Below are 72,089 nucleotides of genomic sequence, written 5' to 3'. Positions count from 1 at the left end.
GAACACTTAAGCAGACCATCGAATATTCATTACATTGAAATAAACACAGGGCCTAATACGCATACTCTAACCATTTACAAAAGGCACAGCAGTATCTCTCCCAAACCAGGAGATTATATTTAGTGACAATGCTCGACAAAAACGCTCAGAGGCAAAAACTGCAAAGGTTGCGTTATGACCTACATTTCACAACACAAACCATCATTACATGCGCTGAAGTGTGATATGCAAATGCTACGTAGATTAAAAGATTTAAATATAACACTCCAATACCATAATATTTTATCATTTCACAATTTCTGACAGCATTGTAGTTTTAAAGTAAAGCTCAAGGGTCTTTTGCAACAATCCTTTAATTTAGCTGGGTATCAATAGGGTTTGTTGCAACCTTTTAATTGACATTTTAAACAGCACAAACACCACAGCATAAGGCCCACCGTCATGCTCCTGACATTCAAATCATGTCCCCTTCACACTAGCAGTAATAAATCAGCTATCTGCTCTGGGCACGTGGCGCAGATGTTTAGAGGGGTCAAAGTTTACCTATTTATTTATGACTAATGATGAATTTTACTCACAAAAGAAAGTCAAACAGGGTCTGGGATGAGGCTCTGCCCCTCAGGCAAGATTTCTGTCGACGGAATACACAACTGTGAAGACAATAAAAGCAAATATTAATCACTTTGACAGTCATTCAGGCATCACGCGACGACGTTGCTGGTGTACGCATTAATAGATTTACACACACTTACGGTTAATTTTTGTTATTCGTATATATACTACAAACCTTTAAGACGTAATTATTTTGTACACACTTCACATTTGTCCTCTTGACGACTTCAGATATGCTTAAAAACGAAGCAATTAATCAGTTTTGTAAAACAGCATTGCAATTTTTCGTTTAATTTGGTGTAAATATTTGAAAATTGCAGTTATGCACTAAGATCGAGAAGAACGACGCCTTGCTCTAAAATCAACTTGAGGCTATATAGCCTACAGTAAACGCTTTCACCTAACACCCCTCGGCCTATTACGACCGAAATACATTTAACGTAAAATATATATTTCTATTAAAGTATAATACCCTAATTATAAATTAAGAAGCAAAGTTTAAGGAGTCGAGAAGCCTCATATGAGTCTCAAATGAAATAAAGTTTTAGATTATTATTAGATTTATTATTATTATATTATTATTTTTTATTATTAATATTTCCCAGTCTATCAAAATTTTCCAGATTTTCCAGAGATAAAATATGCTATCATTAGCAAATAGAAAACATTAAAAAGCAACTTAGAAAAACGAAGAGCAAATTACAATTAATGAATATTTTTATTAAATTAATTTGAATAATTTCGTTGTCGTATAAATAAATATGACATAGCTAGAACAGATGCTTATAAATAAATAGATTATATACACTTAGAAAAAAAACAGATATTAAAAATGCAAGGCTTTGCATATGTATACAACAAATTACCCTAAATTATTATTATTATTTTTACAATTTTAACTAAAAACGTGTTATCCCATCTACTTTATTAAATTGTGTTAAATACGCACCACACAATTAAAAGGGCATTTAAATGCCCCCTTTGATATTTTCGTTCTACCTCCACATATACATATTCGTTTGAAATAAATCGGTGCCTCGGTGTAGTACAGAAATGATTTTATTATGTAAATTGCATCTTTTGCAGACATGGCCAGGCGTTACTAATGGCAAAAATACACGCGCGCGCTCTTGATAATGCGCTGAACGCACGCGGCTGCTCGACTGTCAACACGCTGATAAACGCAGCGCGCGCTCCTCGCCCCGCACCCCGCGCACAAACCGGACTGCTACGGCAGCAGGATAAAAAGCGATAATACCGTCCGGGGTACAAGAACAACCTAAATCGGAAATTCACAACATCTATTGCTCTTAAACCCGAGACTGATTGAGTTCAGGCCTGCATCTCTTTGTTATTCAGGTGCAGCCTGTTATCAGTGGCCACACAGATATGATCTAAAAAGCCTGAAAACCGCTGCAGACTTTCCTGAGTCCTGCTCTGTGATAGTGATTGATGCTAAAATCTGCAAGATATACCTAGACATTAGGAGGCCTATTTTTTAGTCAATAGTTGAATGAGAAATGTCCATTTTGAGGTTATGATTTTCTCCAAAACTCCTGACAACACCCCATATTAGTCAAAATATAAATATCAGCTGTGTTTGTGTTGACAAAATATAAACATTAGCATGCATGTAGAGCAGTTGTTTTGCTAAGATGAGCTTTTTTCAGAGAGATATGACAGCAGACACAAGGACAGACTAGACTGCATCTGTCTTAAACACACACCGCATCAACGGTCTTAGACACGTGCCGTCCCCTCCCCACCTTCATGTTGCCTGGGCATCCCAAGAGGTTTTGGGGTCCCTGGGGAGAAAGAGAGAGGCCGGGGTCAGAGAAGGGCCCCTCAGGCGGCATCATATAGACAGACGGAAGGTTGAGCCATGTGCAGCGTCTTATTCCCCCTTCATACCTAAAACACCCTCAGTAGGCTCTCTCACTTACACACACACACACACGCACACACACACACACACACACACACACCACATATAGAGAAGAAATGTGTCCTATGCACTAAGGACCCAAATATACAAAGCCTAAAAAGCATGCATGCATCAGAACTGACTCAAACACACAGGCTTCTTGTAAACACTTGGTCTTTTCACTTAAGAAGGCAACTCTCTTCTGCACTCATCAATTAAAATATTAAAATGATTGATTGCTGTGACATCACTGGCACAGCAGGGCATTGACAAATCACTCGAGCTCAAAACAGTTGGGATTGTAATTTTTTAAATTGTCAAACGTTGTGAAATGTTTGGTAATTTTTCTATTAAAACAAAGCAAACGATTGGCGGTGTTGTGCTACCAAAATAGCTATGCAAACAAAGGGACACAAACATTTTCCATATGTGGGTTGTATTTGTCGAGGTTACTGTTGACATACATTTGTGAGTTTTAAAAAAAATAAAAATAAATAAAGGTCTATATAAAAAGAACATTTTGTTTCTCTTTACCACCCTAGATTAAACAAATGCATTGTCAATTATGTGAATACATTCAGCCACTCAACACAATTTTGGGAGGATTTGTTAATTCCAAAAATAAAAGGTAAATTCTATCATATTTTATCACCCTCATGTGGTTTCCGTCTTCTTTCTTCTGTGAAAAACACAAAAAAATGTTTTAATACTTTTTGTAACAAAATATTGGTGAAGAATTAACTTTGGTTCTAGTAAACGAATCACATCTGGCATTGCACACACATCTTAGTTGATACAAAGGCCTCTTTCTCTCTCTCTCTCTCTATATATACACACACACATACAAATATACATAAACATACACACAAACATTGATATCTTGCTCACTCGTGAAGTTTTAGAGAGGTTATTTGTAAAAATGTAAAAAATATTGTGGTAGACGAATATTTGTGGTGTGTACGGCATTGCACATACACGTCTTAGTTGATACAGTAGAGGTTGATGACCGCAAAAAAAAAATACCATATTTCATTTGAAGGGAGGTTTGGTTATTTTAAGTTATTTTGTAATCTTTTGTTGTAGATTTAAGTAACAGATTAAGGGAATACAATAAAGACATAATTTTGAACGTCACAAAGCCTCACCTCAGTGTATTTAATTTTGTTCAGACGAGTTCAGAAAGGCGAATTAATTTTTTTTAGTTATAACTCCCCCTGTTGGACAAACCTTACCAGTTCCACATTGTGCCGCCATTTTAGGATTAAACCAGCACACCCGGTTCACAATATAAAGCAGCTCACTCACTATTTTAAGATATTAACATTTTACTTACGTAAATATGATCAATCCATTTACAGATAATGGAGAAAATAGTGAGGCTCTTTAACATAGAAGCGTTGTATACGCTCAAGACGTGTATCCACATCCAGGTTAGAGATGGAAACGGCGCCACAGAGTGGCGAGGAAAGAAAGTACTTCACTCATGTAAACAGAAAAAAAGAAGATTGATAAAATGACATTCTCCTAGCGTTATAGAAAAAAATAATACATGTAAAATGTTTTCATAATGAAAAAATAAAATAAATCAAACAATTGCACAGAAAACCTAGATCACTGCTCATGAGAAAAGCTGGTAAATTCACAGAGAACCATTTCAGCTGTTGAAGCATGCCAGTTGGCCCAAGGATAGAGAAACGTAATTGCAACATTTAATCTCACAATTCAGAAAGAAACGAGAGCTATACTCAATTGAACCGTGTAAAAATGTGACATTTCCGAATTCCATCCTATTTCATCCTCACGTCATAAAAATAACACAATGCTTTTAGAACAAAAATATTAAAATCAGAGAAAACCTTGTCATGTAGACCTAGGCATCACCTTAAATGTGAGAAAAGCTGGTCAGTACATGGAGAAACATTTGAGGAAAGGCTCGTGTGAAAGCCAATTGGCCAAAGGACAGAAAAACGTAATTGCCTGTAAGTTTTACTTCACAATTCAAACTGAAAGTTAGAAAAAAAGAGCCACACACTCAATTTAACAGAGTGATGAGACATTTACGAATTTCATCCTAATTCATAAATAAAACAAAATGTTTTAAGAATGAAATTATTAAATCACAGAAAACCAAGTCATATGTAGACCTAGTCATCACCTTAATGTGAGAAAAGCTGGTCAATACATGCAAACATTTGAGAAAAGGCTCTTGTGAAAGCCAATTTGCCAAAGAAGAGAAAAATGTAATTGCTTGTAATTTTTTACTTCACAATTTAGACTGAAAGTCTGAGTGCGAAACAACAACAATAAAAAAGAAGAGATTTCTCAATTCTAACAACTCCATAAGCCAAAAATTCACTTGCAAGGATACAAAGTCAGAATCCCGCAATTAACTTCTTAGTTGCCTTTAAAACAACTCAATTCTGAGCATATCACAAATGCGAGTTTATAAGTTGCACAGCAAGTCTAGAGCCTATAAGTCTGAAGAAAAAGTCACAATTGAGAGTTCACATTTGCAAATAGATTGAAATTTTTCTTTTTCCATAATGGAAACAAGTTTCAATCTAGCCTCTGGATAACTTAAAAATATATATTACAATAACACCTTGCTCATTTGTTAGGTTTTAGAGAGGTTATTTGTAATTTCATGGTCACAAAAAAGTACAGGGAAATTTCACTGAACTAATTTACTACTGAGGTTTTAAAAACTCAACCTTTTAGACAGCTTGATTAACCACAAGAAAAACTGTTTGTGCCATAGCATTTAGATGGCAAAGGATACAAATAAAACCCTAGGACAGGTACCATTGCACCAAATTTGTAGTTTCATGATCAATCCTTTTCTCGAGAAAGCAAACACACTTGAGGCTTTGTGCAGCATCTTTATTCTGACACTGCTAAATGCCAGCAGTTTTGCATGAGTTGTTCAATGCATTAACATGAACATAGAAGAAGGGGTGAAGTGTGCAGGCAGCTATAGTGTAAAAGAGGAGTGTGGGTGCTGGATGGAAGGGGACCAGGCAGTTTGGGACACAGGTTAGTGCATGAAGTAGTATTTAGTCAAACAAGGGGAAAATGCAACACACAAGTTCTGCCGAGTATACCACATTTATTTTTAATGAACTGATTATGAGAAAGAGAGGGTGCAGGGCCCACCTCAATGCAGACTTAAGAAACGGAAGAGAAAGACAAGAACAAAAAAAATAAATAAAAAAAATATGACGGGAGGAGAGCAGCCCATAGCAACAATTTTTCTTTTAACTTGCAGAAGTAAAAGGAGTAAATGGAAAATAAGCTGACAACTCTCAAACGCGGACCCCTTTGGTACACTTATAAAACTGATCCAGTGAGCAAAAGCCTTAACACAACAAATTGGCTTCTCCGTTTACCGTCCCCTGCAAAACACCCTCTATTACCAATAACAAAAAACAAATAAACAAACAGGAAAAGAAAACTCAGGACATTCCTGAACATTCGTTAGCTTTTCTTTTTTTGAATTACAATTCTTTTTCAATTTTATTCACTTGGTTGCAACTTGGTGGCCAATTTACCAATAAAGAAACATCCACTGAGAAGGCGATGATCATTCCTGATTGGATTGTTTCAGCTCCAATAAAGAGTTAGGACAGAGAAATGAGGATTGGGGAAACTTTAAAAAAAAAAAAAAAAAAAAAAATCTCACAATTGAAGAGAGAAGCAAAGCCATGTGGTTGAACTGTAAAAACAGATGTTTTTCCTAAAAAAAAAAAGAAAAAGAAAAGAAGAGCCAGCCAAATGAAAACAGGACCAAAAAGTGGGAAGTACTGGGTTCGCTATTAGAATCCTATAGAATTAAGTTGTAGTCCTATGAATAATCGTGTCATTTTCTTTTACTACAAGTTCGAAGTAAGTCTTTTAGGTCAACAGAAATCAAAGAAGAGTCTTCATTTAGTTTCTTTTTTTTCCTCTTTTTGAATCCTTGGTTAAATCTTTCCCCGAAATAATTTCTGAAAATATCTGGTTTTAAGATTGGGGAGAAAAAAAAAATAGGGCCTGTCAGTCTTTTGCCCAAAGCAGTGTCTGTTACTTCACACGTCCTTGGCGATCCTGCAAGAGAAAGAAAAATCGACATTATTTTTTTTTAATCAACGAATGCCCACAAAGGTCATTCTGACAGCAAATTTTTAAATATGAATTCAAACCATGAAAACATCTCAGAAAAAGTCTTAAAAAAAAAGAAGCTGAAAATGTTGCAGCATCATTGTAATCAATGCTGCATTTATCAACGCTTCTACAAAAATGAAAATCTGCTCAAACATTTGTTTCAAATGTTAACATGTTTGTGGAACTTTACAACAGTTTTAAAATGAGGCATAGTTCACCCAAACATTTTAATTGTCATCATTTACTTATCCTCCACTTTTTCCAATCTTGTTTGAGTATCTTCAGTCTGTTGAACACGAGAGGATATTTTGAAACTTGCTGAAACCTGTAACAATTGAGTTACATAGTATTTGTTTGCCCTACTATGAAAGTATAGAATATCATGTTTTGTGTTCAACAGAAGTTAGAAACTCATTGTTTAGAACCACTTGAGGGGGAGTAAATTTTCATTTTTGGGTGAACTATCCCTTTAAATAAATACGATAAAATTACTGCCACAAAGACATTTAATTGCAGTTATCAGAACATATTTTTACTAATGTGTCTACGGACAAGCCCTAAACCTGTCACCAACATATTAAGTTGACACATGTAATGGCAGGGCCTGCTGCCAAAGCTAAAAGATGAATCACATTAACATGCATACAGAAACTCACAAAACATGCTAACCGACAGAGAACAAGATGCATCACCTGCATTCTGTAGTGGCTCCGACTGGAGTTATTGGAGTACGGGTCACTGCCCTGAACCTCCACCTGCCCAAGAGAGGAATAGCATTTAGTCAAATACTCCAGAAATATTTAACATCATTCAAATGTAAATGACAGAAAACAATAATATTTGAATACTAGGCTTGATACGAAACATCAACGACAAAGATCATTTCAGAATATATCAACACTTTAGACTAAACTACATCTGAAAACAAAAACCCACTAATTTAAGATGAAAGCAATGTATGGGGGCTTGATTAATTTGCCAAAATATCATCCAAAGTTTGAATATCCTAAAAGCATGTGATAGAGCTTGTTGATTCGGCTTAAAATCAAAATCTCAATTAATTGAACACTAACTCGATTACGATTAATGAACAAATTTTTTTTTTGCCCTCTCCGCGCTGCCTACGCTTGTCAATGCTACCATGCTGACCAATCAAAGACCTTGCGCTATGCGTCGTCGCAACGTGTAGTTAGATTTTGAGAAGTCAGCATTATCATCAGTCACAGCAAGGGGTATGCGGACGCATGAAGGCTGCACCAGACCATACACTGTGCTCAGCACGGAAGTGTAAACAGAGCGGGGTCACGTGACGCCACACACGGAAGGGAAGTAATTGGAAAAAAAAAAAAATTTACCTGGAAAAACGTTTTCGATTATAGGTTCTGAATGTCGATTTTGACTACTTTTCGCCCAGCCCTTGCATGTGACCACTCCAGTATCTGATTCAAAGCAGTGTGTGACTTCAATACACAATTTTATTACCCCAATGGAATTTCTATAGACCTTATTCTTCAATGTGGAAGTGCGCTCGTTTTTGCGATTGCTTTAGAACCTCCGATTCAGTTGCCTATGGAAGAAATTACTAGGAATAATAAACAGCAGAAAACAGTCTAACTACTTGCTCTAAAAAACAAGTGTTTGCATGAATTTACAGACAAAGCAGAATAAAAATAAAACATTAGTTTGCAACATCAAGCAACCATTAACTGTTTAAGATCTAAAAATGAATGAAAGTGAATGAGACCAGAAGTCTCAAGCCAAAAAGGTTCATATGGCTGTGCCCGTTCACGCGTGAAGAATAAGGTGAATAGGAAACTCGAATTAACTTCAAGAAACAGTTCTATGTGCTTTACAATATCCACTGACTGGTTTTAAGTAATGTACCATTTGTTGAAAAGAAAGCCTTGATTCTTCACAAAGCTTTGCTTAGCCACCATTATAATTGTTGTGTTACACAGTTTGAACAACATCAAACTGTGTAACACATTAATAGAATTAAATAAACAGTGGATGAAACAAGATCAAAATAAAAATAACAATTTTTTTTAAAGCATTGCTCTTCATCAACACCACATTGGACAATTTGAAAGGGATACATTCTCCAAGATCTACTGCATAGTGACAATGCATGAGGACAAAATATGAATCGGTGCTCTTCCATTCTGAACATGGAACAATATCTATCTAAATGTTATGTTGACCGTATTTTTCAGTAAGCAATACTTCACAAAAGTGATTATACACTCAGACAAACTGTCGTGCGAACAACCTTTAAATGAGCTAAACTAGCAATTTTAACACATGGATACAGAAAGAACTGTGAACTAGTGCTAGGCAATAAAATTGCAAATGTGATAGAGCAAAGTTGCGATTGTCATGCACATCCTGTCAGGAAAGAACGGTGTGATCTGTGGTAAATATCCTCTGAAGGCCAGAGGGCGCTCTCAGAAAGCCAGGAAATACCCATTACAAACCAGATTTACCTGCTTTCAAAGATTCAGTATGACTAATTAACAAATAAATCATACGTTTACTATGGCTTCACTACCTACAGATTTACTATTTAGTAAACAGCTCTCATTATTGTAGAATTATCTTGATGTCATTATTGACCAATCAAATCGAATGATTTTAAAACTGAGAAAAATCCCCTTAAGATTTTAAAAATCATCTAAGATTAATTGCCCAGCCCTAATAATAACCCTTTTCTGGAGCTTTGCAGCCCTAATTCCAGTAATCCACATGAATTACAGATAAAAATATATTCTCTAAAATCACCTCAATAAAAATGACAGCTATAACAGCACCACACACAGTATTAAGAGTAAACTCTGCATGAAGATAAATTAATCATTAATTTTAAAAGAAAATGAGCTGTTAGGAAACTAAATGCTGTTCAACAAACTAAACTAACAAACTTGTGATTAATGTATACCACAAGAAAGAACATCAAGGCATAAATATAATAAATAGCATAAATATCACTAAATAAATGAAACACCCATACATTGCATTAGTAACTTCTTAAGGCATTTTAATTGCTCTTTATTTTTTGCTGTGAGTGAAGTAAACTAATAAAGTGGAGTTTTTCATATATGAAACATGGACAGGCAGCATCAAATTATTTGTCAAGCAACTTGAGGAAAAAAAAAAAAAAAAAAAACATGTTCTCTTGGAAACACGCACAGAAACACAAAGCCTTATTAGCGCACTTCTGATTTTAAGGTGGGTATAAAGTTTCTAATGTCACATGCAAACATTCTCGACAAATAAAAGGCAGATGTCATCCTAATCATACAAAATTTAGATTAGTGTCACAATCCATACAAGCAATATTTGGCAAAAAAAAGGATGTTCTCATGTCAATTTATATATGTCTTTTTCTGTAGCATAAACTTAATTTGAAGAATCTTATTCTGAACTAACTTCATCCACACAGTGAAAAAACAAAATGATCCAAAAATTAATGAATATAGATCGTCACATTGGGTAAGCGGCTCTCAATTCCGGTCCTCGCTCCACTCCTGCCCTGCACATTTTGCATGTCTCTTATTTGAGACACAATAATCAGTTCATGGCTTTCTCTGTTAACAAGTTGATGACGTGAATCAGGTGTGTTAAGGCATTCAAAATGTGCAGGGAATGGGGCCTCGAGGACCAGAAATTTAGAATCACTGGATTAGGTTAATGACATTAGATAATTTAATGTGCACGTTACTTTAAGGAATTCAGTGTGCAAAACTGACTCTGCAAATCATTTGTTCTCTGCATATTTATAATCTAGCTCTTTGCGGATCAGCTATTTACGCATCAAACCACAATTCTGAAAAAAATCCATTGCACCAAGCAACAAATTGCAGCATCTGGGGTTGCATTTTCAAAACACACTTTTCATTCACCATATCATTGGGTAAACGGTTTTAAGACATAGAAAACAATCATCTTCTTAACCAGGTGAACTTAAAGACCAGAGCGTAAAGTCATGAATTTAGACGCACAAATAAAAAGGACAAAATACTAAACAAAAGTATAGTTAACATTTTGAAATAACAGAACTGAATGAACGAAAATCAGCATTATATTCCAGCTGGAGCAAGGCCATGGCAGGTTACCTTTTTCACACTCTCCTCCTCTTCCTGACGTTTCTCGTAGTGTGAGAAGTCGTCAAAAATGGAGGTGGTGTGCTTGTAACTCGCGATGATCTTCAACACCTGACGTGCCTTGTCTAGAGGAACCTCCTGTGTGTCTCGAGAGTTGGTCACTGGCTTATTCTCATTGTTCTCCAAACGAATGTGCCTTAGTTGGCTGTTGGGAACGTCCTTGACAAAGATCCAGCGCACATCGAAACGACCCTTCCACTTGTCCTGTGACCACACGCCTGCACAAGTGTTGTAGTCCACAGGCGAGCGCATCTCCGCCACGCCACAGAAGTGCCCACTGCCATTCACACTGAAGAGCAGGTAGAGTGGCCCTTTGTTGGCTAGTGAACGGTAAGCAGCGTCCAGACGCTTATTGCCATGTTCTGTGCTGCACCAGATATTGTACTTAATGGACCGGTGGATATCGTCCTCAGAGTAACTCTTGATGATAAAGACACGACCATGTTTAGGGTTCCAGTCGAAGTCCTTGGGATTGTAGTTGTTTACCATGCGCAGTTTCTCTAGAACTGGGTGGGGTTCAGCTGGCACAGCAATGCCACCCATTCCTGAATTGGGAGGGGATTGACCAGGTCCACCTGCAGCATCCCCAAAGCCGTTGGCACGGTTACGTGGGGGCACCCAGCGGGTTGGCTGGGAGGGTTGGGAAGCTGGAGGGCCCTGGGAGAGTGGAGGTGGAACAGCACCAGGCTGGCCACCTGGAGGAAGAGGGTGCTGGACAAGCTGTCCAGTAGGAGGAACTAGCTGTCCATTGCTGAGGGGCAGCTGAGGCACCCCACCAGCAGTAGCACCTGGTTGAGGAGACGACTGATTGGGTGGCTGTCCATTAGTAGGCAGGGAAGTCTGCTGTGGGGCTGCTGCTTTAGGCATAGTCCCCTTGTTGTCCCATGTCCCAATATCCATGTTATGTTTTATTGGAGGTGGTGGCAGATTTGTCCCACCAAGTCCCCCCTTAGTTTTCAATTTAGGCTGTGGTTTAGCTGGCTTGCTGGCAATGTCCGCCCAAGAAGCAGTTTTTGCAGGAGCCATGGACGCAGGAGGCATGGTTGGAGCTGCAGACACCTGACTCAATGGCCCTCCGGGAAGTCCAGAACCAACAACTTTTGGTGCCATGTCCCCAGCCCCAATTTTAAGCCCTGCCATGCCCTGATCCAAGCTATTCATCCCTACTGCCTTGTTGAGCGGCTCGTTGGCTGCAAAGGGAGACTGTCCATCAATCATTGCACCTCCTAGCGTGCTAGGGGCATAGGCGTAACTGCTGCTGTAACCTGAGCTCTGTGTGGACTGTCCCTGAGAGCTGCTGTTGCCCCAAGCGGGAAAGTCAATCCCACTGGGAAAGAAGTTGAAGCCATGCTGTCCCAGGAAAGGGTTGTTCCCCAGTGCTCCAGACTGTCCAAACATGGCATCTGGGAGAAAGTGGTGCTCCCCATTGCTAAGCTGTCCATAAGAGGCCAGGTAAGGCATCGGGGGATCTCCGCCTGTTGACCATGCCGCTTCATTCAGCGAATAGGTGAAGCCAATTGAGGGGCTGTAGTAACTGGGCATGTAGGAGTCGGACATGGCCGTATAGGCATTGCTCTGTAAAAACAAAAACAACAAATTGTGAATAGTCATTATCAACAGCAAACAAGTAGGATTAGAAAGGTAATGCAATAACGTGGAAAACATTGCCTCATGACAATTGCTCCCTGTTGTCACCTGGCAACATTTCTCCCCTTGTTGCATTAACCCTTTGAGTACAAACGCAAGTACATATACTGTAGATTAAAGTCAAATCAATTATCAAGATAATCTCTTGCTTTATTTTTTTTACTTTGTAAAAGTAAATCTGAATAAAACTAAATATTTTAATAATTAAAATCTGTAATTAAAAAAAAAATCAGGTAAGCATTTCAAATTATTATATGATATGCCGCCATTTTTCAACATTTTAAATTTTGAAATAAATAAAATAATAAAAAATAAATGACAATAATAGCAATAATATTTTATTGACAGGTAATGAAATAAATGATTAAACTTTAAATAGTTTTAATATTCATATACATATTAAAATGCCATGTTAAAATATTTATTTAATAAATGAAGGACACAGAATTCAAGTGACTACTATGGCATGTGTATTACAAAAAAATGTGTTTTTCTGAAATTAGTTCACACTATACAATATTAGTTTCTGAAAAATTAAGCGAACGGTTTCAAATTTCATTTTAATACATCTAAACATGCATGACAGAACGTGCAATTAAAAAGTACATTTGTTAAATACAGTGCCAGATTTACACCTTTTTTAATAGAGACATCCCTGGTCAACAAAATATTCCTCCCAAAACCACAAAATTGTGTTCTACTTTACCTACATTTACCCTTTACTTGTTTCAAATCTTTGAGTGTCTTTCTTCTATTGAAAACCTGTAAACATTGACTTCCATAGCATGCGTTTCCTACCATGGAAGATAGTCAGTGTTTCAGGTTTTCAGCTTTCTTCAAGATATCTTTTGTGCTTAAAAGAAAGAAACCCAAAGGAACCACATGAGGGTGAGCAATCGGGGAGTACATTTTCATCTTTGGGTGAACTATCCTTTTAAAAGGCACCTAGGTTACCCCTTTTCCAGATTTAATTTAAGTCTTTCGTTTCTCCAGAATGTGTCTGTGAAGTTCCAGCTCAAAAAACCCATCAGATTATTTATTATACCTTTTATAAGTTTCTATTTTATAACTCTGAGCGCCAGGTTGCGGTTTTTTTGTACTGCGCCTTTAAGCCTAGTCCTCCCCGCCCACCGTTTCTACGTGCCTCAATCTCCTCCCTCCGCTGCCTCAGACAACAGACAGACATAAGATCTCCTGTAACGTTTGTGAGAAATACTACAGTAAGAACTTTACCAATGAGTATTTGATGCATTTGTTGCAACGATGAGTCACACACAATGTCGTTACAAAGTTCACGCACACACGCACACAGTGTGTGTTTAGCTTTATGGATATCTGTTTAGCTGTATGGATATCTTTTATGTTAATGTATAAAATAAACCTGATTTAACATCCACAAATCAGAATTGAAATTCATAATTGTTCTGACACGCGGCTGGGCTGATGAAGTAAATCGCTGTAACGCATACACTGTTTTAAAACATTTTAAACTTCTAAAACTCAATCTTGACCACATTTGATGATGATTGATGATCCTAGCAAACTGAACAGACCTTTTATTCCTGGTTGCTTTATGCACGTCTGGTCTTGTTGATATGATTATATGCGCTACTACGAGACATGTTAATACGCAGCTGTCAATCAATTCAGTGGGTGGGTGGGGGGCGCACTCCTATGTCAAGTTGCGGTCGGTCTGAAAACCGCTCCAATTGGTCCACGGTTTTTGTATTTTTAAACTGAAAAAAAAAAGGACTGGTTGTGTTTATGTCACCCCAATATGACGGTCTATACACTATACCTACACACAATTGTCCAAACAGCTTGAAATAGTAGGTGCCCTTTAAAGTTTCCCTCAGATTACTTTATGCAATTAAAAAAAAACTCATCTGTGGCTATACAGTTTTACATAGATTGACAAAATATAATTGGACAAAAACTTGGGTCAAAGTGGAGCATCATTGTTTAGCTCTACTAACTATAACACCAAACAATGCACTGCAAATGCGGATTGAACAACCTCCTCAGATCATTTGGGACTGGTCATGGACTGAGCCCCCCTCCAGGCACACAGCCTGCTCACATTTTCAACACCAGCAATCAGCTTTGTGAGGGCAATAGTGGCACAGATTCCCTACAAAGGATCCCAGCATTCCTTTGACAGGGTGAATACTAGACCCTTTATTCGTCAGTGTCCCATTTTTATTTTTTCCTCAGAAGACATCCATTGCCAGTACCCTTTTTATCAGTGCTAGGACTGATTCATTTTTAATTCGAATGAAATTCTATTACAGAATATCTGGACAGGAACATAAATGCAATCACCTTCCTCCCTTTCCTGGTAAACAACTGTGCTGCATTTTGCATAATTTCCTATGACTCATCCACATGTACTTCAACCTAGACAGCAACTAAATATTTCTCAATACACATGATGGATGATTTGACTTAAGTCCACAAACTGCTTTAAACTACTCATACAGTGATAAGCCACAATGTAAAAGGCCAAAGAAACACCTCAATAAGAAAACAAAGCCCAGCGACCAGGATGCAATTACAGATCATAATGAATCCTTAAAACAATAGACAGAAAAACAATTGCCCTGGCACTCTGTCTCTATGGGATCCTTCTTTTGTTAAAACTCTGAAACAAGACCTACCTGTCTGGGCTGAGCATTCAGGTAAGGCTCGAACTCATCATCGTTCAAAGTATCCTTTTGGGTAACAGCTCCGTTTTGTACTGAAAGAAAAACAGAGAAAGTTAAAGTACAGGTCTCATGCATCCATCTATCTATCAATACACACATGCATGCATAATTACAGGATGAGGAATGTTCAATTGGGGTTTGTGTCATCTAAAAGCCTGAAATGCCTTTTTAATTATGTGTAAAACCTACATTTGGTCTTTTCTATAAAGTTTTGTAAAAGAGTTCGCTCCTGGATCGGTCTCTGCATTGTATTTATGACTGTAAACTCAGTCAGATTACACTTTTGTTTGAGATGTATTTCTGTTGTAGTCAAGCTAGATCTTTTGTATATGATGAGAATCAATGACCTGTCCATTTCTGCAGCAGGTGCATTGGTCTGATGGTGTGTTCAAGTTCACATCAGGAATGTCATATTTGCATGTTGAAAGCATATGAAGTATATTTGATCCACGTAGTTTCAATAAAAAAAAAAAAAGGTTAAAATGCCTTGTTTTTCCATTCCAGCAAGCCAAGCCCCCACTCCATCTAACCAAAGTTGACCACAACTGACTTTATTCCAACTTCCCAACTCATAAATACAAACTTCCCAGGAGCTTACCACGTCATACCTTTTAAGCTGCATATTTAGGAAGCACCCAAAAATTCCCACAGAAATTGAGCTTTGGCTTAGTACACTACTTTCTTTAGTCTAGTAATTTATTTATATATATATATATATATATATATATATATATATATATATATAAATATATATATATATATATATATATATATATATATATATATATATATATATATATATATATATATATATACATACATACATACATACACACATATATATATATATATAATTTTTTTTAACAAGGTGAAAAGCTAACATACGCAATATAAAATATATAAATTATAAAATATAATATAAATTATATTATTAGTATAAAAAATGTAATTTCTTCAAAATATTTTGTTTAGTGTTCAACAGAAGACACTCAAACATGTGAAACAAGTAAAGGGTAAATGCAAGTAAAACACTTTTTTGTGCGTTTTTAGGCAAGTATATTTTGTTGACCAAGAATGTCTCTTTAAAAAGTTGTGTAAAAGTGGCACTGCATTAACAGCTGTACTTAATTTTTAATAGCATGTTTCCTGTCACACGTTTAAATGCATTAAAATGAACTTTGAAACGGTTTGCTTATTTTTTTCTTATAAATCTACTTTACAAATTGATTGAATCATTTTAACACTATGTTTAACATTAAGACTTAAAACGGAGATGATTATCATAGCCAGTGTTGCATCTGAGGATCGGTTGTCTGTGCAGTCATGCAGTCACTACAACTTTGATTAAACTATTTTATTCTGTCACTTTCCTTAAAGTACGTTTTAATCGATTAACCTCCAAATGGCTTTTTATACGAATTTGTCAAGAATGCACCGTATGCGAAACGATTTAAACTGCAAATAGCCTGAAAATAAATAAAGCTGTCACATCTTATCCACGTGTTATATATACTGATTTAACACGCAACTGGATTGTGAAAGCTTGACACAGACTGTGGTGCTGAAAATCCCCTCAACAGGTCCCCCGGCGGCATGTTAACCCCCCGCCTGTTGGCCACCGGTAGCGGGGGTGGTTTATGGGTATGCGGGACCCTTCCACCTCCACACTGAAAAGAAACGTCTAAAAGAATTAAGAACCGTAGAGTGAGTGTTCAGGTGCTTCGGAGTGTCACGCGTTCTGCTGCACTCGGCCTTAGCGCTGTGCTAAGCGGCTAACTAGCGTGTGCTCCAAAACACCAACTCTTTACCGGATCAAAAACACTAAAGTCAACCAGATCATCTACTACAAGACATGCTTATCCTTTAAACCCACAGGTGTCTGTTTTAAGCAGGTTACAGTGTTTGATTTAATAGCGGAATTGGGTTGAACACACGGCCTGCTAGCAGGAGAACAGCACGAGACTCTCGTTAACTACAGCGCAAAAACGACACACACTTCACCTACCTTTGTTTGCTTGGCCTTTCGGTCTCTGGATTGGGTCCAGGTGATTCATGAAGGAGTGAGTTTGGAGAGGAAAGAGGGAGAATAAATGAAGGTTTATATGAAGCTCAGGCCTGAACTCGCGCTGCGAGAGAGAAAAAAACCCGCCTCGACGCCACTTCTGCTCAATGTTCACAAAGTGCCTCTGTTTACCTGCTCCAGAAGGCTGCTGGCTGACATTTCTCACTCCCCGGTGCCTGTGTGTTAGACTGCGCGTTTGTTTGCGGGTTAAAGTCAACGGGAAATGTGTGTGTTTTTAGAGTCTTTGCGCCCGAGTCTCTCTCTCTCTCCCTCTCTCTCGCTACAGCTGCAGATCAGACACACAATGGCGGGCTGCAGTTCCTCCACACTTCAACATGGCCGAGCGGCCGCCACACGTTTATCCGTGCGGTAGAGCGCCACACTACGGCTGGGAGGAGGTGATGGTAATTAATGAACGACAGTGGGTCAAAATGATGGTAAATCAGAATCAGAAAGAGCTTTATTGCCAGGTTTGTTCACACATACGAGGAATTTGTTTTCGTGACAGAGCTTCTACAGTGCAACAGAATAACAGAGACAGGACAAAAAAAGATAATAATTATATTTTAAAAATAGAAGTAGTGAGTGCAAATATACAAATTGACAAGTGTATGTACATGTTTATTACTATATACAACGTTATATGTGCAGCTGTTATGTGCAAATTGGCATGTAAAGTGTGTTGTTAAATAAGTGTATGTGTTTAAAAGTGTATGGCAAGTAGTGATGTTGGTTTCGCAGTTATTATCATCAAGTGTTCATGAGATGGATTGCCTGAGGGAAGAAACTGTTTCTGTGTCGGGCTGTTCTGGTGAGCAGTGCTCTGTAGCGTCGACCAGAAGGTAAAAGTTCAAAGAGGCAGTGTGCTGGGTGTGAGGGGTCCAGAGTGATTTTGGCAGCCCTTCTGCTCGCTCTGGATAAGTACAGTTCTTGGGGAGTAGGAAGGGTTGTACCAGTGATTCGCTCAGCAGTCCGAACTATTCGACGTAGTCTTTGGAGATCGTATTTAGTCGCTGAGATAAACCAGACATTTATTGTTATTAAACAATATTAAACAATATATAGTTATTAAAGGTAGCTAAAGCAAGGGATTTAGACTGAGAAAAAAGACTACTCATAAAATGATAGTAAAATGTTAAATGTATGTGTATTTAATATACAAATATTTCATTTATTTTAAGTTACATTTTCAACTAATCATATCACTCACTGTATTAAGTGATTTAATAACAATTTCTTTCTTTATTATTTATATTTTGTATTTATTAGCTTTTTTTAATAATCTGTTTTATTTATTCGTTGTAATCAAATTTTCGATAATTTATTTCATGTGTAATTATTTAATTTACATTTTATAATGTTATGATTATATGCCTTTTATTTTTTAATCATTTATAATAATTTGATCATTATTATAATTAGCATCTTAATTAAATCCATTTGGTTTTATATCCGTTATTCAGATTTTCATACTGATTAATTATAAATACAAAAATAATTATAATTTAATTAAATACACGAATAGGGTTTAAATAACATTAAAGTAAATGAGACATTGTTTTTCAAATAAATTGTCTAATTCACTTTTTAATGTCAAAATTTGTCTTTTTACCCGATTTCACTCTGCAATTTGGACAGAATTGCACAAAAGATATTAATAAAACCAGATACTTTGTGTTTTTGCGCTGTGTTATAAATTATAAAAAAAAGTCAGGATTAAGATGCACGGTCACCTGTGGGCCGCTAGATGTCGCCATGATTATGCAGCACATTTATATTATGTCATAGACAGTCGTGGACATAACAGCTTACGCAACTAAAATATGTTACTGCTTTATGGTTTATTTTCAAGAGCAACCTGTATTTTCTACATTAAAAAAAATATCGCTTGAATGTTAAGGTTTAGTGCAAAAAGTTAATAGTTATTTACATAGAAATGCAACTGTTTTATAAAAAAAAAATATTAGGCTATCTAATATGGCTGATAATCAAGGCTAGCAATTTGCAATAGTAGTAGCTAAAAATCTTTCTTTCTGAATTCAAGGAGCAAAAATATATATTTTTCATAATGGACGAGTTTTTAAGATATTGTTTATATAAAAATAGAAATAAAATATTATTGTACAGCGTCACGGTGGCGCAGTGGGTAGCACGTTCGCCTCACAGCAAGAAGGTCGCTGGTGTGAGCCCCGGGTGGGTCGGTTGGCATTTCTGTGTGGAGTTAGCATGTTTTCCCTGTGTTCCCATGCGTTTCCCCCACAGTCCAAAGACATGAGCTAAAGGTGAATCGAATAAACTAATTGAATAAGTAATGCCAACTGAGCCAGCCAGGACTCAAACCAGCGACTTTGCTGTGAGGTGACAGTGCTAACCACTGAGCCACTTCTAAAATCTTATGTTGAAAATATTTAGTTACATTATACGCTTTATTTACTCTTTTATTTTTTAATTATTAAGAATTTTACATTATTAACTTGAACCATATATGAGAATTTCTTTGTTTGCTTTAATCTAATGCTTATTAATTATTATTATATGATTATTATGTAATGTTAAATACTTATTTTATTCAATTTTTTGGGCTTATTCCTTATTTAATTAACTATTTATCTATTTAACTATTAGCATCATTAGATAAGTTTGATATTTTAAATGTTTGTGTCTTTCATTCTAATGCAATTTATTAAAATACATTTTAATTATTTATTCATTTTAATCTTCATTCATTCATTCATTCATTTTCTTTTCGGCTTAGTCTCTTTATTAATCTGGGGTCACCACAAAGAAATGAACCGCCAACCCATCCAGCATATGTTTGGAAGCGGATGCGGATGCCCTTCCAGCCGCAACCCATCACTGGGAAACCCATACACAATCATTCGCACACACACACAATATGGACAATTTAGCCTTCCCAATTCACCAGTACCACATGTCTTTGGACTGTGGCGGAAACCGGAGCACCCAGAGGAAACTCACGCAAACACAGGGAGAACATGCAAACTCCACACAGAAACGCCAACTGACCCAGCCGAGACTCGAACTAGTGACCTTCTTGCTGTGAGGTGACAGCACTACCTACTGCGCTGCTGTGTTGCCTCATTTTAATCTAATTGTATTAAATTATACCTTAAACCCTTTATTTGCAAAACAATATTAAAAGAAAACAATCTAACAAAAATGCTTTTGATACTAGAATTAGTTAAATGTATGCATACTGCAAATTATTCTCTCTCTCTTCTTCTTCCTCTCTTTCTCTTTCACACATGCACACTCACACAGCCACAAATGAACCTGTTAAAACCTGCAAAGAGTGAAATGAATGAACGACCAATTAAGATGGTGTCTTTACCATTTACTGAATGTGTATTGATCCAATTTGTGAGTCTCAGACTGTGTCAAAACAACTCATTAGTAGCTCTATCTCTATTAACAGATGCAAGACCTGTGCTCTATAACCTTTCAAGCTCCAGCCTTGGCCTGTAATGTGCTCTTAAAGCCCGATGTCAGATCTTTTGAGATTATTCTGAAAAAGCTTGTGGTCGAGCCTGAGTTCCTAATAGAGCCTGTAATTAGCTCTGTGATTAATCCTTTAATGCAGGAGTTGATTTTGTGGTTGGATGTGTTGGTTTCAAATTAGTTATACTTGAACCCTTTTAACACTTCTTTTCAGAACAGCCGAAGATTAAATTGAACTTTCAGTGTTGTGTGAAAATGCTAGTCACATATTATGCAAACAAGGAAAATCTCCCACATTTTTTTTTATAAGTGCTAAAGAAACACTGAATGACTGAAAAAGGAAGAATGAGGAAGCTGTTAGTTTCACAAAGGCGCATATCTAAATGTGTTATATTCACAGTGTTCTAATCTTAATTTTAATTACCTTCATGAATTGCACCAATTTACTGACATCTTAATAAAAATCTTGCATTAAAAATCATTCCTGTTATTCATCATTCGCCTTATTTCAAAGGCAAGGATTCACAAGTATAGTCGCATGGACGTGATGTCACTGCTGCATGTGACAGTTCAATGACAGGTGAATTTTATATTTAAAGTGGATGGCACTGATCTGAGTAGAGTGTCCCACACTGAGATTGCACAGGGGTGACGTTAATGTTCCATGGCCCTGTGAGAAATAAGAGATGGAAAATTGATTGGATAAAGTGTGGTTGGTGGGGCTGGTGGGCTAACACTTTAGTTAGCATAGAGACAGGTTTTAATTTACAGAGGAAATTCTCCAGAAATGCAGAAACTTGAGTCGAAAGTTATTTGCCTACAGAATTTAACATAGACTTTCCATGTGGAGGCCTGGTTGATTGCCAGCATAATGTTTATTTTCCCACAGACCCTCGCTGATTGGCTAGCGGCTGTAACTGAGGGCAGATCTACAAATTTACTGGCCAATAAAAATAGCTGTGAACTCTATGATGTCATCACTAAATAAATCACTCTGTGTCTGAACTGTACAGATGGCACAACATGAAAGAAACTATTCCCATAATTCAAAGCAGCACATATAAATTGAGTTAAACATAATTGGGTAAATAGAAAACATGTAAGACAAAGTTTGAAGTGGGAAAAGTTTGAAAGATTAATAGAACTTTAATGTTTTGCTCAGAGAAGTTAGAGAAAGTCAATAAAATGTTTCTAACACGTTTAGCTACTTATTTAACAAGCTTGATTTTAGCATGTTTAGCAGCACGCGCTTGGAAGTATGAACAAGGATGTTAGTATCTTTTAACCATAGGTTTTGTGGGTACCACATTGCTAACATGAATTATCATTTTTCTAACATGTGTTGTTAGCAAGTTGTTAGCTTCAATCAGAATGCCACTGACAGGTTTAAAATGGCTGCAAGCGTTAAATTGGCATGTTGCTAACATATTGTGACTGTTTACCGTTATACTCATATGAATTAGCATAAATTTAGCATATAGTAAACATGTTTACATATTTTAGTTGTTGCTATTATAGCATGTTTTTACATTTTTACAGATTGCTAGCACAAAAGAGCTTGTTGCTACCATGTTTAACGCAATGCTAGCTTAAAATCTTTCACATATTTTTGTTCTATGTTGTTCTATAGCGTGATTTATCATATTTTAGCTAGCGAGATAAGGTTTTTTCTTGAACAGGGTGGATGCACAATGTAAATAAAGGGGTATAGTTCACTCAAAAATTAATTTGTGTAATTTATTCTGCCTCTACTTGTTCCCCCTGTTTGGGTCCCTTCTGTCTGTTGAAGAAGATTTTCAAGATTTTAAGGCTTTTTTCTTACAGTGGATGTCTGTGCCTACTGGTTTTCAACATTCTTCAAAATATCCTCCTCTGTGCTGAGCAGAAAAAAAGCATGCAGCTCATGGGGATTTGGAAGCGCTTTGACTAATTTTGTTTTTGAGTAAGGGTGGCACAGTGGCTCAGTGGTTAGCACTGTCGCCTCATAGCAAGAAGGTCGCTGGTTCGAGTCCCGGTTGGGTCAGTTGGCATTTCTGTGTGGAGCTTCTACCTGTGTTGGCATGGGTTTCCTCTGGGTGCTTCAGTTTCCCCCACAGTCCAAAGGCATTCACTATAGGTGAATTGAATAGACTTAATTGGTCGTAGTGTATGTATGTGAATGAGTGTGTATGGGTGTTTCTCAGTACTGGGTTGCAGCTGGAAGGGCATCCGCTGTGTAAAACATATGCTGGATAAGTTGGTGGTTCATTCCGCTGTGGCGACCCCTGATGAATAAAGGGACTAAGCTGAAGGAAAATGAATGAATGAATGTCTCAAGTAAATTATGAGCAAATTGAAATTTTATGGGTAAACCAAAGCTGATGTTTAAAGTTTTAATAACGCTTTCGGTTTTGTTTTGAAACTCAGGTCCTTGCTGGTAAGCACAAAACCACAATAAATCCCCGGAGAGCCCTGAAAGATTTGGTGGAACTGCCCTTTAACACGGAGCGCCAGTGTGATCATCAGAATGAACTCATCTGCGTTCCTGTCATTCTAAGGCTCCAACACCATCTGACGGCAGCGGAGTAAATTATCACTGCTGGAGCATGTGACACAGCAGCTCTGAAACCACATCTTCTCTTCTGTCAGGTCAGTTTCTCTCTCTCTATTGCTTCTATTGCTCTTTCTTTCTATCTGTCCGTCTTTCTCTGGGGCAGCAGTACCCTCCTGTGCTTGTGGGACAGGAATGTTCAACAGCAGGGTGACAATCTCATGCGAGCCTTTTACAAACACACACAAACACACACACACGCACGCACGCACACACACACACACACACTGAACAAGGATGACATCAGCTGCTTGTCTGCATCGCTGGGACAGTCCAGGCTGCCAAAGTGGGAATGTGGCACCCGTCAGTTACTTCAGTCATGCTGCTTGTTCACGTACTGGACATACTGAGTGGGTTAGCTTTTAATAAACAGGCCCAAGGAGAAAGTAGCCCTGTTTGATTAATATAAACTACCCAAAGGATGGGGAAGGGGAACAGTGTAACATTTGCAAGTTAATATAATATTAATTAATTCATTCATTTTTCTTCAGCTTAGTCCCTTTATTAATCAGGGGTCGCCACAGCGGAATGAACCACCAACTTATCCAGCATATGTTTTACGCTGCGGATGCAACCCGGTACTGGGAAACACCCATACACACTCATTTACCGTATACACACACACGCACACACACAAACATACACTACGGCCAATTTAGTTTACTCAATTCAAGTATAGCACATGTCTTTGGACTGTGGGGGAAACTGGAGCACCCGGAGGAAACCCACGTCAACATGGGGAGAACATGCAAACTCCACACGGAAATGCCAACTGACCAAGCCGGGACTCGAACCAGTGACCTTCTTGCTATGAGGCGACAGTGCTAACCACTGAGCCACCATGTTGCCTCGTTAATATAATATAATATAATATAATATAATATAATATAATATAATATAATATAATATAATATAATATAATATAATATAATATAATATAATATAATATAATATCACCTCACAGCAAGAGGGTCGCTGGTTTAAGCCTCGGCTGGGTCAGTTGGCATTTCTGTGTGGAGTTTGCATGTTCTCCCCGTGTTTGCGTGGGTTTCTTCCGGATGTTCCGGTTTCTCCCACAAGTCCAAAGTGGTATAAGTGAATTGGGTAAGATAAATTGTCCGTAGTGTATGAGTGTGTGCGTGAATGAATGTGTATAGATGTTTCCCAGTGATGGGTTGCAGATGGAAGGGCAACCGCTGTGTAAAACATATGCTGGATAAGTTGGCGGTTCATTCCTCTGTGGCGACGCTAGATTAATAAAGGGACTAAGCTGAAAAAAAAATGAATGAATAATATAATATAATATAATATAATATAATATAATATAATATAATATAATATAATATAATATAATATAATATAATATAATATAATATAATATAATATAATAGGTGGTTCATTCCACTGTTGTGACCCCTGATAAAGCAGAAAATAAGCCAAAGGAAAAAGAATTAATGAGTGAGTGAGTATAATAATATTTTATATAATAGTTTATTAATTTAAAGGCAAGATAGGGCATAATTAACTATGATCTGCTTAAAATTTTTTGATATTTGTTGGAATTGTGAAGAGAATAGCGTCTCCTCATTATACCTTAAAAAACACGTCACTGCTTGTTTATAACATTCAAAAAACATTTTACTGCTTGTTCACATTACTTATTTAAAATGAGCTCAGACAACACATTTCTTGAGTTTTTTTGGGACAACTTAATTGTGTTATGTTCAATCAACTTAAAATTCTAAAAACCATTAAGTTAACTTAATTGATTTGTGTTGACATAAAGAGATTGTGTGGAACCCAGCATTAACTTTAGATATTCTGTTAAATATCACGGGATATAGGAAAATATGGATAGCTCAAACCTTTTACCTTTTTTGTTAAATAGTTATTGCTATAGTGCAGAATCAAATTGGCGTTTGCTGTGGTAACAGACAGCGCTCATGTGCATGTGTGTGTGCTTTTGCAGTGCATGTGTGTGTTTGTGTGTATGTTATGCAGCAACTGTACTCTACACAGGGAGTCTTAGCTGAACAAGATAAACAACAGTGTGACCTCCAGCCCTGAACCCATTGGGGATGAGCCAAATTAGGCCCTAAATTCTAAATTCAGGCTAGTGTTTCAGGGCCTCCACAAGATCTGACCCAATGTATAAATGGATGATTTTCCGAGCAGTAAGGGGGGTGGGGGGTTGTATTTATTTTTAGGAATTTAATTGCTTTAACTGTTTTGCAAAAATACTTCCAGCTTGAATCAGGGTTCACAGTGTTAGTTAGTGGTACATAACAAAAATGAAAAGAACATGAAAAAACTTTAGGTGAAATGAAATAGAAAATGAAGCTTAAACTTTTTATTATAATAATAATAATAATAATAATAATAATAATAATAATAATAATAATAACAATAATAATAATAATAATAATAATAATAATAATAATAATAATAATAATAATAATAATTATTATTATTATTATTATTATTTCATAGAGCTTAAACCATAACATTTTCTTTTCATGGTTTAAAATAAATAAATAAATAAATAAATAAATAAATAAATAAATAAATACATACATAAATAAATAAATAAATAAATAAATAAATAAATAAATAAATAAATAAATATTAATAAAAATAAAATATTAATAAAAAGTAATAGATTTTAATATGTTCCATCTATATATTGCCATTCCAAAGTGGCAGCAAATGTTCATATTTTTATTAAGCATAACTAAAACAAACATTTTTTTCAGTGGATTAACTTGCAAAGGATGGTACTTTCCACTGTGGCGACCCCTGATAAAGCAGAGAATAGATAATAGACAATAATCTATAATAAAGAAATAGATTATTTGTCCACCTCATGAGTTGCAATGTGACCTAACAAAATTAAGTGTTCATTTTAATTCTATGACCACTTTCAGCAACTTCCAATATAAGCTAGCTTTAAGAAACTCTCTCACTTTAATATAAATTAATTCACGTTGCATAACCTCAACAACTGCCCATTGATTTTCACTGCACATATTTATAAGTTCATGCAATCCCACAATACGTTTTACAAGATATTTCAAATCCTGTGTTCGAGCTGACCGATTAGTCAGTTTAGTTTTATGACTTAGCATGAAGGGTCTAAACCAAACGATGATGTAACCGCCGTTTATTTTCTCCTCGTTCACAAATACAGACACACACACAAACACACAGCCTTAGGACAGTGAATGAAATGGCAATGAAGATAAATGGAGTGAAGTGAAGGAGGGGCTCGTCTGTCTTTCTCCTCTGTTCCCAAGTTTGGTCACTCAGAGCTCGACATCAAGGGTCATTCGCTGTGATACACACTGGGCCAGACATCACACGCATATACACATATATAGTCATACAACCTGTTTTCTTAGTAATGACAAATGACTTACTGTTCCAAAAAGGAAGGAGAGAGTGATATGTGTTGCTGGGAAGACTTTGAGAGAATACAGAAAGAGAGAGAGAGAAAGAGAGAGAGAGAGAGAGAGAGAGAGAGAGAGAGAGAGAGAGAGAGAGAGAGCAATCGGTCATGGCCATTAATAAAAAGGGATCCTCCTCCATGTGGTCATAGTGCAGAGGCTGTTTTAAACTGTGCTGCGTGTCGTCAGGAGCAGCTGAAGCTCTTAAGCCCTTTCCCTGCGGCATTGCATCATTCCCTCTGTATCCCAAATAAACCCCACAGTGCAGAGACGGACATCAGAAGGGCCACATCATGTCCATGACTGCAGAATGCATTTAGAGAACAGGTCTTTTGAATGCGTGTAAAACGAGAGGTTAATAGTCCCAGACCTCTTGACCTGCTGAAGGGACTAGTTAAGCTTGTACTCATGACAGCAGTGTGGAGCTCCATCTAATTTAGTCTCAAGTGTCCGTGTCTCTCATTCCTGTAAATGTACTCTGTAATTGTGCAAGTGTATTTTAACGGCTGTGTTAGTACAAATTGTTATGTTGCATTCGCCTGAAGTTCTGCAAAGTTGTTTTTTGTTTGTTTTAATAAAATGTCATGTGGTTAAGTATGTCTATGTGAATATAGATGAGAACATGTCACCGTGAAATCAATCCGCTTCTTAAGTGTGACGTCACGCGAAGCGGCTTCCGGGACCAAGCGCTATATCAAACTGTATGGGGAGATTCATCAAATGGTAATAATAAACGTTTACAAAGCGATTTAATACTTTGGAAAATCACAATCGCAATATATTTAACCATGCCTAATATCCGAAGGCCAGAGTGATTCATTTTTTTTTTGTTAAAATTTTGGTATTTGTGATGCAGCAAGTCCAGAGACTGATGTGTACACTATGATTTTATATAAAATTCACTTTAATGTTTAATATGAATCAAAAGTGATCATAAACTAATATTTTCTCAATTCAAATGAGTGAGGGCTTGGACCCGAAAACAGTATTCTATATGTCACCAACACGTCACCACTTAACAAGCGAATATTGACAATTTGTGCTTTGTAGGCGGGCTACATGTACAATTCAGAAACACAGCGACACCACTGGCCATTATGTGAACTGCAACTAGAAATTTATTTTCCAGGCTAGCACTCATGTGCATGGCTCCGCTATGAACAACGTAAACAAATGACGTCAACTTGCTACACTGAATGAGAACTATACTAAATTAGGCCGAAAAAAATCCTTTCAGGTGCAATGAGTTGAAATAATGTGTTTACATTTTCACTCTTTTCAGTGCACAGTGGCCCCTCGTTATTTGCGGGAGTTACGTTCTAAAGATAACCCGCAATAGGTGAAATCTGCGAAGTAGTCGGCTTTATTTATTTATTTTTTAACAAATATTATAGATGCTTTCAGGCTGTAAAACTCCTCACTACACACTTTATACACTTTTCTCAGACAGGCATTAACATTTTCACAGTTTTAAACACGCTCAAAGTTCAAACTTTCACAAGAAATTAAGTCCAGTAGAATGAAACCAAAGATCAAAACCTGTTGTCAGGCACAAACAAATCGCTGTCAGCAAAGGTTAATAAAGCTTTTTAGCTTTTGTGCGGATAATATTGGCATCCAGCGTAATATTGGCATCCAGCGTTTTTTCTGCAGTTACTGATCCACAAAAGTAAAGCACACCGGATCCGCCGCGCACATGACAGTTGGAAGTAACACACATCGGTCATGCATATTTTTTGGGGGCTGAGTAGCAAAGTCCAGTCATGTCAATGACTGACAGCCGGATGCTTTCATATGGATGTTGAGACACTGCTTATTCATTTTCCAAAACAAATGATGTGATGTTGCGTTTTGTTTTATTTGCTTCATACAGTAGGCCAATACAATGTTTTTTTTAAACACCGTGACATTGCTGTAAACATGTTGGACAATTAGGCTGAAAGCAGGGTAAACTTGACAAAACAGAACCCCTTTCAGTGGTGTTTCTTTCATTTTTGAATTTGCGATTATGTTTTACCAGAGTGAAGTGATCCTGTGTGTTTTATAGCCTACGTCATTATGGCAAGGAACTCTCAAAATCAAAGTGACCCCTCCCCCTCCATTAGAAAAAAGTGGGCTCCCCCAATAGTTCGAACGCTGAGTTATTATAAACCTATGCTTACATTCTAAAATGCATGGTTCTGCGCATCTGGTGTGCGACCCGTTTTACGACGGTCTTGCTAGGGACAGTTACAAGGCTTTTTGCATGCTTGTTGGAATTCGCACTGCTAACGATCGAATTTTTATGTAAAATTTGGCAAGGTGAACGCATTCTGTACTGTACAGGAGACACAGAGGAGATTGATTGACAATGGCCTACAGCTAATCAGTTTGCAGAACACAATGCGCCGTAAAAAAAAGCATGTCAAATTGAACCAAAAAAATCTGCGAGGCCACGAAAGGTGAACCATGCTATAGCGAGAGACTACTGTATAAAAAATGACTGAACTTTATTTAATGCCAAAATATACTCACAACAAAGTATTTTTTTCCCATTGATTATAGGTAAAACGGAGTTGAAAATATTGTTAAAATACAGAAAACAAGCATCCAAAGACACTTTTTCCAATTCGGCACCACTCAGCTTGGTTTGCATGTCCACTGCAGTTAACTACAAGAATTCTAGAAATACTTGAATATCCAACGGGGTCATTCTAGCCATTCTTATTAAAGACGTCACATTGTTACTTCACAATTACATTCAAAGCATTTATTGAGTTATTAGAATTAAGCTTTGAATGCTGTCATCATATTTTTATGAAGTTATTACCCTAAAAATTACATCATTTTCATAATAAAGCCTATAAATGTGTATGAGTGTATGCTGCACACTCACTTTCACTTCACAAGTGGGAGAGCAAGGTTTCTTTGCAGCACTGAATATGTTGTTTTGAAAGACATATCTGAAGTAAAGTTATGTTTTTACAATCAGAAAGTCATGTTTATGTTAGCAGGAAGTTGCTAGGCAACAGAGGCACGCATGTTCAAAGGCGAGAGACAAAGTAGCAGACACTGAAACGCATGGGGTCATCTTGACCACTGTATGGTAGTTCAAGGTAAAAGTAATCAGAACTCTTTTGTGGTTTGTGATACTAATAAAATAAAAAAATACTAAACTTTCACACATTTAGGAAAAGTCAGGGTATTATAAATAGTTGGGTTTTATTTTAACAAAGCTATTAAATTACAAAAATTTTAAAATAACTGCCAGGGTAGTTTTAGTATTAAAGTGGGTCACTAAAGTTGCACTACTTCCACTGCCATGCCTTGCTGACATTTTTTTTCTTTCCAGGTCATCCCATCCTCTTCAGCAACCAATAAACGGAACATCTTCATCTGACTATCATGCTGCCATTTTAGGTGTCTTTCTCTTTTTTTAAACTATACAGTAGTGGCTGCTGCTGACTATTTAAAGTGGTTAAGTGTCTCATTTTGCAAATCCGATGATGCTGGCAGTGGTAGTGACTTTTCTCTGTGATTAGCAGAGTGTATACATCACATTTTGGTAATGTTACGGCTTGCTTGAAACCGCAAGGTGGAACAAAAAAAAATCAATTACTAAATACTAGATTACTGTAAAAATGCAGGCTTCCACACAATTACTTCATGTTGTTCCTACACAAATCGATTAAGTTTACTTGATCATTTTAACAAATTTAAGTGGATTGAACATAAAACAATTAAGTTGTGCCCACAAAACCTTAAGAATTGTGTTGTTTTAACTCATTTTATATAAATAGTTTGTCAATTTTTGAGTGCAGGAACTAAAAAGAAAAAGCCCCCAAAAGTGAGCCAAACTGAACTGAACCATCCAAACCAAACCACACAATGCCATGCTGAAAAACAACTCAAGTTAGTCAAGAAAAACAGTCTAAATTACTTTTTCTGTTTTTGTTATCATGTACATTTAATACAATGGTAGAATATACTAGAAAATCATTTTCCAACTCTTCAGTGTTAAATCCATCAAATAATATTTGCAGTTTTATTTATTTGTGATCCTCATAATCAGCACCCTGAATCTATTGCAACAAATACGACCAAAACAAACGAGTGTCCAAAATTACTTTAATACTGAGTCATTTTCATATCATTATCTGACTTTTTACAGTGAAAGAAGAGCATATTGATGATAGATGTTAGGTGCTCTTCATGTTACTTTTATTCATTTGTTCATTTTCTTGTCGGCTGAGTCCCTTTATTAACCTGGGGTCACCACAGCGGAATGAACTGCCAACTTATCTAGCATATGTTTTGTACGCAGCAGATGCCCTTCCAGCTGCAACCCATCACTGGGAAACACCCATACACTTCCATTCACACACATACACTACAGCCAATTTAGCTTACCCAATTCACCTATAGCGCATGTCTTTGGACTTGTAGGGGAAAACGCAGCACCCGGAGGAAACCTACACGAACACGGGGAGAACATGCAAACTCCACACAGAAACTGGTGAAAGAGCAACCCTCTGCACCACCGTGCTGCACCTTCATGTTACATCTATCCTATTATTTTTTTTCCTAATAATTCAACAGCCCATCTTCAAATTATTTCTTGCCTAACATAATTATTTTAGATTATTATTATTATATTATTATAGATTTAATACAACATTAATCTTTGTATTATGTTTTTGGTGATTGCAAAGTTAATTTGTTTTTAAAGGAATTGAAATCTTTGTATGTATTATTTTAAAAGCATTGACATTTCTGACACTTACAAACAAACAAACTGCAGAAATAGTTGGTCTGAAACCAGTTGTATTAGACAGAAAGATTATCGGTCAATTGAAGCTGGCACGTATCTCTTCTGTCGACCCTGAGCAAACACTTCAGAGACATTCCTCTCTGTTTAACACCGCTGGATGAAATTCTGCAAATATTCCACACGATTCTCTTAACCTTCTAGAAAGCCTGTCAGAAAACTGTGGTAACTCAAAGTCCAGTGTGCATTTATTAATATCTAAGAGAATATCTGACACACTTCAAAGAGCAGGATCTAGAGGAGGTTCTGCCTCTAATGGTTCATTAACAGCTGTGATGTAGAAAATATATTCTTCTGAACTAGTGGAACACAGGCAGCATTTATGGGTGCGTGTTTGACTGACCTCGTGTTTGTTTAAGTGAAGGTGATAATGTGAGCTAGATTTGAGAGGAATCTCTTTACAGAAGTGCTGGTATGGATTCGGTGTCCAGTTTTTACCTCGCACCAATGTGGCAGCCTGAGAATCAGCCAAATACCTCCAATGTTCTTCAGTGCAGTAAGATAAACAGTGCACTACATGATGTTTTATAGTTGAGCAGCTGCTTTTAGGTTTAAGTCCTAAAGAAGCCTAAAGCATTTTTAAATCCAGACGGAATTATTCAAATACTAATAATAATATAATTACTATTATGATTTTTAAAAGTTTTTATTTGTGGATAATTTGATTGCATAATAAAAAAATACTTATGATTATTATTAGTATTTTGGTTTAGTATTTTTTGTTTAGTCTTCTTTAAGGTTTATTTTAAAACATAAAATACTTAATATCAATAATATAATGTTATCATATTATTTTTTATCATTGTATTTGTTATTTTATTTATGACTACACAATCTAAAACATTAATAAAATACACTTTATAAATGTATAAAAAGAGATTTAAAGTTTGACTGATGAATTTTGATAAACTTTTATTTAAGTTTACAATAAAACAAACTTTTATTTAAGTTTATTTTAATGGATTTTAATGGTTTTCCGTTTTCTTTTCTCAGGCTTTTGGATCTGCCCTATTTTAAAAAAAATAATTATGCTTATTCATTTTTTAAATAATTTAAAATTAATTAAATTTATATTCAAACTTCATCAAACAAAAAGTAATGAATATAAATGAAATGTTCCATGCTTTTTCTTACATGAGGCAGGTTGTTACACCAGACATTTTTCAGGACTATCCCACATGCAATAAATTAAACACTGAGTAAATATACAAATACTGTTACATTTAAACAGATGTACCTTGAAAAGCAATAATAAATTGAAACAGAGACTTGACAGCATATGTTTTAGGTCATTGTTAGTTATTAAACTATTAAGTTAATCATGTTCTAACTTGATTCTAACTGGTTAATTTGATTCAGTTTAAAAGGCAACCAGGATGTTTTACAGTCTATCAGGCAGTGTCTCTGCTCATCAATCACCGCAGATGTCTGTGGTCTGTCACTGATCTGTTCTGCATTGTTTGGATCACGCAGATCAGTTTTAGAGGCTGGTCGGGGGTCTCGGTGAGGGGTGGGAGGATCGACATGTCATGCTCTGTCTTGAACTCAGTGAATTCAGTGGTATAAGTGCAGCTGTCAGGTGAGCGTCACCGAGGACCGGCGACCAGTCTCCGCGCGCTTCGCTTCACGACATCGAGATGTCGCGCCGTCCAACCTGACTTTACCCAACCGTTTCTCTGCTTCTGCACGTGAAACAGAGCGCGACAGTTCCGCTGCCTGCGAGCCGAGAGGAGCGAGCGGGTTTATCATGAGTTGTCTGGATGTTATGTACCCGGCTTATGGTCATTACGCACCGTACGCGCACAAAGCTTCAGCCTTCATCAGCACTTTACCGGTAAGCAGCAGTTAATTACGGGCCATGCATGTTTGACTTTCGACTATATTTAATGCGCACATTGTGTAGTCGTAAAATGCACTTTTTGTATCGTTTATGACGCATGTATTTGATCTGCGATATAGGTTGAATTGGCTAGTTGTCACACTTTAGTAAATACTTGTCAGGTTTTGTAAAGGCAGCAATTATAAAGTTTGCTTATTGAAAAAAAGCGAATCGTTATTGCACATAAATGCTATTCAAAAAGACCCAGTTCACTGAACACACGCTGACCATCTGAACGGGAGATGTCACGTTATATAGGCCAAGTTTTCTCAGTGTAATATGACACTATATAATTTACTTTGCGGGTTTTATTTACATAACAATAAAATATATGAAAAACGAAATTGCAAAAAATGTAGTTAAATCAGTGAAAGTAAATAAAACTTAATGTTTTATATGACATTATTATTGTCGTTGTTGTTATTATTAATAGCAAAAGCATTTATCTTATTTTTGATGTAATAATATGTTTAATATGTTTCAGTATAGTAATATGTTTGATTTCATATTTTAATGTTCCTTATTATTTTTTAGTAATTGTATTTTAATGTTTTGTTTATTGTTAATAGTATTTTGTTTTTTATATTTATTGGAAAATGATTAAACAAATGTATGAGATAATTAATGAATAATTAGCTAAATGGCAAAAATATCAAATGTATTCATTTACAAAGATGTCAAATAAATCTTGTCAAAAATAATGTGTTTTATAAATGTAAATATATAATAATAACATTCGAAATGATATTTAATATTTTATTTAGTCTAAACTGTACAGTTACACTGATCTTATCTGTTTTATACATGTGTAATTGCCATACACTCTTGCATGTTTGTAATCAAATGATCAGGCACACACACACACATTAACACCCTGACCCTCTCAATCTCACACACACAAGAAAATGTTAAGCAATACTTATAAACTGCCTCTTCTTTTAAGGCTCCCCTTGGTCTGAGAAGCCCCTCGTCTCGCTGTAGGGACCCGATGGACAGTGCGGGGGCCCTGTGCTGCTCGGACAATGCCGGCAGCTCAAGCTCAGCTGGTCCATCCACATCACCATACCCTACTTCCGGACAGATAGAGGAGGCTACGAAGGACAAAGAGGTCGGAGAGGCAGAATACCTGAGCTCACGGTGCGTCCTCTTCACCTACTACCAAGGGGACATCAGCAGCGTGGTGGACGAGCACTTCTCCAGAGCCCTTAGCACATACATGGAGGCAGAGGGCAAAAAGAGGGCCAGTGATCCCAGCACAGGTGAGAGCATGCCAAAAGTATTCCACAATTTAATCTGAGCACACAAGAAACAGACAAAAGGAATTTATAATGAGTTTATATACATATTATCTATGCTGTCTCATGGCTCATCTGCATTCAAATGAGAGACACTTTGCTTTTGATTTTGGATTAATGTTTTAAAACCTCTTTTGGCATCACAAATAAATAAAAAAAATAGTTGGCGTTGATCAGAGCTCATTTTCACTAACTGAACATGTTCAATGCATTTACTGGGTGGTGGAATGTTTGACAGTTGATCTACTGTAATCTGGTGATTGTCTAAATTAGTGTGTTGGTATGTTGTGAATTGACCTTAAAAGGATAGTTTACCCAAAAATAAAATTCACACCCAGGTGTTTCTGAACTTCTATAAATGTGTTACTTCTGTTGAACACAAATCAAGATATTCTGAAGAATGTTGGGGAAAAAAAGCAGCACTGAACATAATAGGAAAAACAATGTACTCTGGAAGTAAATCGCTGTTGTTTTTCATCATTTTACATTCCTTTGTGTTTAACAGAAGAAAGAAACTCAAACATGTTTAAAACAATTGGAGGGAAAGTATTTTCTGACAGAATTGTAATTTTTGAGTGAACTATGCATTTAATTTAACAGAATGAGGCTTCTTGTCAGAACAATATTAGTGGGAAATGATATTTGACATTTTTTTAAAGAGTTGTTCTTATTTTCATGTCATTCTGAACTTGTGAGACTTTTTTTGCCATTGATGGTTCTAAGAACCTTTAACATCCACCTTTCTAATGCTCAAAAGCTTATTTATCATTCAGATTAGTAAACAATCTTCATTACATAAAGGTTCTTTTAGGAACTAAATGGATTTTCTACACTGCATTCTGTTGCATCTCCAAGAAAATCCTTGATCCTTATGATATATTGAGGTCTTGTCACGTGAAAAGATGCATTTGTGCAAAAAACAAACACTTATTTACTTTGTTATTACCTTTAATTCACAACCTTAGCAAACAATATTCATATGAGCTGATGCTTCTTGTTCACAACTTTTTCATATAGGCTACGGCATCCCGAAAGTAACATTTTGTTAAAACTATGTAAATTAACATTTTAATAATAATTAGATGTTGCTGGAATTTGACAGAATTGTAATTTTTGAGTGAACTATCCCTTTAATTTAACTGAGTGAGGCTTCATGTCAGAACAATATTAGTGGGAAATGATATTTGACATTTTTTAAAAAGAGTTGTTCTTATTTTCATGTCATTCTGTCTTCTGGATTTTACTTTTGGCATTGATGGTTCTAAGAACATTTAACATCCACCTTTCCAATGCTCAAAAGCTTATTTATAGCAGAAATCATTCAGATTGATAAAACAATCTTCATCAGTGAAATTAAAACTACACTGAAATGAACTAAACTGAACTTCATCTTTGAAAACTGGACTGACACAGTTTCAATTTACTAGAACTTCGATGTTAAGCTGCTTTGACACAGTTTACAGTACATTGTAAAAGCACTATTGAAATAAACATGAACTGAATTGAACAATCTTCATTACAAAAAGGTTCTTTGAGGAACCAAATGGCTTTTGTACACTGCGTTCTGTTGCATCTCCAAGAAAATCCCTATTTTAAGAGCATGTGCAATGCTAAAGGAGATATTTCAAAGAATATTTCAGCTGTTCATGGTTCAGAACATCCATTTTGGTGTCAGCATCAATTAAAATATACAAAAGTGATTTAATAGCAAATAGGCATGTCTACTAATGTGTCATTCATCATATCATAAATATTCATTCATTCATTTTTCTTTGGCTTAGTCCCTTATTTATCAGGGATCGTCGCAGTGGAACGAACCGGCAACTATTTCAGCATATGTTTTACGCAGCAGATGCCCTTCCAGCCGCAACCCACTATTTACTTCAATTCAATTCAATTCAATTCAATTCAATTCAATTCAATTCAATTCAATTCAATTCATCTTTATTTCTATAGCGCTTTTACAATGTAGATTTTATCAAAGTAGCTTAACATAGAATTTATATTAAATTGAAGCTGTGTCAGTTCAGTTTTCAGAGTTGAAGTTCAGTTTAGTTCAGTGTGGTTTAAATTTCACTGCTAAAAGTCCAAACACTATTGGGAACAGCATATATATTATATCTTATAATTATGTAAAAATGAATTCATTAAGTTATTTTAAAAGGTTTTATCTATAAATATGTAAAAATGTGTTGCTGGCAAAAGTGTGAAACTCGAGCTTATTTGACCCACTCAGGTCTACAAGTTATAAGCTACAAAAATAAAACTCAAAAACAAAATGGCAGAACTTTTTGCCTATACTAACTACAGTAGCACATGAAAAATGTCACAAAACAGTCACTAATGTCTTTCTGTCCCTTTTATCCAATCAAATGTGATGGCTAGCACAGCCTGCTGAATAACAGATCGCACAAGCATCTTCTGTGCAAGTTGGCGCTTAATGTGTTTGTGTGTTTACCTTAATGAACCTTTGCTATATTTCCTCCCCTCCCCATGACATCTTCATCCTGCCTCTCAGACGCTGCCTGCCTCCCAACAGATACTATGTTTAAACATGGCGGTAAGCGCAGTGGCTCGAGCTGGTATCGCGTTCAAACGGCTCACAATACCACGCGTCAGATTTATGAGGAGCTCGTCCACCCCTCCTCTGATCACCACTACATCACCGGTGTCTTTTTTCAGACCAATTCTAAATATAAAAGTAACAGCTAAAAAGACGCTTCTCCCCTCCCGGCACATTCTACAAGGGGTTACGGGGGGCGAGAGGGTTAGTAAAAACAACAGGTGGGGGCACACGATCAGAGACAGGGGTCTGCAGGTCTGTGGAGGTGCTGGTGACAGTAGAAGAAGACCACATGCAGATCTCCAGGTTTAAACGCATGCCTTATATAGACTGCTGGGACACATAGAGACTCTTAAAGGGGTTCTTCACCCAAAAATGACCATTCGGTGTTGTTAGAACATCCAAGAAACATAAGAGAGATTATTTTGCTGAAACTGTAGTCTGTGTCGGTGAATAAAAAGCATGTGAACAGCTACTGGCATTTCGGCAGTCAAAAAAACATTAACTGTCAAACAAATGTTGACTCAACTTAAAATTGTACGGCAACTTTCTGCAGAGCTTTTTTTTTAGTTGACTCAACTTAAATCGAGTCAAGTGCAGTACTTGGGTTAAAAATTAGTCAACTCAAAAAAGTGCAAGTTGCCTTACAATTTTAAGTTGAGTCAACTTTTTTTACTGTGTATACCGGAAAAACTAAATTCTTACTCATGGCTCCTGATGATATATTTAGGTCTTGTGACCTAATTTCTTATTATCATGTCATTCTGAACTTGTGAATTTTTTTTTGGCATCGATGGTTCTAAGAACCTTTAGTATCCACCTTACCAATGCTCAAAAGCTTATTTATTGCAGAAATAAATTCAGGGGTGCGTTTCCCAAACAGAGACGTAACTCGCGGCTGAACTATCATATGCATCGTTTGGGAAAAGAACAATGTAGTGACGAGTGTTTCCCAAAACCCGTAGTTTCTCTGTGGCAGATCCATCCTTTGAACCACGTTAGTTATAATGTAAATTTACCATAATGATGCTCTAAACGGGGTGGTAACAACTTTTTTTGAGAAGAACCCCATCATTTCTTTGTGCAAATCATTTTACACGCACACGCATTTAAAAAAAAATCCAATATTAGTTTTAGTAAAAACATGCACTCGCTTTCCATATTAACTGAAATATATGTAAATGACACATACAGGGCCAATATTTCCTTTATAAATATTATTGAGAACATTACACTTTCTATTCTAAAACATAAAGTCACTAACAAAAGCTAACACGTATTCTAATCTCATAAATAAATCATATAAATAAATTAATAAGGAGGCTATTTATTAAGAAATGAAATTTAATATTTATTATTGATTAGGGTTAGGGTTATGAAATGAAAAAAATCCTATACAGGAAAAACTAAATTCTTACTTATGGCTCCTGGTGATATATTGAGGTCTTGTGATGCAAAAAGATCCATTTGTGCAAAAAACAAACAAAAAAAATATTTTCTTACTACATTTAATTTACAACCTTATCAAACATTATTCATATGAGCTGATGCTGCTTGTTTACAACTTTTCCATACAGGCTGTAGTATCCAAAAAGTAACATTTTGATGATCTAAACTATTGTAATAACTATGGAAGTTAACATTTAAAAAATAATGAGATGTTGCTGAAATGTGGATTGCTCTGTTAAAAGTAATTGTCAAATCGCCATATGGATTGGTGAAGTTTGTATTGGTGAAGTTTGTTCCTCGCCACTGTCGCCACTGACTTGCTTGGTTTGAGACTTGCGGAGCTGCGCATTGATGGATTTGCTCTTCAGTGTTTGAACTTTCAGCAGTGAAAATTAAACCACACTGAACTAAGCTAAACTTAACTTCAGCTATGAATACTGGACAATCTACATTGCAAAAGCGCTATAGAAATAAACATGAATTGAATTGAATTGAATTAGTGTATATGAATATTAAACCATAAGAGACTCAAGAAACATGAAGTCTGCCAGTACTGCGTATATGTGAATGAATGGAGGGGTTTCATTTATTACACATACTAAAGCTTGCACAATGCTCTTGTCAGTCTTCACACATAGACTTAATCTCCAGAGCTGATCTGACAGTCACTTCACAAGCATTTACCATTTTATGTGGAGCTATTAAATGTACACTAAGAAAATATTGTGCTTTCATAAACCCTGTATTATATTAAATCTTGTATTAAGGATTGTATTAGGTCAGCTTGTATTAAGTCAGCTTAAATTAAATTTGTTTTAGAATAATTAATTTATTAAGATGCAACAAAAATGCTACAATTGGATTTATTTCTCAAGACCTACAAGTCTATCACAGTCAATTAGCAATATGTTACATTAACTAACAATCGGTAATCAAAAGCATATATTGAATTGTTTTTTATCGAAAAATTGATTGATTGAATTGGCGAGGTACCAAAAAGATTTACAGTAGATCAGTTACTTCACAGACTGATTGTTTTGCTTCATTAGACTTCAATGTATCATCAGGTATGACAGGTATCAAACATGCTTTGGCTGTATGGATTTTTTTACATTCAAATTGCTGGTATTATTATTAGGATTATTATTAGTAGTCGTAATATTATTATTATTAATAAAAGCTGCTGACTTTCACCATATGAATCACCAATCATCCTCGTTTCAGCAAAAAAAATTTGTTTTTTATGTTCCACTAAAGAAAAAATGTGAAAAACTTAACAGCAAACTTTCATTTTTTACACAGAACACATGGAAATAAAAATAAGATGCAAAATAACGCAATTAAAAATGCAAAATTTTAAACTTCTTTCAATTCCACACTTTAGTGTTACATTGTAGTACAGCATGTTGCACACAAGATTATGCAAAACATGCAAGCTCATCTCAAAAATGTCTGTCAAACTTAAACTCTCAAACATCTTGACCTCTTCATCTTTTGTATGTCTTTGGTGGGTTTTCTCTCTCTCTCTCTCCCCCTCCGTCTCTCATCTCTCTCATGTGGCTGTGTGTATTTCTGTGATGTGTGCTAAGCTCTTTAGAAGCAAATGGAACACTATATGATTCAGTCAGAAAGACATCTGAAGGCGTGGGGCTGGAAATCATGTGAAATCATGTGACAAGCCTGACCTGAGAGTACAAGGTGCAACGGCCTTATATGTGGACAAATGAGACATTGCCATCTCAGCTGAACCTCTAATAATATGATAGCTAATCCACACAGCGTGCAAATTATGGGGGGGATTGAGCCCTCTAATTAAAGCTCGAAAGGAAGTTTCAGTGGCGTTCAGACAATAATTCAGTAACCACAAACATGAGGGTACAAGTTAGTTCAAACCCGCTAAAGAGAGATGCTGGTGAACAGAGGTCATATTCACCTGATGAGGTCACCATAGCAACAGCAGCACTGACAGAATATAACTTTTCAATAAACACTAATATTTGCACCTTTAAACTGATTGCAGGACATTTTCACACCTTACTCTTTTATAAAAACTCCAAACAAACTCTGATTGTCCAACAACCCCTATTTGTTGCTTTGATTACTTCTATTGCCAACATTTGTTGTCAAGTCAAGTCGAGTATTGTCATTCCATTACATGTGTGGACAAACAGAGGAACGAAATGTCATGTCTCGCAGGACAATGGTGCTACATAAATGAATCATAAATACAAACACAACACTGGACACAAGAGCTATTTAAAAAACCTATGCATAGCTAACATATACTATTAGATACTTAACTTTATACATAAGACAGGCTATACAAGTACTTTTAAATGAGATTGAACAATGTTGTGCAGGATATTGTGCAAGAGATGTATTAAAGGTGAATATTGTGCAAAAGAGGTATTTAAGGTTTAATATTGTGCATGAGCAGTGCAACATGATTGTGCATTTATATTTAACATTGTTTTCATTATTGAGTTCTTGTAAAATAAAGTTTAGATAAACTTTATTTTACCCCCCCCCCCCCTCTGGTTTATTTTTTTCCCTAATTTCTGTATAGTGGAGATTTACGGAAAGATTTTTCCAACACATTTCTAAACATAATAGTTTTAATAACTCATTTCTAATAACTGATTTATTTTATCTTTGCCATGATGACAGTACATACTATTTGACTAGATTTTGTTCAAGACACTTCTATACAGCTTAAAGTGACATTTAAAAGCTTAACTAGGTTAATTAGATTAACTAGGCAGGCTAAAGTAATTAGGCAAGTTATTGTATAATGATGGTTTGTTCTGTAGACTATCGAAAAAATATGTAGCTTAAAGGGGCTAATAATTTTGACCTTAAAATGTTTTTAAAAAAATTAAAAACTGCTTTTATTCTAGCTGAAATAAAACAAATAAGACTTTCTTCAGAAGAAAAAATATTGTCAGACATACTGTGAAAATTTCCTTGCTCTGTTAAAAAATTAAATATTAAAAAAATCAATAATAGTAGTTCTGACTACTATGCATGAGCATCTGTCAAATTAATGAATTAATGAATGATTAAATTATTTTTGATGATTATCTTATTTTTGAAGCATGAATTGATGAAAAATAGCCAGCTTTTAAAATAATAGTTTGAACAAGTGAGTCATTGAATAGTCAATACAAACAGTTCATTCAAAATGACTGACTCATTCACGAGCGAAGCCAGTGTCATTGTCGCTAACTTAACCAATTCATTAAAAAACAGCCAATATTGACAACTTTTTAATTGAAATGTTTATTGTTTAACACAAACATCACATTAAAGCCTCAATTACACTACGAGCGACTCGAAGAGGCAAAGCAACAAGTGACCGTTCATATCAACGAAGAGTGATTGACTTTAAGAAAAATCTTGATTGGTTATAAAAATCTTTATAATCCTTAAAATAAATTAGAATCGTTTAAAAAACTTGAACGATATTAACAATATGATGTAGTTCCGTAAACGTCCTACTTCTCAGTTTATCCGCCTGACTTTATGATAGGTTTCTTTTGACAGCCCCCTGTCGTTTTGAAGGATATCACTACGGCGAACATGTCAAGTATAAAAGCCTCATCCATTTAGTGCGGTGTGCGTGCAGTCAGCGGAGGTCTGGGACAGGGCACAAGGCGAAAGTATAAATCAGCCTGTAGACCTACACACCCCTCCTTTTGCAGCATGCCGTCACCCACAGTGACAGGCAGCTACAAAGTCACTGCTAGTGTGAATGAGCATTACAGTTTTGCTGATATCCGCACAACAACATGCTTGTTCATGCAATGCCATTTACAATAAAAAAATATTATATTTTTTTGAGTTTGTTAAAAAAATTGAGGCTCCCATTCATTTCTGACCCTGAACATTCTGCCGTGCCGATCCCTGATAAAGCAGGGAATAAGTTAAAGAAAAACATAAGACTAAAAAAACATGAATAATTAGCACACTGAATGTCAAACCTGCCCTTATGCAAAAAGCTAATTAAAAAAAAATAAAAAAGTTTACAGTAATTTATGTGTGCACTTGTAATTTATGTGTGCACTTGTAACATTATTCTATTTTCTCTCGGGTTCCCTTTATTATTATTCTGTCTCTCTCTTGTCCCCATCAGATCCTTCATCCTCAAGCAGTCGGCGGAGTTTCCCTCCATCATTCTGGGACAGTAACTACCCCTCTCCCCCGAGCCGACCTCACTGCGACCCTACAGGTGCTCCCACCTACGCTATGGACCCCTACAGCCAAGCCCTGCACCCGGGTTTGCCACACACACACCCGCACCCACACCCATCAGAGTCCTGGACCTACTCTCAGAGCCAGGCCTATCCAGCCCCACGGCCCATTCACGAACTCTACTCTCCTCCTGGGCTGGATGCCCACTATGGGCCCCTGCTGATGCCCGCTGTGAGGCCGCCTCATCTGCCCGCGCTGCCTGGGCATTACGATGTGGGCAAGCTGGAGCCCACTGCAACATGGCCAGGACTGCTTCCTCCTGGCGACGTGGCACAGAGTCTGGCTCTCAACATGGAGCCAGGTAAGCTGATGAGGTGTAATGTAGGCAAACTAAATGCAAATACTGGGAAATGCACTGACAGTTCGACTTACGAATTTTTAGCAGGAACACATGTGTTTGATTTCAAGCTGAAATGATTTTGAAGGGCTAAAATAGACAATTAAAAAAAAAATAAACAATTATGTTTAATTAACTTTTCATGACACATTTCGACTCTTTATGTCTTTTTTGTGCAGACTTAAACTATAAAGTTTTAAAAGAGTATTCTATCAAATAAATCAAGGATTTAAGCATTAAATGAAACATTAATGAAATTAATTCAATTAAAATGTATTGACTGTCATCTACTAATTTTACGCATTTCAATATGTATACAAAAATAGTTTAAAGTTAATCTGGCACTGTAAACCTTGTCATAAAACTACAAACTGTTTATTTGAAAGAGTCTATAATGTTTATTTATAAAAAAATACAAATAAAAAAGTTAAAAACAAAATTATTCACCATTGACACCCTAAGATCAATCAATTAATCACTCAATTAATACAATTAAAAATAATTAAACATAAAAAAAGGCAATTCAGTGTGACCCTGAAGAGTGTACTTCTTAAAATAATAATTCTAATAGTTATTTAAGTTGATTTATAGAATAATTTGTTAAGAATGTTAATTTCTATAACAAGAGATATACCAAAAATATCTATTTAAACATTTATAGTTTTATTTAAATCAGGGGAGACCAAACTGTGGGCTGAAGGAAAATATACAAACCATATTACATTAAACTTGCCTAATTTGTTTCCTAATATTGAAAATGTAGCTTTAAATCTCATTAACTAATGCAGTATCATTTTAAACATTTAATAATCAACTTATTATAGTAAAAACATAAACAATTACATTTATAACACAATGGAGTTCAATGCTGAATACACTAGTCGAGCTGCTTCTGCCTTTGCTCGCCGAGGTCTTGTGCATTGTCCTCTATATCTGTCAAGTGACAATATTTACTTTTTAAAAGTCTGATTCATTTACTAAATTAATTTAATTGTTCAGTTGGCTTTTTAGCTCAGCAATAAAACAAAGAAACAAAACATTATGTTAAATTCAAAAGGACGATTTCTGTCAAACCACCTCCCCATTATTCTCCCTCTCTTTCAGATGTTATGGCGGGCCAAATCAAAGGTGGGCCCTACTTTGGGCATCTTTGAGTTAAACAAATACTAATTCAGAATCAGCATTTATTAACTATCAATAAATTATTACACATATATAAAAACTGGTTTTGTAGCAAGATCTATTAAACTTTTCCTATTAGTGTCTCATTAGTAAGACAGAGGCACACTATTATGCAAAAAAACAACATAAAAAAATAACTCACAAAATATGGCTTTTACCTTTTCACTGTTAGCACGATAGATATTCATAAACAATTTAAGCTGAACATCATGTAATCTTAATCACCAATTCGCTTGTTAAATCTAAATACGTTTTGTAAAATAAAGCCTCTGAAGCCTTAATTTGTTCCACAGTGCTTTAATTTCCAAACTAACTGAGAGCGAACCGACAAATTACCCATCAAGTTTCCAGAACGTTCTGTTTAGAAAACTGCATGAATTATGTTAAAGGCAAACGAGCCTCACACACACACATACACCCAAACCCCTCCAGGATAATGGCAGGAAATGGATTGTTTGGCCTCAGTTGTTGCTGCTTATTATATAGAGAGTTTGCAGCCACCATGGAGATTCAGTGTGTGTGTATACGGTGCTCTTGTTTTCAGCCATTGTGCTCATGTCTGCTCTGCACCGCAGGTCTCCAGCACCACAAGAAAGGGAAGGAGCTCTACTGGTTTTAATGAGAAGCCCTTCATCGACCATCCAATTAAAGCCTGCAGTTTGGCCCATTGTAGCCGAACTGTTGTTTCTTTAGCCCCACGCGGCTCTGCACACGCTCTGAACGCGCTCCAGGACTATTTGTGTGCACCATGGAGATATGAACATGGGCGACGAGAGGACGCCTGGGGGAGGCAGGGGGCGCAAGCTGACATGCTCTTTCTGTTTTTGGATCTGTTTTTCTCTTTTTGATCTTTTTTATTATTAATTTATTGTGGTGTAAAAATCCAGCTTGCCCTCTATGATTCTCTGTAAGAAATACTGCATGGTGCCGTATATATACAGTATGGAATGATGCATTTTCTAAAACAAATATGGCTGTTTATATTGATTGAACAAAGGTGACAGCGATGTGTTTGTATTGTATTTTTCTTCTCATGTACAGTATTTTTATTTATATATATATATATATATACAGTAGTATTTATGTGTTTTAATTAAAATACAGTTATGGCCAGTGATGTTTTTGTTGTTTTTCATATAGGAAATGTTGTGTAACAGCTATAATATTTAATTAATAAAATATACCATATAAGAAAAGAGTGAAATAATGTGTAATTTATCATGTTATGTACAACAACAATTTAGTTAAAAATGAAAAAGTGATCATTTTCTATTTATGAAAAGTTTCACATGGATCCACAGAAATGACTGAAAACTATCTATTTTTTTATGCCAGGCATGTATTTAAAATAATACTTAGAAAAAAAACAGTAAAGAAACATTGCTGTTTTGATGATACTTGTTTTATAAAGTTTCAAACAAACCACCAGAACTATAAATGTTCCATTTGGGGCTATATAGGCACGATATTGGATAAAAATGGCATTGCAATATTTATTGCATTATGAATATAGTTTCACAAGATGACTTTGTTTTGGATAGAATCCATAATTTGATTGGGATGATTTTGAACAATGTTTTGTGCATCTGTATAAAATATACAAAATAAAATAAAGCAGAACCAAGATAAATAATGAAATAAACAGCTCTTTTGGCGCTGGAGTCTAAAAGTATTGAGGCACAGATATTGAATTATTAAATAAAAAATAACACTGTTTAGTCTTCATTGTATTAATAATTAAAATGATAAAATAATTCTTGTTAAAGGAGAAAACTTTATGATTTCTTGCACCCAAATGGATCAATTTAGCTTTAAATCATACAGGCACAGGCCTTAAAAACACACCAGAATAAAAATCTATCATACTATTAGATTATAGTTAAACTTTGCAATGACTACAAATCACATGTTCTGAACTGTGGTTCCTGGTTCATTAATAATCCCAATTTGACATTGCAGATCCTGCGATGTGACTATTGCAGATTCACACTGGCAGTATTAATGCTGAAACGATTTATTGTGCTGCCCTAGTTCCATAAACAATATTTTGATGGCAAGGTCATTTTTGGTGTAATATTTTTCATCTGTGGGTCTATTTTATCGGATTTAAGATGATTGTTTTTTAACAAAAAACTTAAGCAGTGTTTGTATTTCCATATTAAACTTGAATTTAAATAAATTGCTTTGTCCTTCTTATGACTTTTTAACCACATCGAAAACAACTTCTATAGTTATGAAATACTGAAAATGTTTGGTATGTCAGAGTTAAAAACATAGTTCACTCAAAAATGAAAATTTCCTCACCATTTACTCACTCAAGTGTATCTAAACTTTTATGATTTTTTTTCTTCTGTTGAACACAAAGCAAGATATTTGAAAAATGTTGAAAAATGCAGCCCCTGACATAAATCCCCCAGCTCCCCTCCCAACATTTTTGGGGTGAACTACAGTATCCGTTTAAGCAGGGCATAAATAATAACATTGTGGCCTCCAAATTGTAAATGCAATGAACATTTGTTCATTAACATTAGAATTTCATTAATGCATTCAGGTCTGTTTGTTGTGGATTAAATGATATTGTAAATAATGTTCAGTTTCTTGCACTTGATAGTTTCTATAAATCTAATAGCCTTGTCGGTTTTTGTCAGCAAGTTATCAATTGAGCCAAGTTATTTGAAGGACCACCGTTTCAGCTATAAGCATTGCTCTACTGAAGAAAAAAACACCTTAAATGGCCTGGGTGAGTAAATGGTTAGAAGCCTAAATGTTTATTTTGGGGTAAATTGTCCCTTTAATTGACTCGTGTATGTTGGGTAACGGCGGGCTCCGGTAGCCCAGATTTGATACCGTTCAACGGTGTTTATGTTCTTCTGGAAGGAAAGATGTTCCAGGCTTATCACTGATGTTGTTGGGCACAAACTCACTCTTGTCGTGAAATTATAAACGGGTGCACGAATGTTCATGGTTCCTAGACTCTCCTGCCAAACCTATAAAACACGGCAGCCAGTTGGTACAAAATCTCTGTCTGTCAACAGGCGCTATTTATATTCATGTTTTATACTAAATCAGACAGTTGATTACGAATATATATATGTAATAAAACACATTCCACAACAACTTCAAGTAAATAGACTTCCGTGAAATAAGTTATTCTTTCTCACACCATACCTTACTGCACTTTTCCAAATTGAGGAAGACCTTGTCGAAGTGTAATTTCATGATCAGTTTAAGCGTGAAACATTCATTAGTTAGAACATCATAAATGCGCACTTCAGAGTTTTGTCAGGTGTGTTTGCCAATTATATTAACAGCAGCAGAAGCAAAAACGCCATCTGCTGGTCATGAACTGTAATTGCTTGGTGGATAATAGTGCAAAAATGAAAAATAGTGATTTACAGATTCATTACGAAAAACAATGGATATTTGAAAAGGAAGCAAAACAAAATCAAAGCAATCCGCTGTTACATTTAATCTAAAAGAACGTTCTAGTATCGACTTATATGCTATGTTAGGTCTTGACCTAATTATAATGTTTTCCATTAAGTTCGTTCATTCATTCATTCATTCATTCATTCATTCATTCATTCATTCATTCATTCATTTTCTTTTAGCTTAGTCCCTTTATTAATCATTGGTTGCCACAGCGGAACGATCCGCCAACTTATCCAGCACATGCTCTTCCAGCCACAACCCAACACTGGAAAACACCCACACATTCTTGCACACACTCACATGTGTACACATAGGCCCTACTACCAATTTAGCTTTTTCAATTCACCTATAGTGCATGGCTTTGGACTGTGGGGGAAACCGAAGCACATACAAACTCCACACAGAAATGCCAACTGACCCAGTCGGGGCTCGAACCAGCGACCTTCTTGCTGTGAGGCGATTGTGCTAATCACTGCGTCACCGTGCTGCTTTTTCCATTAAGTATTAATTCTAATTAGTTTGATGCTAGTGCGTATTCTTTAAATATTAGTGTTTATTCCATTTAAAAAATACTTATTTGTTAAAAACGAGTTCATATTTATTAAATACTACGCATTCATTACTGGTAATGCAGGGTTTAGTCAAATGTTTTACTACTAAAATAAAAAAGGCTAGCAGTGGTGTAAAGTAACAAATTACAAATACTCAAATTACAGTAAATGAGTAGTTTTTTTTCAGGAATTGTAATTTACTAAGTAGTTTTAACAACGTGTACTTTTCTTCCTCTTGAGTAAATTTTTAGTGCTCTATCTGTACTTTTACTTCACTATCTCTTGCAATTCCTGCCTAATCAAATTCCACAAAGAAAGTAAATCGCATCATACTGAACAACATCAAGACATGTGCGCTTTATAAATGCAGCAAACTGTTTGGAAGCATTAAAAATGTCCAAGATGATGTCTAAAATCTTGCACTAAATGCACTACAGAATGTTACGTTTACACACACGCATGCACAAATTGCATGTAAACGCATCAGCTTTTCACAGTGTAATACTCAATACTCTTAAATACTTTTAAAAGGGCTACTTTTTATTATTAAATAATTTTAATCTACTTGCACTACAGTTTTGGGCAAGAAATGGTACTTTTAACTGTTATTAACTGCACTATTATGTTTTTGTCTTCTTTTTCATTCTTTTATAACACATTTGATCTGTTTTTATGCTTATTTAATTTATTTGATTTTTTTTACCATTTTTATTATTTGTTTTTATTTTTCTTATACTTGTTTCTTTTATTCCTGTGTGTGTAAAGCACTTTGAATTGCCACTGTGTATGAAATGTGCTATATAAATAAACTTGCCTTGCCTAGCCTTGCCTTAACTGAGTATTATTTTTAGTACCCTTTCCACCACTGGTTACCAGTAACATTTTAAATTTAAATAAAGTACCATGTAACAAATATGTAGTGAATAAGTAGTTAATACATTGTCAAAACTGACTGTAATGTAAATAAATAACTAAATTTTGAATAAGTGCTATTTATTATCTAATAACTATATAGTTTACAATAAATAAATACTTTCTAATGAATCTGTTTTAGTATGTTTTAAAAAGGTCAACTTGACTCAACATTTGTGTCTGCCGGCTGAGACTTCTGTCACATGTCTGGAAAGTTGTATTGCTGTTATATGGCAATCATGTGTCAGATGGTAAAATGTAAAATATTTTTTTTTGTTGGCAGATAGTGTCTTTTCAGGATTTTAAGACACTGATGCAGTCAGTCACTTGACAGAAGTTATAAAGATTGTATTCTTCAAACATGTGATTAGAAATACTGCAAGCGCATGGCTTTTTGTCATCTGGTGCTTTCTCTGGTCATTTTTAGTGTACCTATTGTGCTTTAGATTTGTGCTTCAGGACCCACGTTTTACACTGAAGATCAAGTGATACAGATCCACAGTATCATTATTAATAATAATAATAATAATAATAATAATAATAATAATAATAATAATAATAATATTAATAAACATATACGTTTAACATTAGTCTAAATTATTAACTATGCACTTTACATTTTTATCTGCTGCCTGGCCATTTTCATAATTTTCAAGCTCATCACTTGTACATAGATTTGAACAGAACTAAGGCCAAAACATTCAGTACAATCAATGTACAATAGCTTTAAGTAACTAATATTGGGCTCTCCTCTCAAAATGAGAAAAAAAAGATCTGGGGCAAATAATATAAATGACAAATGCTGCAGTATTTTAGCATGCAATCTAAATATATATATATATATATATATATATATATACACACACACACACACAAACACACATATATACATATATATTACATATATACAAAGAGTTTATCATTGAATAAACCAAACTATATATAACATATCACAATAAATATCACATAACAAGGATATATTGGAAATATTCCTTTACATTTACAGTTCATGAGTGATGAGTGATGACTGATTCACGGCACTTACATATTTATTTAACAAAAAACAATATTAAACAAAAAAAAAAGAAAGTTTTCCAGTCAATCATTCAACCAATTAATTTTTAATCCTGCAATAATCAACAAGCTTACATATTTTAATCATAAAATTTTGTCTCAAAAATATGTAAGATATTGTGAAAAATGATCCAAAATAATCTAAACACATTATTGAAATAATTAGTGAGTTGAACCAATGACCCATGCATTAAGAGGTTAACATGAAAAATTGCGTAATGTATATTAAAGAGCTCAAATTCACAATATATATAGCTTGATAATGCCTAAAGGCAAGCAGATGAGCGCACAATTATGCAATACCCAATTGCCTTTTACCAATTTTACACTTTTGAACCTATTATTATATAAATGAATATAACTTTATAACTTTCATTATATAATTAATATATTATATTAAATAATATAACTTATTAACACATTCTTAATCTGGGCATACATGCTGTTTGTACAATCTCCATTGTCATTAATGTGAATTTGATCCTTCAGTATCACTGTTTTAGGACAAATGTATAGTTATAATTGGAGTTTTGCTTTCCAGGTGAGTATTAATATATACAGTTGAAGTCAGAATTATCAGCCTCCCTATTTATTTTCTGCCCCAATTTCTGTTTAGCGGAGCGAAGATTTTTTCGACACATTTCTAAACATAATAGTTTTAATAACTCATTTCTAATATCTGATTTATATTATCTTTGCCATGATGACAGTAAAGAATATCTGACTAGATATTTTTCAAGACACTTCTATACAGCTTAAAGTGACATTTAAAGGCTTAACTAGGTTAATTAGGTTAACTAGGCAGGTTAGGGTAATTAGGCAAGTTATTGTATAACGATGGTTTGTTCTGTAGACTATCAACAAAATGAGCTTAAAGGGGCTAATAATTTTGAACTTAAAATGGTTTTAAAAAAATTAAAAACTGCTTTTATTCTAGCCGAAATAAAACAAATAAGACTTTCTCCAGAAGAAAAAATATTATCAGACATACAGTGAAATTTCCTTGCTCTGTTAAACATCATTTGAGAAATATTTAAAAAAGAAAAAAGTTCAAAGGGGGGCTTAAAATTCTGACTTCAACTGTAGGTGTGACATTTTGTAAAAACTGTGACCCACCTGGATCTACTTATTTAAACTAAATAATATATAATGGAAACACATGCACTTATAGGATTTTAATGAGGAATAAGTCACATGTAAAAGCATACATTGCATGCTAAATAACAAGAACTACAAAACGCACACTAAGCACTTACAGCGGAAAAACACATACAAATGTGCAGCACGTGAACTGAAAGTACAGCCATATATGTTTAAAACCACCACAAAGAAGAAGTCTGTATTGTCCATTTCAACACAACACAGCTTACTGTCATGGTATGATCATGGGAACTGCAGCACATTACCATAAACCACGTCTGTGCCATTATCAACTAAGATTTTCTCTGTATCTTTAATCTCAATCATAATGACAGTGCAAAAACAGCATAGTAAGAGGCTCAAACCCATTTTAGCCCACCATGACCAATTTTTGAAAAAGCTCTAAAAGCATTGTTTTTCATTCAGTTTACATGACATACATTACATGCTTGCACAGCTAAAACAAAAAACTAGAGGTGGAAATTTGTTAATGGTCACATTTGTTTCCGGTAGTATTACAATTGTTACCAATTGCTAACAAATTATGTCTATGCAGTTTCCCACCAGTCACTTTTGTGACCAGGTATGACATATTTTTTATATGAAAAGAGGCATGAAGTTTGTGTTTTAGAAAAGTCTAATCACTAAAATGAAACTTGTGAGAAACAATTTAATTAAATGGGTTAATGATCGCCAGAAGCACAATGAGTTCACAGTTCACTCACTGCCAGAAAGATACAACTCATAAGCAACTCATAAAAACAAGAGAAGGTGAAGGAGGATATGTTCATAAGACAAAACATTTACAAAATGGAGGTAAACAGGATGTCTGGGGTTTAGTGAAACTTTTCAAAGAAATCGAGACAAGCTCTGTGTTTCAAAGTAGTTTGCATCTTCCCACTCATATGATGTTTTACATTAACAGGAAATCAAACGCTCAGCATCAATCACTGTATTTACAGCCTGCAAAACGAGAATTAGATTTTTTAAAAGCTGAAATCTATGTTTAAAAATAAAAGTATGTTTAAAATTCATGTGAAATTTTTTTTAAAGAGAAAGTGATGTTTAAAAGTAATTCTCTTTGTGTTGAATGAATCTTCATAAACGTGACTCATTCCAGAACTGCAGGTACATTTCTAGCATTTTCCATTCATTTTACTTTCCAAATTTTACATTTTACTTTTATTTATTCATTTTATAACTAGAATTATAAAAGTAAAAAGGACAAATTTCAGTGAAATGAATCCATTATTAGTATAAAAAGATAATTAATTATCATTTAAACCATAACAGAGTGGACAATAAGAGTTGACATGTTCCACCATTTCGTTCTTCAGCTCAAGATGATGGAATTTGATGTATTGTCATCAGATTCCTTCGGCTCAGTCCCTTTATTCATCAGGGGTTGCCACAGCAGAATGAACCGCCAACCTATCCAGCACAGTTTTACACAGCGGATGCCCTTCCAGCTACAACCCAGTACTGAGAAACACCCATAGACTCTCACCTTCACACTACGACCAATTTAGTTTATTCAACTCACCTACAGCACATGTGTTTGGACTGTGGGGGAAACAGGAGCACCCGAAGGAAACCCACAAAAACACGGGGAGAACATGCAAACTCCATACAGAAATGCCAACCCAGCCAGGACTCAAACCAGCGACCTTCTTGCTGTGAGGAGACAGTGATAACCACTGAGCCACTGTGCCACCCTGTCATCATATTATTGTTTTTAAAAAATGAATGAGAAATTCACTGAATATTACTATAACAGATTTGACTAATAAATAAGATATTATTGGTTTATCCCAAACATTTTGTACAAATGAATGAGAGAAGAATTAGGAAATGACTTCAGAGTCTTTCAGAGTTTCCCGCCAGAGGAAGTGATATCACTTGGAGCAAATCACATGCCTCTACAGGTGCTTTACAGATTGCCTTTTTAAAACCAATGTGAGTTTACCAGAACATAGGAACAGACACAAAATGTTTTTTTAGAACGGAAATTACAAATGCTTAATGCTGATTTTTATTTAACCTAGCGGAGTAAACACACACACTACATATGAATATGAATATGAATATTGCTGGTTTGAGCCCCGGCTGGGTCAGTTGGCATTTCTGTGTGGAGTTTGCATGTTCTCCCCATGTTGGCGTGAGTTTCCTCCGGGTGCTCCGGTTTCCTCCACAAGTCCAAAAACATGTGGTACAGGTGAATTGGGTAAGCTAAATTGTCCGTGGTGTATGTGTGTGAATGAGTGTGTATGGATGTTTCCCAGAGATGGGTTGCAGCTGGAAATGCATTTGCTGCGTTAAACATATGCTGGATAAGTTGGCGGTTCATTCCGCTGTGCTGACCCCAGATTAATAAAGGGACTAAGCTGAAAAGAAAATGAATGAATGAATATTTCATGATCATTAAAGTTGTATGAGCCAAAAGGCAGAGATAGGTGTAGTAATAGTCTAAGTTAATATTTCAAAACAAAATCACCCAAAATACACATGCAAACATTATTTTTAGAGATAACCTGATATAATTTGGGTTATTCATTTCCAAAAACATCCTTCAAATTGTGTTCTGAAAAATAACAGAAGGTTTATCTTGGAGATGCAAAACATCACCCATTTACGCTATATATTTATGTGCTACATTTATAGGCTTAATTGCAAATTCTTGCAGTGTCATGCAACGTTTGCTGTAATCCTGATTTTGTACAGTCAGCTCATGGCTGCAAAAGTGCCATGAGGGCACAAATCTAGTCTCAACTTACCTGAATCATGTTTGCTAAATGGGCCATACGTCTGCTGACACTAAACAATGTGAGAAAACACACAGACACACACATACGCACACACATACTAAATGTTTATATGGGATAAGGAACATTTGATTTGGGTATAAATTGATCTTTAAATTATTGTTAATCATTTTAAACCACTAACAGAGTTGAGAGTAACAGATTTATTATTATTAATAATTATTAATTATGCAGGATAAATATTGTTTGGGCTTCGCCGCTCAGATGTGTTTTCAAGAGTGGCACTGAATCCCATCATCGTCTACTTCAGCCAGGGCCCAAGATAATTGGGCTACAACACTAATCAATAAAGCTTTTTTTTTTAACCCTGAAGAGTATACCAGATTGGTCTTGATTTATCTCACCAAATTCAAATATTATTTATGTCAGTTAATAATATGCATTGCATGTAAAATATGAAGCATTTCTCCACACAATTGAGCAGCTAGTTTTCCAACATGCACACCACTTTCTATGTCCAGGACAAGGATCTGTTCATCAAAATCTCACTCACTACCCAATCAGAGTCGACCACTCATAAGTCCAAGCCAGGCTCTTTCTGATTACGTACCCCTATATACATTTCTGGAAAGAGCAAAATACCTCCCAGGAGCTACGTTTTTTTTTTTTTTTTTGCAGTTTTTGTTTTTGCGAGTTCACCAGAGGCTGCTGTGTGCGCTTTTTTTTTTAGATCTTAAATGTCTCTTACAAGTGCCATTCGAGCATGCTGTTCTAACGTAAATCCACCAGAGGCCTTTGTCGACTGACTGACTGACTGACTGACAAACCGACTGATTCAACCCCACCCCCACCCTCCTCCTTCCCTAAACCCAACCAATAGTGTTTTAAAAAGCACCGATTGACTCACCCACCTCCTCCCCCAATCCCAACCGCAGTGTTTTCAAAAGCAATCCAGAAAAAGAAAAGCCCCCTGATTTTTACCACGATTTCAGATTTTACCAAATTTTCACCCTGTTATTTACTTATTTATTTACTTATTTTATTTTTAGCTTTTGTTTTTGTCTTACCTGCTTTCTGGAACCGTTCTTCACTGGACCTAAACCCTGTTGTCACAGTCAACTCCACTCTGCTTCTCAAGTCCACTGACGCACATGTCGAGCTGCCAGACAAACTGGTAACAGTGGGAAAGCCATCCATACAGAGGTAAGCACTCAGCTGGTAAGGTGTCATATACCGCCCCGTAGCATTCATTTTAAAGATGATATGCAGCCATACGTAGCTCTGGCTACATAATTCATGATCTCCAGAAATGTATATTGGGCTTCATTGCATAAGTCTACAAAACAAATGGTGACTTGCGAAAACGAATCTTTAAAAATTCTTTTAAAAAAAGAACAAATATTGGGAATGTATGCGAATTTTTTTTTGAATATTTTACTTTTTTGTATTTTTGATGTTTTATGTAAAATTTCCATTAATTTCTATTAAGCTACATTCATTTTTATTGACTATAAAATACAATTCCACAGTTTCCCTCCAGTGAGCGTAATGGTGGTTTCTTACTATTGTTTTTTAAACACTTGTTTTTTGGGGTCGACAGCTTATAAAAAAATTTTATATATAAAAAATATAAAAAACAGATTTTTAGGTGGGTAGTGCTGTCGCCTCACAGCAAGAAGGTCCCTGGTTCGAGCCTCGGCTGGGTCAGTTGGCATTTCTGTGTGGTGTTTGCATGTTCTCCCCATGTTCGTGTGGGTTTCCCTTCAAGTGCTCTAGTTCCCTCCAAAAGGCCAAAGACATGCGCTATAGGTGAATTGGGGAAGCTAAATTGTCTGTAGAGTATGTGTGTGTGAATGTGAGTGTATGGGTGTTTCCCAGTGATGGGTTGCAGCTGGAAGGGCATCCGATGCGTAAACATATGCTGGATAAGTTAGCAGTTCATTCCACTGTGGCGACCCATGATTAATACAGTGACTTAGCCGAAAAGAAAAAGTTATTTTAGATTGTTGATTTTTCAGCTTGTTTACCGTACATCTTGTCACAAAGCAGGTTTTAAGACATTGTTCAATCTTTTTTGTTGTTAAAAATCAGAGGTAGCTCCCACCATGCATTGTCAATAGAGCTTGTTTTTCTCCCGGTGTGCGTGGTTTCAGGTTATGAAGTCTCTCACTCTGTTTCTATGCCAGTTCTGAAAGAATGTCACATGCAAGTTGTTACTGGAAACCTTGTAAAAACTGCAAGCTTAACAGAAAAAAGTATGACTTAGGTGTTTTTAGTGGTATGACTAATGAATTTTCTTTATAAAGGAACAACGTAATTATAAATATAACTTCTATACCACAAAGAAAAATGAACCTGGCTGATATTTACAGGAAACTTCCCTTCACAAAGTGTTCCCCGGCATTACACCCATATACACCACATGCAATATTGCTCTTACGCAATTTCCCTTTTTCATCTTTGCACTCAGCAATGCTCTTCTGTTTATGATTTTATGAGAGGCACCTGATCACCGACACCAAAGACTCCTATATAAACCCGGACGTTCATTCAGACAAATGCTGACACACAGGTGACAAGGAAATCTATAGATCCTGCACCACAACAAGTAAGTATTCAAACTCAGGTTAAACCAGATTTCAGTCCTCCTATGGAACTAAAAATACTGTTACTGTACTCAGGACAAATGTGTGGGTGCGTGACAGAAAACCTGAAATGATGACATCAGACACTTGAGTCTGTTTTATCTTATGCACCTCTATGCGACCTCACACTTGTCTGATTTCTTTTCTCTGTGCAGGATGAGGGTTCTGGTCGTTGCTGCTGCTTTTCTGGCTGTTGCCAGTGCTGCCAGTCTTTCTCTGGAGGACATGGAGTTTCATGCCTGGAAACTAAAGTTTGGTAAGTCCAGCTTTTTTTTTTTTTGCTGTAGCAAATTGCAGGTTCTCCTCAGTGACTGAATAACTTATTCAAAATAGGCAAGGCAAGTTTGGGCTATTTATATAACACATTTCATACACAATGGTAGGTGGTAAGTACTTTAAATAAAAATGATTTAATTTAAAGAAATTATAAAATAAGTAATTAAGAAATGGTTAAAAGGTTTAAAAAGAGAGATGTATAAATAGCATGATCAGATCAGCATCTGATCATTTCTGGAAGCTGCGGTTGGCATAGCAGCTGAGAGCAGATTCAGCATGCTTTGACTAAACTCTTGGAATTTCTTATTCTCTCAATTCTAATGATAGGAGTGATCTGTTATGTTTATATTCTGTGGGCGTAACTGTAATGCTTTGAGGTCCTAGGCCATTTAGTCATTTATAAACAAGTCATAACAATTTAAAATCTATTTTAATTAGAAGCCAATGTAAAGACTTGAGGACTAGTGTGATGTGCTTTGATTTTCTGGTTCTGGTCAAAATTCTGCACTGTAACAGCATCTTGAACTTTCCTCCAAAAACTTAAGAACTTAACTTAAAAAAGTTTTAAAAAGTTTTATTGATATTTTAATAGTTTTAGGTAATAAATCATCTGTGTTGTTGTTATGGTACAAAAACTTGGTAATATATTGCCAGTACTTTTTCGGATTACGGATTCAAACTTTTACCGATTATGGATATTGTTTCAAACCACTAAAATGTTAATAAAAGCACTCTGTAAAACTGTAGAGTTGAATTTTCAGCATTGAAAGTCGACAGAGCAGAGATGCTAATTAACAGATTTTTTTTTTTACAGTATAGTAGTTTATTGGCCAGTGAGGAGTCCGTTACACCTTGCTGCACGAACAAGTTTCTCCAAGTCTTCACTGGAAACAAAACATCTGATTCTTACAATGTTTTTGAGATGATAATACGCTGATTTTGCTGATTTGTCTGAATTTGCTGACTGCATCTGAAAATAGACAAAACAGACAAGCACTGTCATTCAGACTATGTGCAAACCCGATAAAGCTTTGATAAGCTCACGCATTTGTTCACGGTCTTCCTTTTCACTTCTTCAAGTTTCTATTCCAGTGGTACTTAAACTTGCACAAGAAATGACTTTCAGGGGTTATGGGAATAATGCTAGTCAAACAGGTTGTTTAAAGTATGTGTAAATGTGCCTCAGGTTGAGTTTGAACAAATGTCATTCATAAACAAAATCGCAAAAACTCAAACAGGTTTGAAACCAGAAGTGGAGGATGAGTAAATCTTGAAAGGTTTTCATTTTTGGATGAACTATCTTGGTAATTGTTTTCTAATAAATGCCAGTTAAACCTATTTTAACAAACCAAAACATTTTGCAGAGAATATAAGTTAATATTGTTTAAATCACAATGCATCATAAAATGTTCTCCTGTGCATTAGGAAAGAGCTACAGATCTGCAGAGGAAGAGTCTCACCGTCAGCTGACCTGGCTGACCAATCGCAAATTGGTTTTGGTCCACAACATGATGGCAGATCAGGGTTTGAAATCCTACCGGCTTGGCATGACATACTTTGCTGACATGGTAGGAAATTAAAACAAACTCAAAACACAGGTCCTTGTTAGTGACACTGATTACTATTATTAGTAAGAACATGTTGTGTATTTTTTAAATTAGAAAATATATATAAATAATTATTTGAAATGCTAAATCAAAAAACACTACTTTTATTTGTATATTGGATGATTTTGTGATTTATTACAATAATGGCTTTACATTTTATGTTGTGGGTAATTTTGCGATATATATTACATATGATATTAATATAGATTTTACACTCTTTTACCCTACAACTGACCTTTACTCTGGGTAAGAAAATACTTGACCACCAGGATATTTTTTTAATTATATTTATAATCTAACTATCTCAACAGAGTTTGTCTATATTATGTTTTGTTAATAACTCTTTAATTATTACCTTCATCATAAAACTTCAGAATTCATGATATTTCATCCCTCTGTCCTCTCTCAGAGTAATGAGGAATACAGACAGCTGGTGTTCCGTGGATGTCTGGGCTCCATGAATAACACTAAGGCCCGTGGTGGATCTACATTCTTCAGGCTGAGAAAGGCTGTTGTGGTGCCTGACACAGTGGATTGGAGGGACAAGGGTTATGTGACCGATATTAAAGACCAGAAACAGTGTGGATCATGCTGGGCCTTTAGTGCAGTAAGACCCACAATTTTCACCTTTACAAACAAATCTTAGATGCCAAATGAAAATGCTGCACGTATAGTTTCGCATTTATATTCATTTTCACTCTTTTGTCTGTCAGACTGGTTCTCTGGAGGGTCAGACATTCAAGAAGACTGGAAAACTTGTGTCTTTAAGTGAGCAACAGCTGGTGGACTGCTCTGGTTCTTACGGGAACTATGGCTGTGACGGAGGACTAATGGACCAGGCCTTCCAGTACATTGAAGCCAATAAAGGTCTGGATACAGAGGACTCCTACCCCTATGAAGCCCAGGTGAATCTTAATAATGTTTGGGAGAATAACTTTGGTTTTTGGACAGTGTGTGTGATGTGCAGTTACTATGGAAGGCAATTAAGGCCAAAAGCCTGTAAATTAACTTTTGGAGGGAAAATCCAAACTACACACACATAAATCTTTGTTCATGTGCTAAGTGTTTATGTTCATATGCAGGGAAATGGAAAATACTTTTAAAAGCAGTACGCTTTGTTTGTACAAAAAAGTATACCTATTTATAAATAACTTTAGTCATTTTAGCTAATCCTTATTCTCCACACAGGATAGTCCATATGGTTTTGATGAATAAATACAATCACTTATGTTTGCATGCATACATTCCAGTACACCATTATAATATCCATCATGTGGACCATCATCCATTATAATACCATAAATGTGTATGTGTGTATATATATATATATATATATATATATATATATATATATATATATATATATATATATATATATATATATATATATATATATATATACAGTTGAAGTCAGAATTATTAGCCCCCCTTTGATTTTTTTTTAATTCTTTTTTAAATATTTCCCAATTGATGTTTAACAGAGCAAGGAAATTTTCACAGTATGTCTGATAATATTTTTTTCCTCTGGAGAAATCTTAATTGTTTTATTTCGGCTAGATAAAAAGCAGTTTTTAATTTTTAAAAAAACATTTTAAGGTCAAAACTATTAGCCCCTTTGAGCTATTTATTTTTTCGATAGTCTACAGAACAAACCATAGTTATACAATAACTTGCCTAATCACCCCAACCTGCTTAGTTAACCTAATTAAGCCTTTAAATATCACTTTAAGCTGTATAGTTATATAGTAAAGTCTTTATTAGTCAGCTGTTGAGTGTGCGTGTTGACACATTGACATTGTCGAACTGTGTGTTTGTGTGTATGTTGACTTTTGGCCCCGATGGCCTTCCATACGTTCACCTTGACATTGGAGAATGCTTTGAAAAACTGTATGCCAACATATTAGTGAAATACAAACTATACTCAGAGCTTCTTAAATCAATCTGAATCGTTTACATTTTTCTCTAAACAGGATGGTGAGTGCCGTTTTAACCCGAGCACTGTTGGTGCCACCTGCACAGGGTATGTTGACATCGCCAGTGGGGATGAAAGTGCACTGCAGGAGGCTGTAGCCACCATCGGCCCCATATCTGTTGGCATAGATGCTGGACACAGCAGCTTTCAGCTCTATTCATCAGGTAACCAGTCTTTCTGAGAGAAAAACTACAAGGGCTAACATGTTCACAAGGGCTGAGGGTGTTTCGACACATTTAGAATTAAATAAAATTTTAATTAGATATACAATCGTTTAATCAAACTAAATAACTGACAAGCTGATGACTAATATGAATATTTACAGGTGTCTACGATGAGCCTGACTGCAGCAGCTCTGATTTAGATCATGGTGTTCTGGCTGTTGGTTATGGAAGTGACAGTGGTGATGACTTTTGGATTGTCAAGAACAGGTAAAATAAAAAGACAATAAATACATTTTTTAAATGAAAGTTTGGAGGTATCATAAACGTGTCAACTAACAGTTAAACTGTGAATTTAGCTGGGGTCTGGATTGGGGTGATAAGGGCTACATAATGATGTCGAGAAACAAGAACAACCAGTGTGGCATTGCCACTGCAGCCAGTTACCCTCTGGTTTAAAAAGTGAGTTCAACAAATTTGCTGATTTCATTAATTCACGAAACTGAATAAGTTTATTTGCCTATAGAAAAGAGAAGTAATTGAACATAAATAAATATTTATAAATGCTTAACATATAAAAGTATTACATTGCATATTTTAATAGTTTACTCTGCAGTTAGTAAAATAGATAAATAAACAAAATAAAATAAAGATGATTATTTTCTGCAGGAAAGAGCAACATGGATCTGGAGCACAGAGGAGAAAAGGGAAATGTGAACCATTTGAATGATTTTACCATAATACCTCAATCATAATTCATATTTGAATTAACATTTTAAATATTCTGATGAACTGACATTAGCTGTTTTCATTTTAATGCCCCTGTCTAGGAAAACACTATGTTAATTTGAAATAGGAAATAAAAATGTCTAAAACGTTTGACATTTGTGTGGAGTATATTTTTGCAGTAAAGCATAAAAAAAAACTCTTATTCTTGTTGTTTTACATTTTTGTTTTCAAAATTTACAATCAGTGCAATGCTTGGTTTACAGTATCCTTTAAAATTCATTGAAATACTTATGTGATAACAATGAAATGTGTATTTACATAGCGCATTTATCGTGCTCACTGACAGTATAGTGTTTCCTTTACTATATTGGGGCATTAGGCCTTACAGGCCGCAGGCTAAGCGCCCCCTGCTGGCTTCACTAACACCACTTCCAACAGCAACCTAGTTTCCCATGTGGTCACCCATTCAGGTACTGACCAGGCTCATCCTTGCTTAGCTTCAGTGAGTAACCAGTCTTGGGCTGCAGGGTGATATGGCTGTGGCAAAATACAAGTCTTTAAAATAGCCAGGAGTTATATGCTGAGAAAAAGAAAAATCAAGGAAGTCTCAATGATGTCTAGAGATTTGTTGGAAGCTTCTGCTTGAAACTTGAGATAACTGGGACAAATACATACGCTTTTACTTTCTCAAGAGAGAAGGTCATAGGGACTTCTATTCCTTCCCATCTGTCTCTGACTGAACAAACCATGAAAATACATTTAATGAAAGTAAAACATTACTACAGTTTAGAGGAGCTTTAGGTCCCAATGGAGTGTTTCAGTTGGAAGTTTCTTTTCCAAGGAAGTCTCTCTGGTCCGGTTTGTTGAAGGAACAGATGCTGTTTTTAATACTCAAATAAACTTGGCTTAAAACAGACATTGTAATAAGATTTATTATTTATTTAACCCAATGTTGTTATGTTTTTTTGTGCAGCCAGATAATGCGTCATTAATAGTCACATTTATCATATTCTGTGGTTCTCTTTTCTTTAGTTTGTGCTTATTTAAAATATTACAGTCACATTTGAAGGCGATTCATATGCATTGTAAAGTTTACAGAAATCTATCATTATTATTAATACATTTTGAGAAATCACTTTATTATTATCATTATTGTTTACTTTTTTTTAATGGCATTAATTATGGTTTGGGCTGTAAAAAATAAATAGATATGCTTTTGAATGTGCCTTTCCTCATTCGTCCATATTGCCTTCATTAATTGCTTACAGAAAATGACAGTGCACTTTCTACTGCATCCAAGCATGTCTGCAGAGCTCTGTATGTGTAAACTTGCATGAAAAGAATGGACAGAAGAAAAAAAGAAAGAAAAACATGAATACATATACACTCAAACGTCACTCAATCACCTTGGGCTTATTCCCTGATTATCAGGGGTTCCCACAGCAGAATGAACCGACAATTACTGTGGCATATATTTTATGCAGCAGATGTCCTTCCAGTAACAAGGATATACAACAAATGAAGGTCAGAGCCAGCTCCAAATGTACTGGTCAGCTCCAAGTAGGTGAAACTTGAGCTCCAAGTGGAATGTACAAATCTAGAGTTTTTAATTTATTTAATGTCTTGTACATGACAAGTCTGTATAGTGTGTCTATTGTCCATTTAACACCTAATGTTTTTTATGAATGTCTACACCTATACCACAACCCTAAACCCAACCTCACAGTAACCTGTTGTGTTTTATTAACGTCTGCAACACCTACACCTATTAGCAACCTCACAGTAACCTATTGTCTTCCAGCCACAACTCAGCATTGAGAGCAGACTACCTCATAAACTCCCAGTGTTGGGAAACACCATACATTCACTCTGACATTCACACACACAATATAGTATGGCCAATCTAGTTTAGTTTTAAACCTTCTTGCCATGAGGTGCCAGCTAAGCACTGAGCCACAGTTTCACCCCACACTCAAATGCATATAGAATAGAATGCCATTTATTGTCATTGTACACATTTGCAATGTACATTATATACATGTGTGATGAGATTAAGTGCATATCACTACTCAGTGCAAACATGTAATAATAATAATAATAATAATAATAATAATAATAATAATGATGATGATGATGAAACAATAATTTGTGAATAAGAATTATGAAGGAATGAACCTAATTCTCATATAAATACCTTTCTGTATTTTCCTATTTATCTCAATTTCTATTAATCTTAATTAGCATGTTTCATAAAAAAGAAAAAAAGTATACTCCTCCCAAAGATCTTAAACATTTTCTAGCATGTCCTAACTGCTCAAGTTTCATTCTATGGTATGTATGTTATATAGATCTACAAGATAATGCTGAAGAGAAACCACACGGTAGTTTCTCTAAAAGTGAAAGTCTGTTTTAGTAAGGAAATTGATTCTAAAAGCTTAAAAATACATGACACAAAACTGCAGAAATGCATGAATAGATTGTTGTCATGTTACTTTTCCATCTTACTATTGTTTTTTGTTTGTTTAATGTTGCAATTTTTATTTATTTTATGTCGGAATTTAACTTAAGTCTGATGAACAGAAAAGTTCTTTATCAGAGGTCGCCACAGTGGAATGAACCGCCAACTATTTCAACATAGGCTATGTTTTACGCAGTGGATGCCGTAACCCAGTACTGGGAAACACTCACACACGTACTCATACACTACAGCCACTTATAGCATGTCTTTGGACTATGGGGGAAACCAGGAGGAAATCCACGCGAAGACAGGGCAAACTCCACACAGCAGGGACTTGAACCAGCGACCTTCTTGCTGTGAGGCGACAGGGCAAGCCACTGAGCCACTGTGCCCCTGAACAGAAAAGTTCTGAAACCAAATTCAAATTGAAACGCAGTTCATGCTTTAACCACTAGATGGCAAGAAAGCCCAAAACATGCAGTTCTGCTGTGAGGATTTATGTTGAGTTTTTGATTCAGTCTTGTCGCCTAAACCCTACAACTGACATGTTTACATTTTTGGGATTTGAAGATGCATTATTTTATCATAAACAAAATATGGATTTCTTTATAGGTAAAAACACCTTTTGCATTAAATGTTTAACTTTTTATTTTATTTTATCAGTTTTAGTCCAGCATTTGACAGAAACTTGAAAGGTATAAACTACAGAGCTACTGAGCAGCAATTATAAGATTGATGATGGCATCTTGTTAGAATGTCACATGCAATAATAATGATGATGATCCTCCCTCTCCTGTTGAGAACCACAGGAGGCGGCGATGGATTGAACACAGAACAAGAGACTCAACAACTTTCTGTAATTCAGCTTTCATCGATTTACTAGTTCAATCATTCAGTCTCATACTGGTAGTCTTCGGTAAATGTGCAGGAATGAAAAGCTGCAGCATCCCAGGCTAGATTAATGCGGAATTAACACCCACTGACACTGACTCACTCTCAAAAAAAGAACATACATTGGTTTTCCTGTCATCGTAGGGACTCACCATTGACTTCTTTTGTTTTATATTGAGGTAATGGTAAAGGGTGATGTTAACAACCAGCTAGCAGGAGCACCATTTACTTAAATTAATGTTATTTCATGGTTTATTTGTGTCACAGCGCATTTACTTTTAAATTACACGTGTTATTCATTTAAATGTAAATGATGGAATTATTGTGCATTTAATAACAGATATATTGCAATTGCAGTATGTTGATGAGGAATGTTACAGGCCCACGTAATGCTAAATAAATCTCTGAGTGATGAAGAATCGGCATCACAAACGGCATCACACACATATATAGTACAATTTGCACAGCTCTGATTTACTCCATTCATCCTCCATCGTTTTCTCATTCTTTGCTTCCTTCCTCTTTTCCTCTCTGTGAATCTCATCATCACCACACAGCTGTTGGTTAATGAGACTCTCATTTCTCATTTTCAGCGGTTGTTGTGAGGAAAATGATTTTTCTGCTCATCCAAAAATACTGAGTGAAAGTTGGTTTGAGTGAAAAAAGAAATGATTAACTACCCAAACTACTGTTGGTGAGCAGGGGCGATTTTAGGATTTTTATTTTAGGGGCCTCAGCTCCTAATAAGGTAAAAAAATAATAATAATAATAATAAAAAAATAAATAAAAAAATAAATAGCCAAATATTACATTTCTAATTAATTTAATAGTAATACACTTAAAAATGTTTGTTTAATATGGGTTGTATACTATTCCACTGTATTACATAGACAGGCATAGCCATTTGAGTTCTCAATAAGCCAAATAGGCTCAACTCACCTGTTTACTGTAGTAAAAAACACTTTCTATATTCAAGTGATTTTTTTGTTTCCATGTATTAAATAAATAAACTGCCACTTTTCTAATTGAATGGCATACATATAAATATATATCTTTAAACTTACAGGCTAATTCACATATTTCACTATCTGAATGATAATAATAAATAAGTATTTTTTTAATACTACACAACACTTGATGCTTCCTTCTCTGTCAGTGACTCAGTGACAGTTAAAACAAGTACATTCTCTAAGTGCTTCTGTCACTGTGTTTAATCCTTTCTGTGCAAGACTGCATGGTATAGTTAATGCCACATGAACTGTTAAGTGTTTTATAGTGGTAGTTCATTTGAAATAAAAATAGCGAAATGTTCTTTAAGAGTTACATTTTACGCTGAAGGAAACAGCTGTGCTGATGAGGTGAACGCTGAGAAAACCTGAAACAACCTGATACAAGGTTATCTATATCAAAGAACAGCAAATATTATAACAATTTATCGATAATCACACACCTCTTTCATCCCAGGTAGCAAAGAATTCTGGCCCAGATTTGGCATAAAGCTGGCACAGCAGGCATTCATCCGGCACTGGCATACAGCATGTGGGTCAAACATGCAGAGGTGGCACCATCTTTAAGCCATCCACACAAGAGATGGGCCAGATGTCAAATACAGTATTTGGCCCAGACATAAAAAATGTATATGTGGGTCGCGTAAGCTTGGCCTATCTTGACCCACATTTAAAATCCTTTTAATATTTTTTTTGAGTAAAGAAATATTTTAATACACAAAATCCTCTTCCTGTTTGCATCTTCTAATGCCTTCATTTTAATCCAGGAAACAATCAAGATTTAATTGTTTGAATTATTAATCTATTTGTCCCTGTATGTTGCTACTGGAATTTGGCTTTCAGACAATGGCCCAGTTCAGGGTTATTAACCTGGCTAAAACTTAGGCCAGAAATATGGAAGCCAGACTTGGTCCAATCATGTACCACAATTCACTCCGGCATGAGGGCCAAGCAAACGCTGATTGTGCGGGCCAGAGAAATTTTGCTATGTGGGATGCATCTAATGTGGAAGACATATGCCTACAGTAGACAAACAATTATATATATATATATATGCACAGAAGTGTTTTTGGAGCTTCATATCATTACAGTTTAACCAGTAAAGTCACATTGAATTTTTTTGACAGTGTTTTTGATTCCTTTTCTAGACTTTTAAGGACCCTTGCTGTCTATGGAGGATGAGAGAGCCATTAAATTACATGTATAATATCTTAATTTGTATTTTAAAGATGAACAAAGATCTTGGGATTGGAACGACATGAGGGGACGTAATTAATAACAATTTTAATTTATGAGTGAACTATCCCTTTTTTCCCAGAAACATACCTACTGAACATAATTATTTATTATTATTAGCATGGAATTCATGAGATTATACCTCAAAGTGGCAATGCTGAGCCTCTCATTAACCATCAAAACAAATCAAACGAGTCAATTTCTAGTTCAACCAAAATCAGATGAAATGTTTGGGTTTAGATCAAGACACTAAACATTTAAAGTTTCTTTTCATCAAGTAAATTCTAGAAGTACGTTTTTGCCATGTTTACCCTTATCCCCATATAAAATAAGTCAATTTAATAATAAGTTTTGCAATTACATATGGCGCAGTGCAGTGACAAAGCAAGAAGGTCGCTGGTTCGAGCCTCGGCTGGGTCTGTTGGCATTTCTGTGTGGATGTTCTCCCTGTGTTTGCGTGGGTTTCCTCTGGGTGCTCCGGATTCCCCCACAAATCCAAAGACATGCGCTATAAGTGAATTAGGTAAGCTAAATTGGCTGTAGCGTATGTGTGTGTGAATGAGAGTGTATGGGTGTTTCCCAGTGATGGGTTGCAGCTGGTAGGACATCCGCTGGGAAAAACATATGCTACATAAGTTGGCGGTTCATTTGGCTGTGGCAACCCCTGATTAACAAAGGGTAATAATAATGCTACATTAATGTCATGCCACTAAGTGACACTAGTAGTGCAGAAACTATACAACTCACCTTTTAAAAAGGTTTCATAATGTAGGCTTGACGGCTTCAATTAAAGTATTTGCCTTCGATTAACAACCTTATTGCTCCATATTAAAAGGTTTATTGTCCGAAATCAATTCCCTTACAGAGAAAATAAATGGGAACTTTCTGCCCAGAAGCAGACTGCTGAACTCTATAGATGATAGTGAATGGCATGATTGATTAATCAGAATGTCATCTTCCAGGCAGGCGTGTAATACGATTTTAATACAGTCTTTAGGAAGAAGAATAAAATATGATCACATTTAGAGGATGTGAATGTAAACAGACAAGGTTCATCTTTCAGTGCACAACATATGTGACTGATTGGCTGATGTCTCTGCAACAAAGAAGTGGGAGTTTGAAGAGGAAAACGCCAAATGTAAATAAATGAAAATAGGACAATGAAGAGACTAATCATCTGTCTTCCTCCCTGTGATTGACTGAAACCAAAATCGTGAGGCTCTTCCAGTCAGTAAGTGAATCAGATAAACAGCAAAAACTGGGGCAGTCAGCACGACTCCTGATTACAGCTTGTAATCCCAATTATACCTCCTTCCAAACGGGCAAACAAACAGACACACACGCATGCATGCACGCACAAACACGCACACACACAGCTCCCTCCAGCTGTTTAGTCAGAAAAGGACCCATCCCTGCTGTGCCCACAGACTGCCATAGCTGCCTGACGACCCACATGGTTAATTACTGGGCACATGTGTGAAGCTCTGCCCACATGTCTTAAAGATGGAGTTATATTTGCATCAGCAGAGGCTTTTTGCATTGTTCTTAAGTGAATGGAGATCAGTGGAGCATGTGACAATCTGAACAGGAGGATCACCGGATGTTTCGTGAATGGAAAGCTCGTCAGTCAAAACTGACGTCATTCTCAGTCAGAAATACAGTTGACTCATCTTAGCACGTCAAGATGACGTCAAGTTTACGTGCATGTTGTGACGTACATCTTAATTACTGTAAAGCTAAAGTAAAAATAAAAAATATGGTGAATTTTATTATAGAATCTGTGTTGTGAAGGACTTGAGAATCCATGTCTTTTCATCTGATTTCCTGTTACAGTTTTGTAATTCAGATTTGTTTTTAGCTTTAAAGTCTATGTCAGACACAAACTCAGCATTTGTATTTTAATTTAGTTTCTGACAATAGGCTCTGCTATGATTTGTTTTGATGGTCTATTATGAAAGAATAAACAAAAAGTATTAACAAGAGCCAAGAAAGCGATGACAGCAAATGCATCAATGAGGGGAAAGGATCCCTCATTGATGCATTTGCTGTCATCGTTGTCTCTTTCAATTCTGCAGGCTAAGTGCCATGTAGAATTTTGTCATTAAGCTTATTTTTTTCTCTCACTTTTTTTAACTGTCAAGCCTCATTATATTTTTTACTCAAACAGCAGATGCCCCCAATGTATTAAGTAGTAGTTGTAGGTATACAGTCATGCGAATTCATTTGAAACAGCATAACCACAATACAAGCTACTATCAAGCCCTACTCAGTGATGCCAAGTATCTTAGATGCAGTGTTGGGGAAAGTTACTTTAGAAAGTAATGCATTACAATATTGAGTTACTCCCCTAAAAAGGAAGTAGTTGTGCTACTTGGTTACTTTTTATGGTAAGTAATGCTTAATTTTACTTTTGAGTTACTTTTTCTGACCTGGCTGAGGTTGGATCTCTTCTGGTTGTTCTTCTTTTTTTTTACTTAGAGGAGCTCTGCAATTAACAACCCACTGTATAACCTACATTTACCTTTAAAAAACACAAACTGATGTTATCTATAGCTATACAAGCCATATATCCAGATTAATGACATTTTAAAGCAACATGTTTGCTACATTTGTACTTGTTGTCTAGTTAAAAAGTAAAATTCCTGTCCATTTAGATAATTCTCTTTTCTTCCATGTGTTTAAAATATTGAGAATTTTCCATTGCAGTAACTCACATTACATTTTAAACAAAGTAACTCAAATATTATTACTTGATTTTGGAAAGTAATGTGTTACTCGTTACTTGAAAAAAGTAATATTACGTAACTCACGTTACTTGTCATGCGTTATCCCCAAGACTGCTTAGATGTGATGTAACTAAAACAACTTTTATTAACAATGTTTTCAAGAACTAAAAAATATTTAGTGATAGTTATCCATTCAAGCCAATTCTATGAAACAGCATTAGTTACAATACAGGCTAACAAAAAAACTTTAAAATATTCAATAAAGCTATTTAAAGTCTCTTAGATGAAACTAAAACAACTAAAAAATAACCTATACAACTTTAGTAAAGAACTGCTTTATATTTAGCTTAATATTAGCTCTTTGTTAGCACAGTAGCTATAAAAGCTAAACTATTTTGTAAACATCCTAGGCCTATACGCTTACTTCACGTGGCCGCCATTTTAATTAATCAAAGCGAGGCTGCGGTGGGAAGAAACCCGGAAGTATAGGACCAGCACTGTAAACATTGCAGTAACATGCTGTGGACTACAAACCTCTAGCTGTTGCCGAGATTTCAAAATGCAGAAATGATGTAAACATCACTTTAATATCATTCAGTAAGTTTAATTTTAACAATTAAAAGCAATTTAGAATCAAACAACAGCACTTTAAGAGTAATATGCTTAAGTCTCCTAGGCTTCAGTTCATGGCACCAGATAAACAACGTGGTGACGCTTTCCTGGTGCAGCCTATGTAACCCGGTGAGCGATAAAACACTGCAGTTCTCTGTAGCACTCCCTCGTGTTGTCTGTAATAGTGTTGTCCTGGTACTGAAGCTTTAAAAATGTCCCTTTCCCGCTAACATTTAAGTGCCGCTGAGCGCGTTCATAAACAGCGCTGATTTACCATAGTATTCACCAGTGCTCATCAGTTTACTGCTCTTCACACAGTGCAAACACAGATACACGGACACTGGAGCGCTCAGCAGCCATGAAGGTAAGTCGAGTCATCAAGCAGCTCGCTTGTCTGTGTTTGTACTCGGTAAACAGCGGAAGGTGAACTGATGACCTTCTCGGCCAATCATAGTCATTTCTGTTGAGCACTTGAACGCTGCTTTAAGAAAGCCATCAAAGCCTTAAAATGTTAACAGGAAATGGACGGTTTTTCATTTAATTCAGTATCGTGACAAGTCTAATATAGTGAAAGAATCAGTTCATTAACTTGAGTTTGATAAATGGCATCTAAAACGTGTGTTTGGGAAAGAAAGCGTTAGCTAACTAGTGCCATTTCCCTTACCTTGAAATCAGTCTATAGGCTACAAAATGTACTCTTACACATGAGCCTTCTGTAAAAAACATTGTTGTCTCAACCAAAGTTAGGACCATTGCTAATTTATGTAGTTACTCCTCAACATTATTATGACTGCATCCTTGGGATAAAATCACTAACTTACCAAAAGAACAACATGGATGAAAACAATGTAGGCGGTTAGGTGTATGTTTGTGGTAGTGTGTGCATTAATCGCGCTTTGTCTGCTGTAATAGACCTTCAGTAGAAATCAGACTGACATTTAATCAATAAGTATAACCACACACACTTGGCTGATCCTGCATACTGAGCTCACCACAGCGCTGAAGTTACCGCTCTGCACCACAACATTTCTCAAGGACTTCTTCATTTCCAAGCAGCTTTTTCTTATCTGCGAGCAGCAACAGTATTTCACCATATATTATTTTGGATTCTGTTAATGGAGCGAACAGAGTGAATGAGAGCTTGTGTGTTGGTATGCTATAGACAGCAGAGGGCACTGTTAAAACACTATCGCTCAAGCACATGCAGTATGGCAAGCAGTTTTAACAACCAATAAAACATACTGATAACCTTTTTATTTTCATCGTACTAATGCTTATTTTTGTAGACACTTGCATCTTTTACAAACACTTATTAGAATGATAGATTAGCAAATATACTACGGTCACTAAACATTTTCCAATTTTTGCCATTGACCATTATGGGAATATCATA

The 72,089-nt window shown here is 35.7% G+C and overlaps 3 protein-coding genes across 3 annotated transcripts; 2 read left to right on the top strand and 1 right to left on the bottom strand.

The window, feature by feature from the left end:
* Nucleotides 1-5,402: 5,402 nt before the first annotated feature.
* On the bottom strand, nt 5,403-17,567 carry ythdf2 (YTH N6-methyladenosine RNA binding protein F2). Its single transcript, XM_056476832.1, has 6 exons — nt 17,383-17,567; nt 17,194-17,218; nt 15,141-15,220; nt 10,789-12,411; nt 7,369-7,431; nt 5,403-6,619 (listed from the first exon to the last, which is right to left on the bottom strand). The coding sequence occupies exons 1-6, from the start codon at nt 17,407-17,409 to the stop codon at nt 6,596-6,598; spliced, it is 1,842 nt and encodes a 613-aa protein (XP_056332807.1). The 5' UTR covers nt 17,410-17,567; the 3' UTR covers nt 5,403-6,595.
* Nucleotides 17,568-33,095: 15,528 nt separating this feature from the next.
* Nucleotides 33,096-46,687, top strand: vgll2b (vestigial-like family member 2b). The gene is made up of 4 exons (XM_056477462.1): nt 33,096-33,383; nt 34,372-34,687; nt 42,868-43,287; nt 45,081-46,687. The coding sequence occupies exons 1-4, from the start codon at nt 33,297-33,299 to the stop codon at nt 45,122-45,124; spliced, it is 867 nt and encodes a 288-aa protein (XP_056333437.1). The 5' UTR covers nt 33,096-33,296; the 3' UTR covers nt 45,125-46,687.
* A 10,189-nt stretch (nt 46,688-56,876) lies between these two features.
* On the top strand, nt 56,877-61,916 carry ctsl.1 (cathepsin L.1). The gene is made up of 9 exons (XM_056476974.1): nt 56,877-56,984; nt 57,177-57,277; nt 58,723-58,865; nt 59,314-59,511; nt 59,618-59,809; nt 60,875-61,040; nt 61,202-61,307; nt 61,397-61,499; nt 61,707-61,916. The coding sequence occupies exons 2-8, from the start codon at nt 57,178-57,180 to the stop codon at nt 61,494-61,496; spliced, it is 1,005 nt and encodes a 334-aa protein (XP_056332949.1). The 5' UTR covers nt 56,877-56,984; nt 57,177; the 3' UTR covers nt 61,497-61,499; nt 61,707-61,916.
* The last annotated feature ends 10,173 nt before the right edge of the window (nt 61,917-72,089 follow it).

Source organism: Danio aesculapii, chromosome 17 (assembly GCF_903798145.1).
Source record: "Danio aesculapii chromosome 17, fDanAes4.1, whole genome shotgun sequence".
Lineage (NCBI taxonomy): Eukaryota > Metazoa > Chordata > Actinopteri > Cypriniformes > Danionidae > Danio > Danio aesculapii.
Note: the sequence above shows the minus strand (reverse complement) of the source record. Positions and strands in the feature narration are given on the sequence as shown.

Bases quoted from the DNA above. Each gene is read 5' to 3' on its own strand.
- ythdf2 (XM_056476832.1), bottom strand. From the start codon at position 17,409: ATGTCAGCCAGCAGCCTTCTGGAGCAG. The intron at 7,432-10,788 runs GTAACCTGCCAT...TCTCTTGGGCAG, and splicing joins AGGAGGAGAGTGTGAAAAAG to GTGGAGGTTCAGGGCAGTGA. The intron at 6,620-7,368 runs GTGATGCATCTT...TTTCTCTTGCAG, and splicing joins GGAGCCACTACAGAATGCAG to GATCGCCAAGGACGTGTGAA.
- vgll2b (XM_056477462.1), top strand. From the start codon at position 33,297: ATGAGTTGTCTGGATGTTATGTACCCGGCTTATGGTCATTACGCACCG. The intron at 33,384-34,371 runs GTAAGCAGCAGT...TCTTCTTTTAAG, and splicing joins CCTTCATCAGCACTTTACCG to GCTCCCCTTGGTCTGAGAAG. The intron at 43,288-45,080 runs GTAAGCTGATGA...TCTGCACCGCAG, and splicing joins GGCTCTCAACATGGAGCCAG to GTCTCCAGCACCACAAGAAA.
- ctsl.1 (XM_056476974.1), top strand. From the start codon at position 57,178: ATGAGGGTTCTGGTCGTTGCTGCTGCTTTTCTGGCTGTTGCCAGTGCT. The intron at 59,512-59,617 runs GTAAGACCCACA...TTTGTCTGTCAG, and splicing joins CATGCTGGGCCTTTAGTGCA to ACTGGTTCTCTGGAGGGTCA. The intron at 61,308-61,396 runs GTAAAATAAAAA...CTGTGAATTTAG, and splicing joins TTTTGGATTGTCAAGAACAG to CTGGGGTCTGGATTGGGGTG.